General features: G+C 40.5%; 1 protein-coding gene and 1 non-coding gene across 2 annotated transcripts; one reads left to right on the top strand and one right to left on the bottom strand.

Moving 5' to 3' along the window:
* Positions 1-23,455: 23,455 nt before the first annotated feature.
* On the bottom strand, positions 23,456-25,736 carry LOC101107339 (gamma-crystallin F). Its single transcript, XM_027963979.1, has 3 exons — positions 25,728-25,736; positions 25,406-25,648; positions 23,456-23,728 (listed from the first exon to the last, which is right to left on the bottom strand). The coding sequence occupies exons 1-3, from the start codon at positions 25,734-25,736 to the stop codon at positions 23,456-23,458; spliced, it is 525 nt and encodes a 174-aa protein (XP_027819780.1).
* A 22,355-nt stretch (positions 25,737-48,091) lies between these two features.
* Positions 48,092-48,197, top strand: LOC114113281 (U6 spliceosomal RNA). The gene has a single exon (XR_003588344.1). It is a non-coding gene; the product is annotated as a U6 spliceosomal RNA (small nuclear RNA).
* The last annotated feature ends 23,892 nt before the right edge of the window (positions 48,198-72,089 follow it).

Below are 72,089 nucleotides of genomic sequence, written 5' to 3'. Positions count from 1 at the left end.
GACTATTTGAAAAATCCAGCATTAATATCAGTGTTTAACTGTTTTAAAAAAATATGAAGCATGTTATTATACAAATAAAAGTTTTACAGGTATGAACTTTTGCCATTTTTCTACTGTGGAATATGGACTGTGCTTGGCCTGAGACAAGTGAAGACACAGCACAGCTATTATGATCAGATGATCTTTTACTTTCTCTCGATTTCTCGTGGCTGCTTGGAAAACACAGGGCCTCATGGAAACCAATCTGCTACAGTCTCTACTGGAATGGAGTAGAGGAAGGAACTCAGGAGAGGTTCTCTATTGGCTGTAAGTTTTGAAAGGGAAAAGATATGTCGTCCATTTCTTCACATTGGTTTAATTTCCTGATTGAAGATTTATTTATTTATTTTTAAAAAATGGGTTTCTGGCCCTTTCAAATCCTTCAAACTTTTTGAAAAGTGACTGATGGGGGGCGGTCCTAAGATGGCAGAGGAATAGGACGGGAAGACCACTTTCTCCCTCACAAATTCCTCAAAAGAACATTTCAACGCTGAGCAAACTCCACAAAACAACTTCTGTAGGCTGGCAGAGGACATCAGGCAACCAGAAAAGCAGACCATTGTCTTCAAAAACAGGTAGGAAAAAATATAAAAGACGAAAAAGGAGACAAGGAGGTGGGGAGGGAGCTCTGTCCCGGGAAGGGAAGCCCGTCTCGGGAAGGGAATTTTAAGAAGAGAGGTTTCCAAACACCAGGAAACACTCTCCCTGCCGAGTCTGTGGCGAGCCTTGGAAACACAGAGGGCAACATAACAGGAAGGGGAAAATAAATAAATAATTAAAACCAAGAGATTACAAGCCCAACAGTAACTCCCCCAGCGGAAAAGCAGCACAGACGCCTGCATCCGCCATTGGGAAGTGGGGGCAGGGCAGGGACGCGCGGGAGGCGCGGGCTGCAGTGCTTTGTAAGAATCGGGCAGGAAGGCCCCATGCTCAACCAGAACGATCTAACTTGGGCTAGCAAACCAGACTGTGGGATAGCTACCGCACGAAAAGCTCGAACATAAGACACCGCCAGGACCGAGCACAGAACAAAGGATGGAACGGAAAAGCCGGCTGCAGACCATCCCCCACCGGGGACAGGCAGCCAGAGCCATAAGGGCTGGAAAGGGGCAATTGCAGACCCGGAGAGACTTCACTTACCAAACTGCAAGCAGGCTTCTTTGCTAAGACTTCCGGGGGTGCTGGACAGTCACCATCTGCCTCACAAGGGGCGCCAGCGGTCCACCCAGAAAACTGAGCAGCAGAGGCAGAAAAGGCGACAAGTCGCAGCGATCGCGCTCGCCAAACTCCTGAGCTGCTCGGACCCGGGAAGGGCACAAAACGCAGTCCCAACCGAATCTGAGCCTCTGAGGGCTACCTGAGCGCCGAACCTGAGCAGCTTAGACTGGGGAAGTGCACGCAACCTAGGGCCGGCCTCAGACGGTTCCCGGCTGAGCATCGTAGAACCAGAGTGGTTTGTGCACCGCGAGAAGGGACAGGTCCAGCGGGGCTGAGACACTGTGTGCACACGACAGCACTATTTGTTTGCAGCATCCCCCCTCCCCATAGCACGACTGAACCTGTGAGCCTAAAAAACCAGCATAAAGAAGAAGTTAAACAGAGGGAACCGCCTTGGAAGTGACCCCACACTGCCCACAACATCAGAGAAGGGCCAGAAATATTTTTACTATTTTTAAAATCATTCCTTGTATGCAAGACAGGAAAAAAGACACAGATGTGTATAACGGACTTTTGGACTCAGAGGGAGAGGGAGAGGGTGGGATGATTTGGGAGAATGGCATTCTAACATGTATACTATCATGTAAGAATTGAATCGCCAGTCTATGTCTGACGCAGGATACAGCATGCTTGGGGCTGGTGCATGGGGATGACCCAGAGAGATGTTATGAGCAGGGAGGTGGGAGGGGGGTTCATGTTTGGGAACGCATGTAAGAATTAAAGATTTTAAAATTTAAAAAATAAAAAACTAAAAGAAAAAATTAAAAAAAAATCATTCCTTTTTTTTCTAACTTTAAAAAAAATAGTTAAGTCTTCTATTTCTCCTCTAATTTTTATTTCTATAACCTATTATTACTATTCAAAAAAAAAGACTCTTTTATTTATTTTTTTTTTTAAAGGCAAACACCATATATAGTCTTTGGGTGGTTATTGGTGTGTGTGTTTTAATAATTCTTGTGGCTTTTTTATTCTTTTCTTTTTTTTTTCTTTTTTCCTTTTTCCTTCTGCTTCTTTTCTTTAATATTGCATTTTTGAAAATCCAATCTCTACTCTAGATTTTAAATCTTTGCTCTTTGGTTTTTGTTGCCAATTTTGTACATTTAAAAATGCGAACTTCACTACCCAATTTTACCTGAGAGCGAGATTACTGGCTTGACCACTCTCTCCTCCTTTGGACTCTCCTTTTTCTCCACCAGGTGGCCTCTCTCTCTTTTCTCCCCCATCTCTTCTCTATCAAACTCTGTGAATCTCTGCGTGTTCCAGACGGTGGAGAACACCTAAGGAACTGGTTACTGGCAGGATTTGTCTCTCTCCTTCTCATTCCTCTCTCTTATCCTCCTGGCCACCTCTGTCTACTTCCTCCCTCTCCTCTTCCTTGTATAACTCCTTAAATACCTCTGAGCGGTCCAGACTATGGAGCGCACACAAGGAAGTGACTACTGGCTAGCTTGCTCTCTCCTCTTTTAATCTCACCGCATCTCATTCCAGTCACCTCTAACTACCCCCTCCCCCTTCTCTTCTCCTTGTAACTCAGGGAACCTCTCTGAGTGTCTCTCAATGTGGAGAAACTTTTCATCTTTAACCTAGATATTTTATCATCGGTGCTGTATAGATGGAGAAGTCTAGAGGCTACTGTAAAAATAAAACTGAACACCAGAAGCAGGAGGCTTAAGTCCAAAGCCTGAAAACATCAGAGAACTCCTGAATTCAGGGAACATTAATTGATAGGAGCTCATCAAATGCCTACATACCTACAGTGAAACCAAGCTCCACCCACGGACCAACAAGTTCCAGAACAAGACATACCACACAAATTCTCCAGCAACACAGGAACACACCCCTGAGCTTCAATATACAGGCAGCTCAAAGTTACTCCAAAACCATTGACGTCTCATAACCCATTACTGGTCACTCCACTGCACTCCAGAGAGAAGAAACCCAGCTCCACCCACCAGAACTCCAACACAAGCCTCCCTAACCAGGAAACCTAGACAAGCCACTGATACAACCCCACCCACAGTGAGGAAGCTCCATAATAAAGAGAACTCCACAAATTACCAGAATATAAAAAGGCTACCCCAAACGCAGCAATATAATCAAGATGAAGAGACAGAGGAATACTCAGCAGGTAAAGGAACAGGAGAGTTGCCCACCAAACCAAACAAAAGAGGAAGAGGTAGGGAATCTACCTGAGAAACAATTCCAAATATTGATAGTGAAAATGATCCAAAATCTTGAAATCAAAATGGAATCACAGATAAATAGCCTAGAGACAAGGATTGAGAAGATGCAAGAAAGGTTTAACAAGGACCTAGAAGAAATAAAAAAGAGTCAATATATAATGAATAACGCAATAAATGAGATTAGAAACACTCTGGAAGCAACAAATAGCAGAATAACGGAGGCAGAAGATAGGATTAGTGAAATAGAAGATAGAATGGGAGAAATAAATGAATCAGAGAGGAAACAAGAAAAACTAATTAAAAGAAATAAGGACAATCTCAGAGACCTCCAGGACGATATGAAACGCTCCAACACTCGAATTATAGGAGTCCCAGAAGAAGAAGACAGAAAGAAAGATCATGAGAAAATCCTTGAGGAGATAATAGTTGAAAACTTCCCTAAAATGGGGAAGGAAATAATCACCCAAGTCCAAGAAACACAGAGAGTTCCAAATAGGATAAACCCAAGGCAAAACACCCCAAGACACATATTAATCAAATTAACAAAGATCAAACACGAACAAATATTAAAAGCAGCAAGGGAAAAACAACAAATAGCACACAAGGGGATTCCCATAAGGATAACAGCTGATCTTTCAATAGAAACTCTTCAGGCCAGGAGGGAATGGCAAGACATACTTAAAGTGATGAAAGAAAATAACCTACAGCCCAGATTACTGTACCCAGCAAGGATCTCATTCAAATACGAAGGAGAAATCAAAAGCTTTACAGACAAGCAAAAGCTGAGAGAATTCAGCACCACCAAACCAGCTCTCCAACAAATTCTAAAGGATATTCTCTAGATAGGAAACACAAAAAGGGTGTATAAACCCGAACCCAAAACAATAAGGTAAATGGTAACAGGATCATACTTATCAATAATTACCTTAAACGTAAATGGGTTGAATGCCCCAACCAAAAGGCAAAGACTGGCTGAATGGATACAAAAACAAGACCCCTCTATATGCTGCTTACAAGAGACCCACCTCAAAACAAGGGACACATACAGACTGAAAGTGAAGAGCTGGAAAAAGATATACCATGCAAATAGAGACCAAAAGAAAGCTGGAGTGGCAATACTCATATCCGATAAAATAGACTTTAAAACAAAGGCTGTGAAAAGAGACAAAGAAGGCCACTACATAATGATCAAAGGATCAATCCAAGAAGAAGATATAACAATTATAAATATATATGCACCCAATATAGGAGCACCGCAATATGTAAGACAAATGCTAACAAGTATGAAAGGGGAAATCAACAATAACACAATAATAGTGGGAGACTTTAATACCCCACTCACACCTATGGACAGATCAACTAAACAGAAAATCAACAGAGAAACGCAAACTTTAAATGATACATTAGACCAGTTAGACCTAATTGATATCTATAGGACATTTCACCCCAAAACAATGAATTTCACCTTTTTCTCAAGTGCTCATGGAACAATCTCCAGGATAGATCACATCCTGGGCCATAAATCTAAACTTGATAAATTCCAAAATTCGAAATCATTCCAAGCATCTTTTCTGACCATAATGCATTAAGATTAGATCTCAATTACAGGAGAAAAACTATTAAAAATTCCAACATATGGAGGTTGAACAACACACTTCTGAATAACCAACAAATCACAGAAGAAATCAAAAAATGCATAGAAACTAATGAAAATGAAAACACAACAACCCAAAACCTGTGGGACACTATAAAAGCAGTGCTAAGAGGAAAGTTCATAGCAATACAGGCATACCTCAAGAAACAAGAAAAAAGTCAAATAAAAACCTAACTCTACAACTAAAGCAACTAGAAAAGGAAGAATTGGAGAACCCCAGAGTTAGTAGAAGGAAAGAAATCTTAAAAATCAGGGCAGAAATAAATGCAAAGGAAACAAAAGAGACCATAGCAAAAATCCACAAAGCCAAAAGCTGGTTCTTTGAAAGGATAAATAAAATTGACAAACCATTAGCCAGACTCATCAAGAAGCAAAGAGAGAAAAATCAAATCAATAAACTTAGAAATGAAAATGGAGAGATCACAACAGACAACACAGAAATACAAAGGATCATAAGAGACTACTATCAGCAGTTATATGCCAATAAAATGGACAACGTGGAAGAAATGGACAAATTCTTAGAAAAGTACAATTTTCCAAAACTGAACCAGGAAGAAATAGAAAATCTTAACAGACCCATCACAAGCACGGAAATTGAAACTGTAATCAGAAATCTTCCAGCAAACAAAAGCCCAGGTCCAGACGGCTTTCACAGCTGAATTCTACCAGAAATTTAGAGAAGAGCTAACACCTATCCTACTCAAACTCTTCCAGAAAATTGCAGAGGAAGGTAAACTTCCAAACTCATTCTATGAGGCCACCATCATCCTAATACCAAAACCTGACAAAGATACTACACAAAAAGAAAACTACAGGCCAATATCACTGATGAACATAGATGCAAAAATCCTCAACAAAATTCTAGCAATCAGAATCCAACAACACATTAAAAAGATCATCCACCATAACCAAGTGGGCTTTATCCCAGGGATGCAAGGGTTCTTCAATATCTGCAAATCAATCAATGTAATTCACTACATTAACAAGTTGAAAAAATAAAAGCCATATGATTATCTCAATAGATGAAGAGAAGGCCTTTGACAAAAATTCAACATCCATTTATGATAAAAACTCTCCAGAAAGCAGGAATAGAAGGAACATACCTCAACATAATAAAAGCTATATAAGACAAACCCACAGCAAACATTATCCTCAATGGTGAAAAATTGAAAGCATTTCCCCTACAGTCAGGAACAAGACAAGGGTGCCCACTTTCACCGCTACTATTCAACATAGTTCTGGAAGTTTTGGCCACAGCAATCAGAGCAGAAAAAGAAATAAAAGGAATCCAAATTGGAAAAGAAGAAGTAAAACTTTCACTGTTTGCAGATGACATGATCCTCTACATAGAAAACCCTAAAGACTCCACCAGAAAATTACTAGAGCTAATCAATGAATATTGTAAAGTTGCAGGATATAAAATCAACACACAGAAATTCCTTGCATTCTTATACACTAATAATGAGAAAGTAGAAAAAGAAATTAAGGAAACAATTCCATTCACCATTGCAACGAAAAGAATAAAATACTTAGGAATATATCTACCTAAAGAAACTAAAGACCTCTATATAGAAAACTATAAAACACTGATGAAAGAAATCAAAGAGGACACTAATAGATGGAGAAATATACCATGTTCATGGATCGGAAGAATCAATATAGTGAAAATGAGTATACTACCCAAAGCAATTTACAAATTCAATGCAATCCCTATCAAGCTACCAGCCATATTTTTCACAGAACTAGAACAAATAATTTCAAGATTTGTATGGAAATACAAAACACCTTGAATAGCCAAAGCAATCTTGAGAAAGAAGAATGGAACTGGAGGAATCAACTTGCCTGACTTCAGGCTCTACTACAAAGCCACAGTCATCAAGACAGTATGGTACTGGCACAAAGACAGAAATATAGATCAATGGAACAAAATAGAAAGCCCAGAGATAAATCCACACACATATGGACACCTTATCCTTGACAAAGGAGGCAAGAATATACAATGGAGTAAAGACAATCTCTTTAGCAAGTGGTGCTGGGAAAACTGGTCAACCACTTGTAAAAGAATGAAACTAGATCACTTTCTAACACCGCACACAAAAACAAACTCAAAATGGATTAAAGATCTAAATGTAAGACCAGAAACTATAAAACTCCTAGAGGAGAATATAGGCAAAACACTCTCAGACATAAATCACAGCAGGATCCTCTATGATCCACCTCCCAGAATACTGGAAATAAAAGCAAAAATAAACAAATGGGATCTAATAAAAATTAAAAGCTTCTGCACAACAAAGGAAAATATAAGCAAGGTGGAAAGACAGCCTTCTGAATGGGAGAAAATAATAGCAAATGAAGCAACTGACAAACAACTAATCTCAAAAATATACGAGCAACTTATGCAGCTCAATTCCAGAAAAACACACGACCCAATCAAAAAATGGGCCAAAGAACTAAATCGACATTTCTCCAAAGAAGACATACGGATGGCTAACAAACACATGAAAAGATGCTCAACATCACTCATTATTAGAGAAATGCAAATCAAAACCACAACGAGGTACCACTTCACACCAGTCAGAATGGCTGCGATCCAAAAATCTGCAAGCAATAAATGCTGGAGAGGGTGTGGAGAAAAGGGAACCCTCCTACACTGTTGGTGGGAATGCAAACTAGTACAGCCACTTTGGAGAACAGTGTGAGATTCCTTAAAAAATTGCAAATAGAACTACCTTATGACCCAGCAATCCCAGTGCTGGGCATACACACCAAGGAAACCAGAATTGAAAGAGACACATGTACCCCAGTGTTCATCGCAGCACTGTTAATAATAGCCAGGACATGGAAACAAGCTAGATGTCCATCAGCAGATGAATGGATAAGAAAGCTGTGGTACATATACACAATGGAGTATTACTCAGCCATTAAAAAGAATACATTTGAATCAGTTCTGATGAGATGGATGAAACTGGAGCCGATTATGCAGAGTGAAGTAAGCCAGAAAGAAAAACACCAATACGGTATACTAACACATATATATGGAATTTAGAAAGATGGCAATGACGACCCTGTATGCAAGACAGCAAAAAAGTCACAGATGTGTATAACGGACTTTTGGACTCTGAGGGAGAGGGAGAGGGTGGGATGATTTGAGAGAATGGCATTGTAACATGTATACTATCATGTAAGAATCGAATCGCCAGTCTATGTCTGACGCACGATACAGCATGCTTGGGGCTGGTGCACTGTGATGACCCAGAGAGATGTTATGGGGAGGGATGTGGGAGGGGTTCATGTTTGGGAACGCATGTACACCCGTGGTGGATTCATGTCAATGTATGGCAAAACCAATACAGTATTGTAAAGTAAAATAAAGTAAATAAATAAATAAATAAATAATTTTTAAAAAGAACAGTAAAAAAAAAAAAAAAGAGAAAGAAAAATGACTGATGTCATTAGACTGTCAATCACAGACTCAAAAAGTGAAAACTCAGTGAGACATATACCAAAACTCATATGTTCTAGAGGGTTAACTTTCATGTAAATGCTTTCAGTTGCAAGGAACAGAAAATCTCATCTAAAATGGCATTTAAAAAGGTGGGGAATCATTGGTTTCCTATACACACCAGAGCCTGATACATTATCTTGGTTCATTCTTATCCAGTGAGGAATTGAAAGAAAGTTCAGTTTCCCCAAATTTTGAGTTTGTGGATCTGAAGATCTTTGACCATCATGGGTTGAACATGATCTATCTAGTGTCTCGGATTTGTAAAAATATAATTGTAAAATGTAATTTATAAAAGTGTAATTAAACTCAGGAGGGCCTTCTCAGGAGCTTAAGATAGGATCAGTTTTTCCCTTTCAGATACAATGCCTTGGACACCATGTAATAGAAATTCCCTCTCTAATTAGCTTAAACAATATTTAGTATGTAGAATAGTAGGAAGTTCTGAGAAAGGAGTCTCCAAGTATAGTTAAAATAGGACTCCTGCTTCTCTGCAGTTTCCTTGGCTCTGCCTGTCTCCATGAATTGGCTTTCTTAAGATGGGATAATTTCTGGACTTTTCAAGTACTATTATCCTACCCATGAAGTTTGAAGGTCGCAAAAACAGCAACTTGAATGACCCAGAAGGACAAAGAAAAAACTATTCCAAAAATAAAGTTACATTTACTCAACATTTATTTAGTATGTTTGGACTGATTTGGGTCATATGTCAACTTTCATCTCCTATCAGTCTCCAGGAGAGTGCTGTGATCTGTCTGGTTGAAAGCTGAAATCTGTTATTGGACAGGCAGGTAGGATTCTCACAGCTGGTCCAGGACTAGTTATCACTTTTGAGCTGGAGATGGGATCACCTTTCCTGGGAGTCATAGAGCACATAGAGAAGGTTGAAGACTTGAACAGGATTTGTATTTTGATAGAAGAAAAGAGATAATAGACAGAGGATATTTAGCCATCAATGGTCAGGACACAACCATATTCAGAAAGGAAGAGACAGCAATTGATGAGAAATACAGAGACAAATTATTCTTGTGACAAGGATGTTTCTTCTTTTAACACTTGGCTGACAATATGCATAAAACCTGCCTGAATAAAATATGATCTCTCAGGAGTACCACTCTAGAAACCATCAGATTTCAACTTTAAAAACTATTCAAAGCAACCACTACTCATCTGGTTTCCATATTGGATAGAATTTGAGAATTTTGATGATGTTCAGTGATTTTTTGTTGTTCTTTAGAGTTCCAGAAACTTCTGAATAAATTTCCAGTTTCTCTGAATCCAGTCAACTCTGATGCCCAGAGAGACTAACCATCTCCTTTCACTGAATGAGTATTCTTTTATTCAGAACTTATTTCCTGGTTCCTAAAAGAGAAATTTCCATTTCGCACTAGGTTTTGTGCATCACAGTGCATTGACTGGCAATTTGTAAACAGCATTTGCAGCAGAGAAGACAAAACACCCAGAAGTTCATTTCTCAGATCAGAGCAGATTTCAGTTCAGATGTCAACATCCGCTTCCTGGCTCCCTCCCTTTTTCCATTGATCAGCTTCCTTTCTAAGAAAAGAAGACCAGGACCAGGACAAGTGAAGCTTTATAAATGGGTGATAAACCCTGATTGTATTTTGAGAATATTTTATAGGCTGAAATAATTTACTCATGGAGTTAAAATAGGAAGAGATTGGCTGTAATCTTATCAATATGTAATAGAGACAAAGTGGAATTCAGAGAACCAAGATTTTCTAAGTCACTTTAAAAAATTATTTTGTTTGTTAGAGATGACAAAATTGAGTTGTTATTTATTAACAAGTAAATTTTGTTATGGGGCTTCCCTGGTGGCTCAGTGATAAAGAATCCTCCTGCCAATGCAGAAATCTCAGGAGATACAGGTTCAACCCCTGGGTTGGGAAGATCCCCTGAAGTAGGAAATGGCAACCCACTCTAGTACAGAGGAGCCTGGGGTCACAGTCAATGGGGTCACAGAAGAGTCGCACACGACTTAGCAACTAAGCAACAACAAATTGCATTTACTCATTTAGGTAAAACCAATCCAATAAGGGAAATATCAGATTGTTATATTTCTTAAATCTAATGTAGTCAATTATTGTCTCAAAAACAGTCCCTTTAAATTAAGAAAAGAAAGAAAATCAAACTAGCGTTTATGATATTACATGCTAGCAGCTCAGCTAGATGCTTTGTCTCACTTTTCTCAATATCCTCAAATGACTGATGAGTAAGTGGAAGGTTCTGAAATCCATGATTTTCCTAATGCTTTCAAAATAGCACTATCCCATCATGAATCACTAGGTAGACAGAGCAATCAGTTTCTATGAGAAAAGGAAAAGACATGCATAGATACTGAACACCCAGTCTTGGCACTGTGCAAGGAGACTACCAATTAATAAAATATCTCACTCCATTTAACTGACAAAGTAAATAAATAAATAAATCGATTTTGAAAGATTTGATGATATGCCCAAAGCTACAGATCTGTGCATGTAGAAGCAGACTAATATGGAAGTATTCTTACAGGAACTGAGCTGTTAGTAACTGGGAATACCAGTTTTAACAAATACAAAGAATATGTACCCAATTATGGCTCAGACGGTAAAGCATCTGCCTGCAATGCTGGAGACCCGGGTTTGATTCCTGGGTTGGGAAGATCCCCTGGAGAAGGAAATGGCAATCCACTCCAGCTCTCTTGCCTGGAAAATCCCACGGACGGAGGAGCCTGATAGGCCACAGTCCATGGGGTCGCAAAGAGTCGGACACGACTGAGTGACTTCATTCACTTACTCAAAGAAAAAGGACATGAGAAAGGCATAGCTTTTCCTTTCATTTTTTAAAAATTGTTTATTTATTTGGCTGTGCCAGGTCGTTCTTAGTTGGGGCATGTGGGATCTTTGATCTTCACTGCTGCCTGTGAACTCTTAGCCACAGCACATGAGATCTAGTTTCCTGACCAGGGACCAAACCTAGCCCCCTGCATTGGAAGCACAGAGTCTTAGCCACTGTACTACCAAAGATGGTGTTCCACGGCATGGATTTTCAATTAATTGAGAATGTGTGATATCCTCTCCTTCACTAATAGCTGTTCTGAGGACAACATTGCCTGTAGCCTGAGAGTTTCTGAAAATATAGTTTGGAAAATATTTCACTGTTGTCATTTTTCACAAAGTCGATATATAAATTATAAAATATTAAGTAAACTCTGAACCTTGCTGACAAATCCACTCTTTCTGCATGCTTCCCTTCCCCTCTCTAATTTGATATTATAATTGATTTGGCTAACATCTGACATAAACATGTGAGTGCACATAATCCATACATGTGTATCACTACTGAACCTCTTGTGTGAAATGCACACTACTTGTCAGGTTGAGTGATTATTAAATCTTTCAGTGTTTCTTTTTCCTTTTAATTATTAAGTATGACACACAGCTCCTCTGCTGTCTAGGGCAAAGATTTTTCATAAAGCCAATCAATACATATAACTCTTGCAAAAGTAACTCTTTACCTTTCAAGTGCCATAAACAATTTATCACTTCATTATTTAGTCTTTTATCAAAATTTTATTTTGCTTGACTGCGGAGAACTCCTTCAATAAGTCAGCCTGACAGTATCTTTCTCTATGGCTACAAATGTGGCAGGGTAAAAAAAAAAACCTGCGTGTCAGAATAAACATCCTGGAAACTTTCTGTTGGCCTCATCTTGTTAAAAACAACAACAAAAAAAGTACTTGAATTGAGTTTTGAAAGGTAGCATATGATTTAAAACAAACAAAAAAAGTTTCCCTTTTTGGTATGTCTTTTTCTTTGCCTTTGATCTACTAGCATTCTGTTCACAGAGAACAGCATTTTCAGGTTTTCTGTTGCACATGTTAATAAATATTTCATCATTATCCAAATTCTCTAGGTTTTAGTTTTGGAATTCCATAAAATGTTACTCTCATCCAGCTATTTGACAAATATTTTCATGTGTTTCTGCAAAACATCAAGGCTTGCATCTTGAAGGGAAAATCTCTCCCTTTGAATTCGTCCATAACTGAGATGATTATAATTCAAATCCCTTATGATGATATGGAGGAGGTGACAAAATAGATTCAAGGGATTAGATCTGGCAGAGCGCCTAAAGAACTATGGAAAGAGGTTCTTAACATTGTGTATGAGGCGGTGACCAAAACCTTCCCAAATGAAAGAAATGCAAGAAGGCAAAGTGGTTGTCTGAGGAGACATTACAAATAGCTGAGAAAAGAAGAGAAGTGGAAGACAAAGAAAGGAAAATATATGCCCAACTGAATGCAGAGTTCCAGAGAATAGCAAGGAGAGACAAGGAAGTCTTCTTAAGTGAACAATGCAGAGAAATAGAAGAAAATAATAGAATGGGAAGACTGAAAATCTCTTCAAGAAAATTGGAGATATCAAGGGAATATTTTGTCAGGAGAGCTTGTAATTTCCTCGGTTCTGTATTGCCACAGCAAAACTTTGAAGCAATGGATAGATCAGTGTTATAGTTCCATGTTTCAGCTCAGTTTTATTTAGAAAGCAAAGGAAAATACATCCTCAAGGAGTGAGGGCGGGTTGACCCAAAAGACGGAAGAGAAAAGAAGCCCCCGGCTCAATTTTGGTTCCTCCTTTTATATGTTTTCTCTCCTCCCCTTGAGCCTGCCCTGTGTAAACTGGGCTGGCCAAGAGGGCTGTTTGTTTTACCTGAGGTCCTTACTCCCGTCCTTGGATCTTCCTTTGTTCTATTTTCGTGGGCTTTTCCTTTCTTTGTCTTTTAGCCACCACCGTTTTGGACTCCTTTTTCCTATTCAAACTACATAACATTCCCCCCTTGGAGGCCCAATTCTTTGGGAATAGGGGGGTCAAGGTATCTCTGGCTACTTCCAGTTGACTGGAACAGTGAGGGGCATTGGACCTCCGCCTCTTGCTAGTCTCAAGGCTCAGAGTCCTTTTAGTCATGTCCATCTAAAGGTGAGTGATATTTTCCATGGTCAGCTGTAATTTTATATATCCTTGTTAAACTGGCACTGCATGTTGTAGCCTATTGACCTGGGCAGAGACAAAATGGGTTATACAATTGATAATACATGGAGCAATCATAAGCAGCATCAATATGGTGATAACAAAGATTAGTAGGGGCATTAGTCAACTCCAAATTCTCCATTTTCAGGAGAAGGATCCCCCCCAAAGAAAGATTGTAGCCACCCTAAGAACTCTCAAGCCTATTCTTTGAGGTCCTGTAGGATCTAGAGTGTTTTTCTTGAGGACTGTGAGACTTTTTTTTTTTTTTAACATAACTGGGGATATTTATCCGGAAACAACATGTCTCGTTCAAGATGGCTCAAGTCCCTCCTTGCTAAGGGATCAGGAGATCTATTTCCTGTCTATCTTGCAGTACAACCCCTGCCAAGTTGCGTTGGCTCTTTAGAGCTGTCCTGAGAAATCTTATCCCCAGAAACTTAATTTTGGGGGTGTTCATTAGAATGGCACTCATTTGTAGTTCTGATAGGTATCTGAGATCTCCCAGGGGCTCACAGGCGTACTGATTGTCCTCTTCTGTTTTCTTCCAGGGCTTGACTCATGAGTAGTGAATCCAGGAGTCGTTTCCTAGTACCTTGACTGACTTGTGGGGTAGAAAGTATTACAGGGTAGGGGCCCTTCTATGTGGGCTGGAGTTGAGCCTTGGGGACCCATCTTTCCAGACTTTAATTAGGACTTGAGTCCCTGGAGCATATAGTGGTGGCTCTTTAGAATCTTTTGGGTCCTGGTTGACATCCCACAAGATATATCTTGTTGGAATTGCCCAATGGCCATGGTATAAGACCAGAGGGTCTGAGCCTCTGGGTCTAGGAAGGGGCCATTGACATAACAAAAGGCCTCCCATATAGCATCTCATAAGGACTAAGACCAAGCTGTTCCTTAGGGGCAGTATGGGTGCAGAGGAGAGCTATTTATTGGTAAAGCCGCCTTCCATCCCAGGGAGATCTCCTGGGTTATCTTTTTTATCACTGATTTTAAGAATTGGTTGGCTCTTTCTACTTTTCCTGAAGATGAGACCTCCAGGCACATCGGAGATAATAAGTAATGCTCAGTGCTTTAGAGACCCCTTGGGTGACCTTAGAAGTAAATGATGTCCCACTGTCACTTTGTAATGACCTGGGCAGACCAGATATTGGAATAATCTCATGGGGCAGTTCTTTTACCACCTCCTCAGCCTTCTCTGTCTGAGTGGGAAAGCCTTCAATCCATCCTGTGAATATATCTATCATGACTAGTAGGTATTTATACCCTTGAGAAACTAGAATGTGGGTGAAGTCCATCTGCCAGTCCTCTCCTGGGTGGGTCCCATGCCATTGGATGGGCAGGGCCAGCTGGGGACTTCGAGCTCCATGGGGGTTGTTAAACTGGCAAGTGGGACAAGAGGAGACCACTTGCCTTATAGTTGTTTCAAGGCCTGTTCCTCTGAAGGACCTTTCTAGTAATCTTTGGAGGGCCTTCTCCCCTAAAGGAGTGATGGCATATAAGGAGTTAACTAACTTCCATTGGAGATTCCCAGGAAGAAAAAGGAGTCCCTCCTTTTGGAACCACCCCATATGATCTTCTTAAAAGCCCTCACTCTTATCTTTAAGAGTCTCACCTTCAGAATATGAAGGAGTTTCTGGCAAATTAGTCTATGGAACTAGGGTGGCCACCCCTATTAGATCGTGGTTCTGTAATGCTGCTCTCTTAGCTGCCTGACTGGCTGCTTCATTTCCTTGCACCTCTTCTGTGCCCCCTTTTTGGTGTCCTTTACCGTGGAAGACTGAAACTTCAGTGGGCAGATGGACTGCCTCCAAGAGCCTAGGATTTTATCGCCATATTTGACTGGGGACCCTTGGATGGTCGAGTGGCCTCTTTGTTTCCAAATAGCAGCATGTGTATGTAGCGCATAAAGGCATACTTGGAGTCAGTGTAAATGGCCACTCTTTTCCCTTCTCCCTGCTATAACGCTAAATCAGGGCTATGAGCTCAGCTACTTGGACTGAAGTACCTGGTGGCAAAGGTTTTGCCTCCACAGTCTCAACATTGGATACTACTGCATATCCAGCTCTTCTTTTTTCCATCCAAGACAAAGCTGCTTCCATCAGTGTACCAGATTTCCTCAGGATTGGTCAGAAGATCTTTTGACAACCCCTCTTGGGGTTTCGTCCAGTGGTCTAAGGTTTCTAGGCAAGAGTGAAAGGGGAGAGAGCCCTCAGGAGTAGGCAGGAGGGTAGCTGGGTTAAGAACTTCACAAGGGGATATAGTCAGGTCTGGATCTTCCATCAGCACTACTTGATATCTGAGGATCCTTTCATCAGACATCCATAAGTGGTCTCTCCCATTCAGGAGTTGTTTCACTTGGTAGCTGGTGAAAATAGTTTGCCCCAAGAGAGTTTTAAAGTGTCTTCTGTCAGGAGTGGAATAGCTGTAAGATTTTGAAGGTAGGGAAAGATCTCCTCCCAATAAGGGAGAAGGACACTCAGGGATGACCAAAAACTGGTGGGAAAATATTTGTCCATCCCAGTAACAAAGAAGTGCTTGGGTGAATATTTTTGTAATTGTTTTCCTGTAGCACCCACAATAGTACAGGTTTGGGAGGAGAAGGCTCCAAAGTAGGAGGTCAGGACAGAGTAGGTACCCCCTGTGTCAACCGAGAAATTCTTGAACCTACCTGCCACATCCAGTGGCACCCTTGGCTCCCGCCCCGTGATGGTTATCTGTGGCAGGCAGGCTGGCTGGAGCGGGCTGCTTCAGTCCTGTTGAACCACCCTGAGGGAAGGCTTGGTGCTTGACCTTGAGGCTCTTGGTACTGAGGGTAGAGTGCTGCCCAATGTCCCAATTGATGGCATTTGTAGAAGCCATTTTAGGAGACTTGTCACATTTTGGACCCTTTTTGGCCTAATGTCCCGCCTGTCTACAGATTAGGCATTTGCCTTGTGCCTTGTCTTTTAAGGACTCGGGGTTTGCCATAGGGCTTCCCTGGAGGGCACCCAGCATCTGGGCATGCCTTGTCTCTTTCCTTTTCTCCCTTTCCTGGGCCTTGGCTTCCATCTCCTGTTCTCTGTTATAAAAGATATTGGTGGCTGTCTGGACCATCTTATCAAAAGAGGCATCAGGATCCTGCTGCTGTAGCTGTTGTAACTTTATCCTGATGTCTGATGCACACTGGGGCAGAGATTTGTCCTTTAAAATCACCTGTCCCTTGTAAGAGTGTAAGTCCAGATTGGTAAACTTTTGGAGGGCCTCTTTCAGACTTTCCACTGGACTCCTGAGTTATTGCTGAGACCGGGTGCAGTCCCACAACTAATGGGCTTCTTTCTAATTCCGTGGGTGGACTTAGGGGTGAGTCTTTCTGAAGCTTATTCTAGCCAGTACTCTTGCAATCTGAGATCCAGGAGTCCCTGGGTCAGCGTGCAGGTCCCCAGGCAGGCTGCAGCATGACAGCCTCCTGGAGATCAAATCCCTGGGCAGGTTGAGGCAGGTTGGCCTCCTGAGAATTGGGTCCCTGGACAGGTTGAGGCATGTTGACCTCCTGGGACCCCTGGACTGGTGGATCCCTGAACAGATTGAGGTGTGACAACCTTCTGAGGACCAGATCCCTGGGCAGGTCAAGGCAGGTTGACTTTCTGGGATCCCCAGGCTGGAGTTGGGTGTCCCCAATGTACTGGGTAGGAATAAGAGGTTGTAATCTTAACTTACTGCTGGTTTGTCCACTGCAGATGGGAATAGATACCATGATTTAAAGTAAATCAAGTCTATGCCCTGAGACTGGGAACCTGGAAATAGACATAAGCCTTATCTTCTTATCGCTCTGAGGGAAGGTAAGTCACTGATTTCCTCCCCTAGTCTTTCATAACAGCAGCTTAGGATGTCTCCTGTGGTAAACATTTCATTGTCATAGATCCACTCTATTGTCATGCCCTAGGTAATAACTGAAGTAATGACAAAGGAGTGGGTTATCTGGTCCTGTTAGGGGCATTAAGAGTATTTTAATAATAAGTGAGGTGGAACAATGTTGCCTATAAGGGGGCAGGGTCCTGGTTGCAGGAATTAGTAAGTGGCTTAAGAACAAATTGAGAAGAGGCAATAGACCAGATGTTCCATAAAAGTAGAGTGGAGACTTGATCCAGGGGTAGGTATGTTTGTAACTTTAGGAGAAAGGTAGCAAGGGTTTGGGCACAAATAGCCTGCAGGGCTAACTCCCAAAGTGGCAAACATCCCTGGAAGCCCAATTGCCCTTGAAAGGATGCCACCAATAGATGGACTTCTAGCAGGCATTGTGTGCCTGTCATCTGCCCTAGCGGGTTCACTGAGAAATGCTGTTGTTGCACAAGTTGTAGGAATCATGGAAGATGAACGCCTGAATATCTAGGGGGATTGGATATTATACAGTATTTCCCTCCCAAGAACCAGCTATTTTCTGGTTGTCCCCCTGAAGATTGTAGAGGCAACATTGTGGGCTCAGGAAAAGAGCAAGAAACAGGAGGGAAGGGGGAAGGGCACAACTTTTGAAAGAATGACATAGCCCAGGGATATAACATAAACTGATTAAAATCAAATGGGCCTAAGATGACTAGTCAAATTCAACTAAACCTTGATCCTCAATCTGCAAGCTAAATGACACACCCAGAGGTGCCAGGCCAGTTCCAGTTCAGTTCAGTTCAGTTGCTCAATCGTGTCCGACTCTTTGCAACCCATGGACTATAGCCTACCATGCTCCTCCATCCATGCTCCTCCATTTTTCCAGGCAAGAGTACTGGAGTGGGTTGCCATTTCCTTCTCCAGAGGATCTTCCCAACCCAGGGATCAAACCTGGGTCTCCCGTATTGTAGGCAAATGCTTTACCATCTGACCACCAGGGAAGTCACACATTACAAACCTAGATAGCATATTAAAAAGCAGAGACATCACTTTGCCAAAAAAGGTCCATATAGTCAAAGCTATGGTTTTTCCAGTAGTCATGTCCTGATATGAGTGTTGGACCATAAAGAAGGCTATGTGCCAAAGAATTGATGCTTTTGAATTGTGGTCCTAGAGAAGACTCTTGAGAGTCGCTTGGACAATAAGGGTATCCAACCAGTCCATCCTAAAGGAAATTAACTCTGAACATTAATTGAAAGGATTGATGTTGAAGCTGATGCACCAATACTTTGGCTACCTGTTGGGAAGAGCTGACTCACTGGAAAAGACCCTGATGCTGGGAAAGATTAAAGGCAAAGGAAAAAGGCTGTGGCATAGGATGAGATGGTTAGATGGCATCACCAACTCAATGGACATGAGTTTGAGCAAACTCTGGGAGACAATGGACGGAGAAGCCTAGCATGCTACAGTCTGTGGGGTTGCAAAGAGTTATACATGACAGCAAATGAACAGCAGCAACAACATAAATAAAATGCAAAATTGTTATCCCGTATCTAAGCACACACATATTTGGAGGAAAAATTTATTCTTTGTACCTAGAAAAAGCCTGTGGATGTGTCAGTGAAACGTTGTTGCTGAACCATGAAAGATTCATGGCCTCCAGAGGAAAGGGATTCAATCCAGGACCAGTGATGAGGCTTGATCACTCAGAGCATTTGTGTAATAAAGTTTTAGTAAAGTATAAAAGAGTTAGAGAAAGCTTCTGACATAGATATCAAAAGGGGGCAGACAAGAGTGCTCCCCTGCTAGTCTTTAGCAGGAAGTTGTATAAGCTACTAGCAGGCTGCTACTTAAAGAAAGGAAATGTAGCTTAGAATATTTGTATGAGTAAAACATAGGTTCTGAGTCTTAGGCAAAGGACTTTAAGAAAGAGTCTGGGATAAATACATAGTTCAGTAACATAGCTTAAGAAAAACATTTCCATAAGAAAAATGCGTTGGTTAGTTCAAGATTTGAGAAAAGTTAAATTCAGGTGGAACCAGATGTCGTCATGGCAACACAGAATTTTAAGAGAACCCTCCTTTTAAATTTGTATAGAAAAGGGGAAAAAATCTGACACTTGTAGTTTGTTTCCTCCTGCTGCTTATGAGAGAGATAAAAAATGTCTGACACTTGCAGCCTATTTCCTCCATTTGAAGATCTCTAGCCTTCCTGCCTTTTATCCTCTCATCAGGACCATTAATAAGGAAGGAAAAACCTAGGATCCCTCTTGTTTTATTACCCTTCCTCCAGGACCATATATACATTCTTTAAATTTCAGGGATTAATAAATTAAACTCCATCTTATCTGATTTTTTCCAATTATTGAAAAAGTAGAGTAAACAAATAGATGGAAAAAAAAAAAAACCAACTCCTGTGTATGAATGAGAACTGGTGTCCTCTTGCTGAACATTTGCAATCTGAATTCTATGCACAATATATAACCTTTTAAAAAACAGAATTGTACCACCTCTTCAGTTCAGTTCGGTTCAGTTCAGTTCAGTCACTCAGCTGTATCCAACTCTATGAGAGTCTGGGGACTCATGGTCAAGGTTGTTTTTAGTTTTCTTTTGGGAAAGAAAGAAAACCAAAAACGAAGTGTCCAAACTGGCCAAAGTACAGGGGAAGTAGGTGAAGAAGGAGACATCACCTCTGCTGTGGAATCTTATGCCTTCATTTATCCAGCTGCTGCTGCTGCTAAGTCACCTCAGTCATCTCCGACTCTGTGCGACCCCATAGACGGCAGCCCACCAGGCTCCACCGTCCCTGGGATTCTCCAGGCAAGAACACTGGAGTGGGTTGCCATTTCCTTCTCCAATGCATGAAAGTGAAAAGTGAAAGTGAAGTCTCTCAGTCATGTCCAACTCCTAGCGACCCCATGGACTGCAGCCTTCCAGGCTCCTCCGTCCATGGGATTTTCCAGGCAAGAGTACTGGAGTGGGGTGCCATTGCCTTCTCTGCATTTATCCAGCATGGCCCAACAATTCCAAGACAAACTGATACTGTCTTCCAAATTCAAGCACTAATGCCTTTTCAGCTTCTGGAGATGGAATTGTTTCAAGAAACCATAGTTTCCTTAGAACTCCAATTCAAAGAACACCTCATGAAGTAATGAGAAGAGAAAGCAACAGATTATCTGCACTTTCTTACCTTGCCAGGAGGCTAGCATATGTCCCTAGGGAATATGGCTCTTCTCAGTCATTTTTAACAAAAGTTAACTTTATTTCCTAAAGTGGAGACTCTGGTTCCAAATATTATTATTCAGATAATTATTCTGATGGTCAGAGGAGGCGCCCACTTGGAGATCATGCACACAAAGACCATGGGGATTATGAACACAACCATGTATCTTCCAAAGAATGCCACTGAATCAGGGGAGGCATGCTGCAGCCCAGGTCTCAGGTCAAACAACAGGGAGGGAACCCAACCCCACCCATCAACAGAAAATTGGGTTAAAGATTTACTGAGCATGGCCCCGCCCATCAGAACAAGACCCAATTTCCCCCACAGGTGGTCTCTCCGATCAGGAAGCTTCCATAATCTCTTATCCTTCTCCATCAGAGGGCAGACAGAATGAAAACCACAGTCACAGAAAACTAATCAAACCAATCACATGGACCACAGCCTTGTACCACCTCTATTCAGCTCTAATTCCTCTTGATATTCCAGTACTGGATGATGTGGCTTCTAGAATGTTCAACTATTCTTTCTCACTTTCCATGTACTTATCATTTTAAAAATCTCTTTAGCAGTTGGCTGTCTTTTTCTCATCATTATAACTCTTAAAAAACTGGTTGTTCTCCTAAATAGTAGCATGCGATCTTGCTCCACAATGGTTAATGTATTGATTTGGCCAGAGTAGTTAAAGAGTCAAAGATGATTATTTTTAGCCAGTTACTTTTCAAGCTCTTTATAAAATCTATAACACTGTCAACAGTGTTTGAAAAACTTTAGGGAGGCAAACATGGCAGCTTCCAGACTGAAAATGCTATAACTGAAGGGCCATCCTGGACAGGGAGAGGGAAAGGAAGGAAAATTAGCTGTGGAAAGAGGGGACTTTTATCTGTAGAAGGTAGGATCATTCTCATTTGTTGCTGAAACTTCAATTCAATGTAGTTAATGGAACAAACCTATGATAAGACAAAATGAGGGCCCACTCTCCCACTCCCTCAATCAGTGATAGGTGGATATTATAATTTCATTGTGTATCTCCTCATAAGGCAGTGGATATTCAATGACTATGTAAAGCTTAACCATGTTCTCTGCCATCTCCTAACTGTGAGGTTTTCATGTAACTCAAGTTTCAGGTTGAGTTGTATCTGAAAACAAATTACAACTCATCTTTTTAGCCTGAAAGTCTGATCAACAGAATTATAGTAAGAGGCATAAATGTAACTTTTCTGAAACAGTTAAATCAAACAAGTAAAATCAACTTTAATAACAGATTTTATTAAATCTAATATATCCAAAATATTATCATTTCAACATTAAATGAATTGGAAAAATATTCAGATATTTTGCATTCTTATTTCCCTACTAAGCCTTTGAAATCTGGACTTAGCCAGATGAAGTCTAGCCAAATAGAGTCATATGATAGTGACCACTGTATTAGCACAGATCTGAATATCCTTAGAGCTTCTTCAAATATCTTGTAATATGCATGTGTGTTAGGAAAGTAAACTGTTACATAATTTGACTACTGTATTTAGGATTTCGGGAACAACTTATTTCTTAACTGCTAGATATTTTCAAGTAAAAAAATGATTTGCAGTAGTTCTTTGCTAATCATGGCCACTCAACTCACCAAGAACTTATTTCAATAAGAGGTTGCCATTTTCAAAATTAAGTCAAACCCTTAAGCTGGGAAGTAATTTTTTTTTTCTCAATTATGTGTCAACATCTGAAATCAAGAAGTCTAGTATTTTCAACTGAAGAAAATTCAGTAGATAATAGAATACCTACGTAGATTACATTTGATAAACTTTATCTTCCTGCAAAGAAATTTTGAATTCGATTAAATCATCAGTCCCCCTGTTTCATCCTTAGTGCTATGATTATTATCAAATGTTGATTCATGAGCAAGAGGTAATGAAAATTGATCCAAGTATGGGGACAATATCAGCCTAGCCAATGGTAGATTCAAGAGCTTTGCATGGTTGCAAGTAATTTTCCTGATCATGTACCTTGTGCCTTTACTTCTGTCCCTCTGTGCTTATTTTTATCAGTGCACACTATCTGAATGTTTTGTATCCCGCCTAAGTAGAAAAAGGTTTGGAAGAGACTGTTGGGCTGTTCATTAGGTAGTGCTTAGTTCTTATCCTTGTGCTCTGGATACATATATATTAATTAAACTATTCTGGCAGTCACATATATTTATACCAAAGATGTGTTAGACACATCTATCTCTATCTAACTCTGTCTTCCTCTGATGCAATTGCACATAGCCGTCTTACTTGTGGTCTCCAAAAGGGAGTTCTACTAAGGAAAGAGTACTAAGAAGATGACCAGATGTTTCACCAGCAAGCTTGCAGAAGTTTCCTTAAAACTATTATATGCAAAGCTGAAATGTGTCAAGGATTTTAAAATAAGAACTTAGTTAATCCACCCCACAAACTTAAGAAATGAAGAGTATCATTACACCAAGTTTTGCAAATTAGGAAACTGAGGCACAGAAATGTTAAGCAACTTGTTGATCAACTAAAGCTCTTTAGTGGTTGTGGCACCAGGCATTCTGTCCTGAGCCTGTCCTCTTTACTGCAACTCCGCATCACCTTTCCCGCTGATACTTGTAAGAAAATTCGCATCATTCCCAGCTTTCTTTTTGTTGAGCCCTTTCAAGGAGCTTGAAAGGAAGAGAGAAACGCATTATTGCATCAAGCACACAGGAAATATTTTATTAACTTTCATGTGGAGAAAAGGGTAGAGTAAAAATATTTCAATAGAAATCCACAGCCCTCCTCAAGGAGCCCACTCGGGCACTTGTAGCCCCCCAGTCGTGGTAGCGCCTGTAATCCCCCGGCCGCAGCAGGTACTGCCGCCCCCGGTAGTTGGTCATCTCGTAGAGGACCCACCAGCCCTCCAGCACATTGAAGGAGTGGATCTCACTGAAGTGGAAGCGGTCGTGGAGTGAGGAGCAGTCCTCTGTGATTTCCACCATCTGGCCTCGGTAGTCCTCTCGCTCATAGATCCTCAGCCGGTGGGAACCAGTCTGTGGGTTCAGCAATCGGCACATGGGGGAAGTCAGAGAGCCTAGTCCTTAGCCACTAATCTCTCACAGCCCTGGGGGAATGGGCATTTACAAAATCTTGTTTACATCGGAGATGACAAGTTTAAAAGACAGGCAACACCAGAGCCACTGTGTGCCATGGGGTAGACTGCAAACTGCAGAACTGAAGCGAGTGCTATTCACATAGATCAAGATATGCATGGTTCTCCCTAGAGATTTCCAGGGCCACAAACTACACGAACCATATTTAGTGCCTACTTAGTACCACTCTTAAGTAACAGTTTTTAGATATAATTTTTTGTTCTTTCCTTGATAGATTTCTGGTGGGCTGGAGTCCCCTTGGAGGATATAAAATAATTAGATGTTAAAGTAAAAAAGCAAATATATCCCTTGCAAAAGGCATTATTTTGGATCTCAGTAGCATTAGAAGAGGCTGGGGAGAGAGGAAGCAGAATTCCTTTCTCCAGAGTAAGTAAGGCACAGAATGATGACCATTCAGCCCAGACATCTAATTCCTGCCTTTCTGCTTTGAGTCCTGCTATTCTGAAGTCCTGAAAAGCAAGAGCCATTGTTAACGGTTAAGTTTCATTTCTCAGCTCTAATGTGTGATCTGTCAAAATAATTCCTGCCTGGATGGATAGGTTATAGACCTTTAGGAAAATGGAAGGGAGGCTGCTGTTAGTCCTGGGTGAATCCTGTCTGTCTCTTCTAAGCACTTGTGCTTTTATCTGCTTGTTTCTTCCTGGCATGTACATATTCAGTTTTCCTTCTTCCACCATCAAACCCTCCTTAGCAAAGGTCCTCATAAGCAATTCATTCTGAGGCATAAAAACTGCTAATAAGGCATCTCCCATGGTTTGCAAACGGTTCACATGTCCGTTGCCTAATCTGATCTTCACAACCACCTGACACATACCATGTTGTCTTCTTTTATGAGAAACTAATGACTAGAGCTTTCAGGCTGTAATCAGAAGAGTCAGCACTGGAAGGTGGAAGCTGAGATTTCCAGGCTCCTAATGCCAGTCTGGGTCCTATCAAGGCATTAAACCCTCTGAGGGGCTTTCAAACTTACCCAAAGCGGTACATTTTCCACAGGACTGGGTCACAGTCAAATTACAGCATCCCTAACTGTGGAATTCCGGGCTGTTTGGGCTTTATTTGGATAGCAATGGCTTTGCAGGGGCTACTGGAATCACATTGCTGGTTAGTTATTTTGACGAATCAAAAAGCAGGACTTGAGCGACCCTGGATGTTCAAAGTAGTCAATATCTGGAGGGGGAAGGGTGGCTTGCCAGGTGACAGGCAATCTCCTTCCCACCTCATCACAGCTCTATGAATTAACCGCCCTACTAGCCCCATTTTACAGGTGAGGAAAGAGAGAAAAAGCCCAGGGACTAGCCCAAGTACCACCTGAGTGTGAGGAGTTCATCACCTGTGGCACAGACACTCTGAACAGATACCATGCCACTTTTCCCCAGTAGAGGTGAGTTCATATTAGCAAAGGAAAATGCAATCTCAATTAAGAGCATTGCATTCTCAATTAAGAGAGATTAAAAAGGAAAAGAGAATCCGGTTAGGACCAGCAAAGGAAGGCCACCGTCCTACAGCCTGACCACAGCTGACCCGAGGCCACTGCAGGCCCAGGGGGACCGGACTCACGTGGGGGATGAGGCGGCAGGAGCGGACGGAGTCGTTGAGGCCCATCCACTGCTGGTAGTCGGGGTAGTCGCCCCGCCGCAGGAAGTACTGGGGCCCCTGGAAGTTGGGCTGCTCGTAGATCATCCAGCAGCCACTGTCCACGCGGATGGAGTTGCAGCGGCTGAAGTAAGGCTGCAGGTTGGAGTGGTCGCTGCTGCACTCATAGTGGCGGCCCTGGAAGCCCCGGTCCTCGTAGAAGGTGATCTGCAAGGAAGGGAAGGAGAGGCTCAGAGGCCTGGCCTCCAGCCGGGCTGCGGGCCCCTCCCGCCGGCGCGGGGCTCACCTTCCCCATGGCTGCTGGACGCGGGGATGGAGTTCAGTGCGGTGCGGCTGGCGCGCGGTCTATATAGCGGGAGGGCTGCTGCGTTGGCAGGAACAACACAAAAGGGGCCCCCGGGTGAGGAGGATTTCCTTTCTGTCTCTTTTCTATATAATGACGGCGGGGGTGGGGTGGGGGACTCACTGTATGTTTTCTCTTAGACTCTCCAGAGCTTTCGAACTGATGACCCGCGTAAAACTGTCACTTGGTGCCTCTGGGGCCTTTAAATGAAGCCTATTCAGGAGATGGGAAGCGAGCAAAAGCGCTTAACCGGGTTAACACTTGTAATGAAATATTTTATTTATCTTTTAAACATTCTAAGTGATCTCTTTTTGAGGAACAACACGGGGTAGTGACCAGGTCAGAGGTCAGGATGGGCCCCGGCGGGAGGCGTCTAGATGAGAGAGCTTTTCCTTGGTGTGAGGATGTGGGACACAGAGGCACCTGCCTTCTGCACAGGATGGTTGAAGGAGGATGGGATTTTCCCCGGAGAACCCTTTCCCATTCTCACGGCTCAGGAGCGGATGCAGTAGACATTACACCGGAGGAAGAAAGGTGGGGGGCGCTGGACCCCAGGAAGCCCTGTTCATGCACCTGGCTCATCTCTGCTCCCTGGAGACTGAATGGACCAGGGTCACCTCCAGACGCAGCCGGTTCCTCCTGCACCACAGGCAGGAAGCCCTCAACTTTGGAGTTCATGAGGCAACTCATGGTGGTTATTAGTCACATAGTAAATTTCTATTTAATATTTTTGCTAGCTAAGTGCTAAGCCTTTTTGTTTGGATCTAGCTGCTGTCAAATGCAAGTTACCCTGAAAATATAACCAAGTTTTAAATCCCACAATTTTGCAAAGTTTCTGCCTTCTCTACCTTCCCCAATCCTGAGCAAGCCTAAGTTGCTCATTAGTTAAGTCTCTGATTCCAGGAACTGGAGTCTTCCCTCCTCCCCTATAGTCCCTGTTTCCTCCCCCAACTCCCAGCAGCTTCTGGTGCCCTACTCTCTGTAAGCAGGCGTTCTCGATCTCAGTGCTATTGTGACATTTTAGGCTGGAACATTGTAGGATGTTTAACAACGTCCTGTCTGCTGCCCACTAGATGCCAGTAGCACCTACTTCTTTCCTCTCCCAGTTATGACAACTGTGTTCAGATATTTTCCAAAGTCCCCATGGCGAGCAGAATCAGTCCTATTAAAAACCACTGATTTCAAAGTGCTAGACATGTACCTGACATTCTTACAAGCAGTTATCCCCCTGCATTAATAGGATCATTTGCAGGCTGTGTTTGTGGAACTGCAGAAATTCCACTCAGAGAGCAGGGAAGAGGAGAAAATGGAGTATCCCTGTCCTATCCCCTACTTGAATGGGAGTGTTTTCACTCTTACCTATTTTATAGAAAATTTTATTTGAAAACACGGTTTGATCACTAGATGATGATAATTTTAAAAAGATAAATATTTGAAGACTACTAGTTTAAGGTATTGTGAATCTCATAATACCCTTTAAACTACAAATATTTGATCTACTAGCCACAGGACATAATGAAATTGCTTTCCCTTTACAGTGTAGATGAATTTCCCAGTATGACTTGCTAATTTATCATGAAAAGATCCTGAGAGAACAAAACACGGGCCTGATAAATCCTGATGTGATAAATTCTGGAAACATTAGCTCATGGCACTGGGCCAAAAAGAAAAAGAATGAGGTGGATATCACATGGAAAGTTCTGGACAACTGGGGATTAGTCTGTGAACAGTGGGCTGGGGAAAGGGGGCTGTGAAGCACTGGCAATGAGAAAGCACTAAAACTGGGCTTTGACAAATTCGCAACCTGGTCTAGAAGCTGACTGCAGTTTGGGGCTCTGTTTTGAAGGTTTCTAAACGGTTGTCTGAAGATGAAATTGTTTCATTTGAATCTTAACAGCGATTTACTGGTTTGCTTTTTAGATCCTGGAGGATTAGTTGGTTATTCATGTTGCTTTTTAAATTTCGCCGTTACCCTCAACCTTCTAACCTGCAAACTTTAAAGCTGACTTGATTTCCTTGTAAGTATAACTTTTCAGGAAACTGAAACTGGAGGGCATCAACTTATATTAGTTAGGAAGTCATGGGGAAAGATTTTATTACTGTATGAACAGAAAAAAACAAGTAGTATAGAGACACTGGGCACAGAGGTTAGCAATGATATAATCTGTTCTTATCCTGCATATTCCAAATGTGCTACTAGGGCATTTAAGCTTTTCCTCTAAGCTCTTGGGCAAAAGCAACAAGAGTAACAACAGTATTTTGGGAAACAATTCAGGATATAAAATGGGGAATTGAAGCACTGTCAAATAAAGCATATAATACTAAGTATGTTGGCAAGAAAATGTGAAAAGCTTGAATCACGAGGGTCTATCCTCTAAAGGCTTATAAGCAGGCTTTCCCAAAAGGATGTGGCAAACTTTCTCCCAACCGATTATTTATTATTTGAAACTTTGGATCAATGTTTATTTTCCCAAAGATATGTATCAAATAATGAAGTTCCTAGTAACTATAATCTTTCCTGAAGTATTTTTAAGGCCTCCTGAGAATAAAATATTTAAAGCTAACAAATTATATTTTTACTCTAAAAATCATAGGCTGTATACCATGAAACTTTGTATTTGAGTTTGTTTCGATAAGAAGCAGCTGCAGTTCCCTAACACTGGTCACAGAAAGGTACCAAGGTTCTCAAGGGAGCTTGGTATAAACATACAAAGCAGTATTAGCCTGAATATTAATCAGTTGAGGCAAAGGCAACTCTTTTCATCACTAGTCTAGTGAAGTCACTCAGTTGTGTTTGACTCTTCATGACCACATGGACAATAAGTCCATGGAATTCTCCCAGCCAGAATACTGGAGTGGGTAGCCTTTCCCTTCTCCACGGGATCTTTCCAACCCAGAGATCAAACCAGGGTCTCCTGCATTGCAGGTGGATTCTTTACCAACTGAGCTATCAGGGAACCCCAAATTGTCTTCTATCAAGGTCTTACAAGCCGTCTGCATATTTAATATGAGAATTCATTGTTTTAATGTATTTAGTGTAATCATGCTAAGAACAGGAAATAACTTAAAGGCAATTCATGTTTGATCGATTTATGAGAGCAGTTGTGAAATGCAGACTAGAAAATATATAAAGTATCTCTCCTTTTATGAAGTAAAATTTTCAGTTTCATGGTAATAAGAAAAAGAGGAAGAAGTAAATTGCATCATATGCACTTTAAGTTATCCAAATTCTAAATACATTCTGTGATAAAATATGTATTTACTGGAAAAGAATTCTACCTCAGAATAGCAGAGGAGAAAATAAACTTACATTTAAAGTATAAGATTATTCTTTCTGTTTTAAAATTGCTAAACTTTTCTCTGTGCTGTGCTTAGTTATTCAGTTGTGTCTGACTTCTGGTGACCCCATGGACTATAGCCCACCAGGTGCTCTGTTCATGGGGATTCTCCAGGCAAGAACACTGGAGTAGGTTGCCATGCCCTCCTCCAGGGATCTTCCCAAACCAGGAATCAAACCCAGGTCTCCCACATTATAGACAGATTCTTTACCATCTGAGCCACCAGGGGAGTCCTTCTTAAAGCATAATATATTTTAAATGTCTGATGTCAAATAATTTAATCAAACCAAGAAAAAGATATTAAAAATTACTCAGGAAGCAAGACTGGTGAATTTTTTTACTTGAAAAATTTTAGTCATTGTCTTTATTTACTAAACAGTCATTAATGGTAAAACTGGGAATTATAGCAGACTTTTTTTTTTAATCTTCTTAAAATATTAAGTCCTAAACAAAATAAACACATAAGCCAGTAAACATCAAAAACAGATCTTGATTCATATTTCACTCTTCATTTCTTTGTGCTGTTGTCATACATATCCTATATATAAAATATGAATAAGAAAAATCTAATCAACCCACTCCAGTACCCTTGCCTGGCAAACCCCATGGACGGAGGAGCCTGGTAGGATGCAGTCCATGTGGTTGCTAGGAGTCAGACACGACTGAGCGACTTCACTTTCACTTTTCACTTTCATGCTTTGGAGAAGGAAATGGCAACCCACTCCAGTGTTTTTGCCTGGAGAATCCCAGGGACAGGGGAGCCTAGTGGGCTGCCATCTATGGGGTCGCACAGAGTTGGACACAACTGAAGTGACTTAGCAGTAGCAGCAATCATAGCCTAGAGAACACTTTTCTCAATTGTTTATTCCTTTTTGTTCTAAGAACTTCTTGTATGTCAATATTAAATAAATAGTTATGTAATTCAACCTCAACAACAGGAAGTCTACATTTTGTTCTAAGGAAAATGAAAAAATATAATTGGCCTCCTTCTCAAAAAGTAGCAAAGATGTTTTTCATTTTTAACAGGAAAATTTTTTAAAAATTGCCTGCTACAACAGAAAAGAATAATATTGAATTCTAAAATTAAGCTGCATACTAAAACACTACAATAGAATATATGATAGTATATATTTGAACATTTGAATTATATATAATGATATAATTTATGATTAAAAGAAATTTAGTATTTTAATTAGCTCTATGACAGTAAATAACTCAATAAATCTCTCTGGTTTACTTTTTCTACAAAATGAAGATGTTCAGTTTGGAGATACCAGAGGCTTTAGAAGATACTTATCTTTATCACATAAAATTCTATTCATCACTAAAAAGAGAGAAACAAGTGTCAGAAAATACAAAAATAGCCACACAGGTTTTATGATCCTTCCTTAAAAAACTGAAAATTAAGATATGAGGAAATAGTATGTTGTACTTTCTGTTGTTCTTTCAAGTTATTTAGTTTTACAGATATATTAACTGTTCTATGTGCAGATTACAAAAAGAATTATTACTCCATAGAGAAATCTGTTTCAGACCTCTATCATCAAATTACCTTTTCTTAGAGGACAAGAACATAAAGCAGCAGCTAAAATAATTGAATAATACTTCCCATAGTCCCACCCTAGTTAATATCTAATTTCTAAAATTCTTAAACTTTATCCTTTTACTACTATGATTCAGAAAGAAAAGTTTATTCTTATTGAATGTTCTTACTATTCTTTGCCAAATAACTGCCCTAGGTGTTTAGAATAATTATTGCACAAAATAGGTGGAGAGCCTACCCTTTTGAATTTTATTCTAGCCAATGTAGATGGATGCTAAAAGTACACTAATTAAATTATAATTTTAGATGTGATAAGTCATGTGAAAGCTATAAAAGTTTTCTCCCACACTGGATGGTAGGATCATGAACTAATATCAGCATATAGGAGTTCCTAGAATCATTTAACCTGCTTCTTTCTAGTAGTTTTGTTTCAGCATTATGAAATACTTTTACTTTTTCTTTTTCATATAACTGTTTAACTGTTTTCACATAATTAGTGTAACAACCAATCTTACTAATCTTATCCAATGAAAGAGAATGTTATGACTATGTTTGTTCAATTTGTGTTCAGTCACAAAACAGAGCTTTTGAAGCTTCCTTTACCCGATCCTAAATTAATATTATTTACTGACAGGGCTTACTATAAAAATGTGGAGAAGGAAATGGCAACCCACTCCAGTATTCTTGCCTGGGAAATCACATGGACGGAGGAAACTAGCGGGCTATACAGTCCTTGGGGTCATAAGAGTCAGACACGACTTAGTGTCTAAACCACCACTACTATAAAAATGGAAAAGGCAGTAATAGTAAATATACAATAACTATTCTATACTTTCTTATAGTGTCCAGTTCTTCATGAAAAGCATATTTTGTTTAATTTAGCCAAACTTGTGTCACTCTGTAAAGCATATTAATGTGTTAAGTAGAAGGCTAAACATATACACTGATAATTTTGGAATAATTCATGACTTTGGGATGCTAAGGAATCAAAGAGGTTTTTATTTCTAGCTCCTCTTTTGACTCTTTAAAAAGTAAACAAATTCATAAAATTTAAACATTACTATAAAAGTGATTCAACCAGTCCATCCTAAAGGAGATCAGTCCTGGGTATTCATTGGAAGGACTGATGTTGAAGCTGAAACTCCAATACTTTGGCCACCTGATGTGAAGAGCTGACTCATTTGAAAAGACTCTGATGCTGGGAAAGATTGAGGGCAGGAGGAGAAGGGGACAGCAGAGGTTGAGATGGTTGGATGGCATCACTGACTCAATGGTCATGAGTTTGGGTGGACTCTGGGAGTTGGTGATGGACAGAGAGGCCTGGCGTGCTGCAGTTCATAGGGTCACAAAGAGTTGGACATGACTGAGCAACTGAACCAAACTGAAGTGATAAAAGCTACAGGAAATTCTTTAGTAGATCAACAGCTAAATATGCTGGTTAATTTAAATGCTTTGTAAAACTGGAAGACATATCTACAGAGAGCTTATTATTTCCTTTGCAAGTGTACAAAATATCACACAAAAAAATCAGTTTAAAAAGTTTATGATGATGATGGTGAAAATCCAGAACAGTCAACTAATAGCCCCAGAAAAACTCAATTAGACCCTTGCCAAAATCCTCCATGAAATATCTCTGTTGGCTGGCCTATCAAACACTAAAAATTTTCTAGGAAAATGGAAAATATGGCCATCCATTCTTCTTGTGTAACTTATATAATTTTGGAAGAATTTTTACTGTGGTTTGTGAAAAGAATGATGTTCATCTCCAAATAGATTTTATAGGATTGTCTCCTGCTGGGAGAAGGCAATGGCAACCCACTCCAGTACTCTTGCTTGGCAAATCCCATGGACGGAGGAGCCTGGTGGGCTGCAGTCCATGGGGTCACTAGGAGTTGGGACACTACTGAGCGACTTCACTTTCACTTTTCACTTTCCTGCATTGGAGAAGGAAATGGCAACCCACTCCAGTGTTCTTGCCTGGAGAATCCCAGGGACAGGGGAGCCTGGTGGGCTGTCATCTCTGGGTTCGCACAGAGTCAGATACGACTGAAGCGACTTAGCAGCGGCAGCAGCAGTGGGTTATCAAATCAATGTATACTTGTAATTCTTGTTTATTTTCTGAATTTCTGTTCTTAGGTTGCTCAGTTGTGTCTGACTCTTTGTGACCCCATGCACTGTAGCCCACCAGGCTCCTCTGTCTATAGGATTTCCCAGGCAAGAATGCTGGAGTGGGTTGCCATTTCCTTCTCCAGGGGATCTTCCAACCCAGGAATCGAACCCAGGTCTCCTGCACTGGCAGGCAGATTCTTTATCACTGAGGTTCCAAATAGGAAAAGGAGCATGTCAAGGCTGTATACTGTCACCCTGCTTATTTAACTTATATGCAGAGTACATCATGAGAAACACTGGGCTGGAAGAAGCACAAGCTGGAATCAAGATTTCCGGGAGAAATATCAATCACCTCAGATATGCAGATGACACCACCCTTATGGCAGAAAGTGAAGGGGAACTAAAAAGCCTCTTGATGAAAGTGAGAGAGGAGAGTGAAAAAGTTGCCTTAAAGCTCAACATTCAGAAAACGAAGATCATGGCATTTGGTCCCATCACTTCATGGGAAATAGGTGGGGAAACAGTGGAAACAGTGTCAGACTTTATTTTGGGGGGCTCCAAAATCACTGCAGATGGTGACTGCACCCATGAAATTAAAAGATGCTTGCCCCTTGGAAGGAAAGTTATGACCAACCTAGATAGCATATCGAAAAGCAGAGACATTACTTTGCCAACAAAGGTTCATCTAGTCAAGGCTATGGTTTTTCCAGTGGTCATGTATGGATGCGAGAGTTGGACTGTGAGGAAAGCTGAGCGGCGAAGAATTGATGCTTTTGAGCTGTGGTGTTGGAGAAGACTCTTGAGAGTCCCTTGGACTGCAAGGAGATCCAACCAGTCCATTCTGTAGGAGTACATCCCTGGGATTTCTTTGGAAGGAATGATGCTAAAGCTGAAGCTCCAGTACTTTGGATACCTCATGCGAAGAGTTGACTCATTGGAAAAGACCCTGATGCTGGGAGGGATTGGGGGCAGGAGGAGAAGGGGACAACAGCAGATGAGATGGCTGGATGGCATGACCGACTTGATGGACGTGAGTCTGAGTGAACTCCGGGAGATGGTCATGGACAGGGAGGCCTGGCGTGCTGCGATTCATGGGGTCGCAAAGAGTCGGACAGGACTGAGCAGCTGAACTGAACTGAACTGAGCCAGCAGAAGAGCCCTAATTCATTGTTGATCTGTTGAGACAGAGCAAGATTGAATAGTTGCTGGCTTATGTCTGTTATAAGTGTGGTTGTACCTATTACAAGGAAAGAGAGTTAATAACATTCATGGATATTTTAGAAAACATTGATAAACTTAATTTGACTCTTCTTTGAGCTGTTCCTTGGACGTAGTTCAATTAACACAGTAAAGAAATAATATCCTTTCAAAAATATAATTTTAAATTTAAATCATTTAAATGTCAACTTGCCACACAATCACAGTTACTTATTGTTCCACTGTCTTTCCTCTCAGGATTAATTAATTATTTTAAAAATGTATTTGTTCTGGGTGAAAACATTGTACAGATGTTATTTCTAAATTGAAAATAAAAAAGTAGAATTCATGATTTTTATTTTTCTCCCAAATTATTCTTCCTTGTTAAGCTTAATTGAAAATAGAATAAGAATAAGGGAAAATAAAGTTATCTAAAAGACAGGGGCAAAATACTATGAAGGTATTACCTGCAGTTTACCTTCAGACTACCTGCAGTTATGCACATAATTTCCGATTAGGGTAAAATACTACTGAAATCAACTAGAAAACATTATGTTCATTCTTGATTTAGTTGTTTTCCTCAAAAAACTCAAAAAATATTATTCACGGTAAGTTTGGAAAATATGTTTGCCATCTATGAAGAGCACATATTGAACAACTGAAGAAACAAATTCTGTTTTGCTTCTCTTGACTTGTGCAAAACAGATCAGACCTTTCAGATATCCTGTTGTTGAGTCTCTAAGTCGTGTCCGACTCTTTGTGACCCCATGCACTGCAGCACAACAGGCCACCCTGTCCCTCACTACCTCCCAGAGTTTGCCCAAGTTCATGTTCCTTGAGTCAGTGATGCTATTCAACCATCTCAACCTCTGATACCCTCTTCTCCTTTGGCCTTCAGTCTTTCCCAGCATCAGGGGCTTTTCTGATGAGTTGGCTCTTCTCATCAGATGTATCACATCAGATATCCTGACCCACCTAAAAAGGTGATCTCCCACGCTTTTGCATGGCCGCATAGCATAGTGACAGGGAGGAAAGGGGTCTTCGTGGGCAACCCAGTTCTTCAGGACTGTATGGATCCCCCAGGAGAGGTTCAAATTCACACCTGCTTTTGTAAATAAAGCTTTCAAAAAGTGTTTTTGTGACTAGAGTTTTTCAGGTGCTTTCATTTGTTTCCCTCTTGTTTATTGCTGCTTTCATCCCACCATGGCTGCGTTTCAGAGGTGTCACAGAGATCACGTACTCTGCAAAGCCTAAAATATTTATCTAGCCCTTTAGAGAAAAAGTTTGCAGCCTCCTGATCTGGGGCGAGAGATTTCACTGTGCCTTGTTTTTTGTTTTTGTTTTCCCTTGAAACATGTGATACTCCTTCCTTTTTGTTGTCGTTGTTGTATACAGGACATATTCTTAGAAAAAATAGAATGCATGGTAATTTAGTGCAATTAGAAGAGAAAAAAAAAAAAAAAGCATAGCTTTCCAGGGAGGTGGAACATGACCCCATGATAGCACCATTATTAATAACCTTAGTAGCTGTAATGGGATATTCTGGATATTTTTTTTTCACCTTTCTGAACCTCAACTACATAATCTGTAAAATGAGACTAACAGTAACTGCTTTGCAGGTCTTTTGTGCAGATGAAATGAGATCATCTATGAACAGGCTAGAACAGAAACTCATGAGGAATGGACGCATATTAACCTCCCCTCGTCTGTTTCAGATGCACCCACAGCCCCCAGAATCCAAATCTGTTGACAAATTCTCATGTGTATGTGGGGGAATTTCTAAATTTTTGCAATTTCTAAGGCAACTGTGCTGACACAGAGATGAAGATACTTTCCTGCCACACAACTTTCAACCCCTGATAAGCTGGTGGCAGAAGGGTAGTACTAGGATTTCTGGAAATGTTTGCTGGGGTGGGGTGGGGAAGGTGGGGGTTGGAGGCAGGGTGGTGGAGGGGAAGAAGTCATTTATTCAGGGCCCAACCTGATTAATATGATGATGAGTCTGAGATCATATGAGGGTAGATTCTTTGCTTTTTCTCTGCTTTCTGAAGATACTGGGTTTCCTGAATTATTTTTTTAAATTAAGGAATATATTTTGTATATACTATTGGCATGTGATCACCACACTGTTTAATTAACATCTGTTACCATGCATTGTTAGGCTTCCTGGGTGGTGCAATGGTAAAGAATCCGCTTACCAATGCAGGGGATATAGAAGATGTGGGTTTGATCCCTGGGTCAGGAAGATCCCCTGGAGAAGGAACTGGCAACCCACTCCAGTATTCTTGCCTGGGAAACCCCATGGACAGAAGAGCCTTCTGGGCCACTGTCCACGGGATTGCAAAGAGTCAGACATGACTGAGGACGTACACAGCATACATAGTTAGAATTCTTTTTCTCTTGTGAGTTTTGTGAACCTGCAGAGCATGAACTGTCCCATGTCTTTGGTACAGCCCATCCTGCACTCCACCAGCTTCCACATGTTCAGTTTGACTGCAACCTGGCCGTGGCTGTGAGCCATAAGGGTATACTAAGAATAAGAAACCAAGTTAGCCTGAAAAACCTAGTCAGCTGTCTCCACATACAACTTCTCTGGGCTAGTCTGGGAGGATGGGGATAAAATGAGTAGAAAATGGAAGTGACATTCCTACGAAATGCTAGAATAGAATATCTAATAATAATCAAAGCATTTCAGCAGGCAGAAATATCTGCAACACACAAATAAAACCGAGTGCATTACTCAAATCTAAATTAAATATTAATGAAGAAATTGCAGATATTAAAAAAATGGAATAAAATCTTTAGCCTGAAACATAAATGAACCAGATTTTCATTTTCATTTTGTTAATAGTTTTGTTCAGTTTTTAAGAGTTGGGAAAGAGATATGAATCTCAGGTAAATTTCTCCAGGAAGGAAACTTTTAACAGCTGTGTCTGGCTTCGTTAATCCCCCCAGTGTTTCACAGAACTGTTGAGGATGAGCCCTTGCCCAGAAATGTGATTTAGATATTAGTACATTCAGGATGAAGCTGGAATTTCTGTCCAGGAGCTAAAGCCGTAGAAAGTGTCCTGTTCTGAACTGGGTATTGTGCATGCATGCTAGGTCATGTCAGTGTCTGACTCTTTGCGACCATGTGGACTGTAGCCCCACAGGCTCCTCTGTCTATGAGATTCTCCAGGCAATAATATTGGAGTGGGCTACCGTGCCCTCCTCCAGAGGAGCTTCCTGACCCAGGGATCAAACCCAAGTCTCTTATGTCTCCTGCATTGGCAGGAGGGTTCTTTACCACGAGGGCTGCCTGGGAAGCCTGAGTTGGGCATTATCCTTTGGTAAAAATTGATTGGACCAAATTTACCAAAGAACCATCAAACTAGTGAAGCAATGACTTGAAGGGATTAGAAATTTCTAGGGTGCAGAAACAGGCAGTAATGCAGGGACATCAAAATGTATTAAGAAATGTCACTTTAGGCACATTCCCAAGTATAGAACTGACAATACGAGTAGAAACGGGGAGTGATGTGAGCTCACAGTAAGACTTAACAAGGCTGCCTTGATCTGGTATGGCATGCTTTACCAGAGAGAGTTCTTTTTCAGTCAGTCAGTCTGTTCAGTCACACAGTCATGTCCGACTCTTTGCATCCCCATGACTATCACACGCCAGGCTTCCCTGTCCATCACCAACTTCCAGAGCTTGCTCAGACTCATGTCCATTGAGTCGGTAATGCTATCCAACTGTCTCATCTTCTGTCATCCCCTTCTCCTCCTGCCTTCAATCCTTCCCCTCACCAGGGTCTTTTCTAATTAGTCAGTTCCTCGCATCAGATGGCCAAAGTATTGGAGTTTCAGCTTCAGCATCGGTCCTTTTTCAGTAAAGATAAATAAACATGCCATATTTTAACTACCAACATGAAATAGCAGATGGGGTTTAACTGTCTAATGAATGGTTAGACTACATGACCTTTAAGAACTCTTTCTACTCTGAGATGCCAGGCTCCCAAAGTAGTTAATTAGCCCAGGAGAACTTTTGGACTTCTCTGTGCTGATTCCACAAAAAGGAGGGAAATTAATCCCTAAAGATATCTAAGTCCTGAAATCTACACAGACACAAGCTTATAGTGAACAATTGTAACCAAGTAAAAGAACTAAAGATCCCCTGGAGAAGGAAATGGAAACCCACTCCAGTACTCTTGCCTGGGAAATCCCATGGACAGAGGAGCCTGGTGGGCTACAGTCCATGGGGTCACAAAGAGTTGGACACTACTGAGCAACTTCACTTTCACATTCAAAGGAACTGAGGCAACTATATTGTGTACAGAATTTGGCGTAACTCATTTCATAGAATAAGGTTCTCTGTGTGCAGAATACTCAAAATTAAGAAGTGGGAGTGAAGGGTAAAAATTTAGAGAAACAAGAGAGTCATGACTAAACTTCCGAAGAGAAAAATATTAATATCATGATTCTAGGGCTTCCCTGATAGCTCAGTTGGTAAAGAATCTTCCTGCAATGCAGGAGACCCTGGTTCAATTTCTGGGTCGGGAATATCCATTGGTGAAGGGATAGGCTACCCACTCCAGTATTCTTGGCCTTCCCTTGTGGCTCAGGTGGTAAAGAATCCACCTACAATGCAGGAGACCTGGGTTCAATCCCTGGGTTGGGAAGATCTCCTGGAAAAAGGAACAGCTACCCACTCCAGTATTCTGGCCTGGAGAATTCCATGGACTGTATAGTCCACGGGGTAGCAAAGAGTCAAACACAATTGAACGACTTTCACTCGGGGCCAGAAGGTGACCTTGGTGATTCTGAAGCTTCAGAAAGATTTTGTTCTCCTCCAGTTAACAGTCTCTATCCCATTTTCTCCATCTTTGTAAAGTTCAAAGAAGATTTTATTCACCAAAACAACCAAAACATATGTATTGGCTAAAAATTGAGATTATTTTTGAGATTTTTCTAACTGCAAAACTCTATATAACATCATCAAAGTAGAATTATTTTTGTGTGTTTGAGTCTCTGTGTGTGCATCTGTCCCTTCTTAGTGTTGTGTCGCTAAGCACTTACGATTCCCTGAAGTTTTGTGGGAGAAAAGAAAAATACTAATTATTTGAAAATAATTTTTAAAGAAATATTCTGTACATCAGTGTACTTTTCCTGATTTATGTAGAAGCAAAGCTTATCTCAGTGTAAGGGATGAAAATTCAGGTCTACAGAGGTCAAGCGTGAATCATCAGTACAAGAAGGGGGCAGCTGCCTGAACTACAAAGCACTTGCCCAGTGACCTTGACTTTCAAGCTGAGTACAGTTCTTTAGGACCAAACAAAACACCTCAGAAGGCTGGTTAACCCAAGGGTCACTGGTTTGCAACCAAAAGGTTTCTGATGTATAGTTCTTCTTAGAAATAAAATGGGGAACTGCCTAGCAAGAAAAACTGGCTAAAGCTCATAAAGGTGGATAATTAGCAAAAGCTCCTCAACAAAAACGACTAAGAGGGACTACTCAGTACCTCCTCCTCCTGCGGTAGTCCAGTGGTTATGTCTTGGCCTTCCAGTGCAGGGGGTGCAGGTTTGATCAGTGCAGGGGGTGCAGGTTCAATCCCTGGTCGGGATGCTAAGATCCCACATGCTTCGTGGCCACAAAAAAAAGCATAAATCAGAAGCAATAGTGTAACAAATTCAATAAAGACTTTAACAATGGTCCACACCAAGAAAAAGTCTTTTTAAAAATGGCTGAGACTTAAGAGGCTAGATGAGTTAGTGTTGGTTTTTCCTATTAGCTGTTCCACTATTCCTGCTTATGTGCTCTGGACTGTATGGTGATGGTCTTGAAGTGTTAGAGCCAAAGAGATAGGGTGATTGGTAGAAGGAAGAGCTCCCACATGTGAGGTAGGTTCTCACTTTTACAGATGCTGCTGGAACCCAAAAGGCCTAAGTGACATGCGCCAGTGAGTTCACAGCAGGGTCAGGTCTAGAACCCAGTTACCATGTATCTCAGAGTAGCTTAGTATTTGATAGTACAGACTGGAATATAAATTTGCTTTCTTTTAGTTTCTATAAAGACTCACTTTAGGTGAGTGAGTGTCTATGATAATCATTCAGTGGCTTGGGTCTTCTCCTTGTTGATCACCTTCATAATTCCTGGCCGGTTACTTCAAATTAGAACTTTACTAAGTCTGTTGATAACAAGACCAAGACAGATAAGAACAAGGTGGCTCTTTTAGTGAACACCGAAAAACAGGTGGCTGCCCTTTCGTTTTCTTAATTGCTTTGGATGTATTAGAGAAATATTACAGGTATTTCAACCAGGTATAGGAGACAGCTGGCAATGTCTTTAAACATGTCTGTTGTCTTTTCAGTTCAGTTCAGTTCAGTTCAGTCGCTCAGTCATGTCTGATTCTTTGTGACCCCATGAACTGCAGCATTCCAGGTTCCCCTGTCCATCACAAACTCCAGGAACTTGCTCAAATTTATGTCTGTTGTGTTGGTGCTGCCATCCAATCATCTCATCCTCTGTCATCCCCTTCTCCTCCTGCCTTCAATCTTTCCCAGCATCAGGATCTTTTAAAATCAGTCAGTTATTTGCATCAGGTGGCCAAAGGATTGTAGTTTCAGCTTCGGCATATTGGACTGATTTCATTTAGGATGGACTGGTTGGATCTCCTTGCAGTCCAAGGTACTCAAAAGAGTCTTTTCCAACACCACAGTTCAAAAACATCGATTCTTTGGTGCTCAGTTTTCTTTATAGTCCAACTCTCACATCCATACATGACTACTGAAAAACCACACCTTTGATTTGATGGACCATTTTTGGCAAGGTAATGTCTCTGCTTTTTAACATGGTTTCTAGGTTGGTCATAGCTTTTCTTCCCAGGAGCAAGTGTCTTTTAATGTCATAGCTACAGTAACCATCTGCAGTGATTTTGGAGCCCTCCAAAATAAAGTCTGTCACTGTTACTGTTGTTTCCCCACCTGTTTGCCATGAAGTGAGGGGAGGCAGATGCTATATTCTTAGTTTCTTGAATGTTGAGTTTTAAGCCAACTTATTCACTCTTCTCTTTCACTGTCATCAAGAAGCTCTACAGTTCTCCACTTTCTGCCATAAGGGTAGTGTCTTCTGTATATCTGAGGTTATTGATATTTCTCCCGGCAATCTTCATTCCAGTTTGTGCTTCATCCAGCCCAGCATTTTGCATGATGCACTCTGCATATAAGTTAAATAAGCAGGGTGACAATATACAGCCTTGACGTACTGCTTCTCAATGTGGAACCAGTCTGTTGTTCCATGTCCAGTTCTAACTGTTGCTTCTTGACCTGCATAAAGATTTCTCAGGAGGCAGGTAAGGTGGACTGATAGTCCCATGTCTTGAAGAATTTTCCACAGTTTGCTGTGATCCACACAGTCAAAGACTTTGGCATAGTCAATAAAACAAGTAGATGTTTTTTCTGGAACTTTCTTCCTTTTTGATGATCCAATGGATCAATTGGATCCAATGGATCCAATTTTACCTCTGTTCCTCTGCTTTTCCTAAATCTGGCTTGAACACCTGGAAGTTCATCATTCATGTACGGTTGAAACTTGGCTTGGAGAATTTTGAGCATTACTTTGCTAGCATGTGAGATGAGTGCAATTGTGTGGTAGTTTGAACATTCTTTGTCATTTACTTTCTTTTGGATTGGAATGAAAAATGACCTTTCCCTGTCCTGTGGCTACTGCTGAGTTTTCCAAATTTGCTGGCATATTGAGAGCAACACTTTCACAGCATCATCTTTTAGGACTTGAAATAACTCAACTGGAATTCAATCATTTCCACTAGCTTTGTTCATAGTGATGCTTCCTAAGGCCCACCTGAACTTGTTGTGTTCCAGAATGTCTGACTCTAGGTGAGTGATCACACCATTGTGATTATCTGGGTCATGAAGATCTTTTTTGTACAGTTTTTCTGTGTATTCTTGCCACCTCATCTTAATATCTTCTTATTCTGTTAGGTCCATACCATTTTTGTCTTTTATTGTGCTCATCTTTTCATGAAATTTTCCTTTGGTATCTCTAATTTTCTTGAAGAGATCTCTAGGCATTCCCATTCTATTGTTTTCCTCTATTTCTTTGCACTGATCACTGAAGAAGGCTTTCTTATCTCTTCTTGCTATTCTTTGGAACTCTGCATTCAAGTGGGTATATCTTTCCTTTTCTCTTTTGCCTTTAGCTTCTCTTCTTTTCTCAGCTATTTGTAAGGCCTCCTCAGGTAGCCATTTTGCCTCTTTGCATTTTTTTTTCCCTGGGAGTGATCTTGATCTCTGCCTCCTGTACAATGTCACAAACTTCCATCCATAGTTCTTTAGGCACTCTGTCTATCAGATCTACTCCTTTGAATCTATTTGTCACTTCCATGCTGTAATCATAAGGGATTTGATTTAGGTCATATCTGAATGGTATAGTGGTTTTCCTTACTTTCTTCAATTTCAGTCTGAATTTGTCAATAAGGAGTTCATGATCTGAGCCACAGTCAGCTTCCAGTCTTGTTTTTGCTGACTATATAGAGCTTCCCCATCTTTGGCTGCATGGAATATAATCGATCTGATTTCGTTATCTTCCATTTGGTGATGTCCATGTATCGAGTCTTCTCTTGTGTTGTTGGAAGAGGGTGTTTGCTATAACCAGTGCATTCTCTTAGCAAAACTCTGTTAGCCTTTGTCCTGCTTCATTTTGTACTACAAACCTAACTTGCCTGTTACTCCAGGTGTTTCTTGACTTCCTACTTTTGTACTCCAGTCCCCTGTGATGAAAAGGACATCTTTTGTGGGTGTTAGTTCTAGGAGGTCTTGTAGGTCTTCATAGAACTGTTCAGCTTCAGCTTCTTCAGCATTACTGGTTGGGCATAGACTTGGATTGCGGTGATATTGAATGGCTTGCCTTTGAAATGAACAGAGATCATTCTTTTGTTTTTGAGATTTCACCCAAGTATTGTATTTCAGACTCTTTTGTTGACTATGAGGGCTAGTCTATTTCTTCTAAGAGATTCTTGCCCACAGTAGTGGATATAATGATCATCTGCATTAATTCCCCCATTCCAGTCCATTTTAGTTCACTTATTCCTAAAATGTCGATGTTCCCTCTTTCCATCTCCTGTTTGACTACTTCCAGTTTACCTTGATTCATGGACCTAACATTCCAGGTTCCTATCCAATACTGTTCTTTATAGCATCAGACTCTACTTCCATCACCAGTCACATCCACAACTGGGCTTTGTTTTCACTTTGGCTCCATCTCTTCATTCTTTCTGGAGTTATTTCTCCACTGATCTCCAGTAGCATATTTGACACCTACTGACCTGACAAATTTATCTTTTAGTGTCATATCTTTTTGCTTTTTCATACTGTTCATGAGGTTCTCAAGGCAAGAACAGTGATGTGATTTGCCATTCCCTTCTCCAGTGGACCACGTTTTTGTCAGAACTCTCCTCCATAACCTGTCTGCCTCGAGTGGCCCTACATGGCACAGCTCATAGTTTCACTGAGTTAGGAAAGGCAGTGGTCCACGTGATAGGCTTGATTAGTTTTCTGTGATTGTGATTTTCATTCTGTCTTCCCTCTGACAGATAAGAATAAGAGGCTTATGGAAACTTCCAGAGGGCAGACACACTGAAACCATACTCACAGAAAACTAGTCAATCTAATCACACTAAGAGGACAGCCTTGTCTAACTCAATGAAACCAAGCCATGCCTGCAGGGCAACCCAAGACGGGTGGGTCATGGTGGAGAGGTCTGACAGAATGTGGTCCACTGGAGAAGGGGATGGCAAGCCACTTCAGTATTCTTGCCTTGAGAACCCCATGAACAGTATGAAAAGGCAAAATGATAGGATGCCAAAAGAGGAACTCCCCAGGTCATTAGGTGCCCAATATGCTACTGGAGATCAGTGGAGAAATAACTCCAGAAAGAATGAAGGGATGGAGCCAAAGCAAAAACAATACCCAGTTGTGGATGTGACTGGTAATAGAAGCAAGATCCGATGCTGTAAAGAGCAATATTGCTTAGGAACCTGGAATGTCAGGTCCATGAATCAAGGCAAATTGGAAGTGGTCAGACAAGAGATGGCAAGGGTGAATGTCGACATTCTAGGAATCAGCGAACTAAAATGGACTAGAATGGGTGAATTTAACTTAGATGACCATTATATCTACTACTGCAGGCAGGAATCCCTCAGAAGAAATGGAGTAGCCATCATGGTCCACAAAAGAGTCCGAAATGCAGTACTTGGATGCAATCTCAAAATGACAGAATAATCTCTGTTCGTCTCCAAGGTAAACCACTCAAAATCACAGTTATCCAAGTCTATGCTCCAACCAGTAATGCGGAAGAAACTGAAGTTGAATGGTTTTATGAAGACCTACAAGACCTTTTAGAACTAACACCCAAAAAAGATGTCCTTTTCATTATAGGGGACTGGAATGCAAAAGTAGGAAGTCAAGAAACACCTGGAGGAACAGGCAAATTTGGCCTTGGAATGCGGACTGAAGCAGGGCAAAGACTAATAGAGTTTTGTCAAGAGAACGCACAGGTCATAGCAAACACTCTCTTTCAAAAACACAAGAGAAGACTCTACACATGGACATCACCAGATGGTCAACACCAAAATCAGACTGACTATATTCTTTGCAGCCAGAGATGGAGAAGCTCTATACAGCCAACAAAAACAAGATCAGGAGCTGACTGTGGCTCAGATCATGAACTCCTTATTGCCAAATTCAGACTGAAATTGAAGAAAGTAGGAAAACTGCTAGACCATTCAGGTATGACCTAAATCAAATCCCTTATGATTATACAGTGGAAGTGAGAAATAGATTTAAGGGCCTAGATCTGATAGATGGAGTGCCTGATGAACTATGGAATGAGGTTCATGATACTGTACAGGAGACAGGGGTCAAGACCATCCCCATGGAAAAGAAATGCAAAAAAGCAAAATGGCTGTCTGGGGAGGCCTTACAAATAGCTGTGAAAAGAAGAGAGGTGAAAAGCAAAGGAGAAAAGGAAAGATATAAGCATCTGAATGCAGAGTTCCAAAGAATAGCAAGAAGAGATAAGAAAGCCTTCCTCGGTGATCAATGCAAAGAAATAGAGGAAAACAACAGAATGGGAAAGACTAGAGATCTCTTCAAGAAAATTGGAGATACCAAGGGCACACTTCATGCAAAGATGGGCTCGATAAAGGACAGAAATGGTCTGGACCTAACAGAAGCAGAAGATATTAAGAAGAGGTGGCAAGAATACATGGAAGAACTGTACAAAAAAGATCTTCACGACCCAGATAATCATGATGATGTGATCACTAATCTAGAGCCAGACATCCTGGAATGTGAAATCAAGTGGGCCTTAGAAAACATCACTACGAACAAAGCTAGTGGAGGTGATGGAATTCCAGTTGAGCTGTTTCAAATCCTGAAAGATGATGCTGTGAAAGTGCTGCACTCAATATGCCAGCAAATTTGGAAAACTCAGCAGTGGCCACAGGACTGGAAAAGGTCAGTTTTCATTCCAATTCCAAGAAAGGCAATGCCAAAGAATGCTCAAACTACTGCCCAATTGCACTCGTCTCACATGTTAGTAAAGTAATGCTCAAAATTCTCCAAGCCAGACTTAATCAATAAGTGAACCGTGAACTCCCTGATGTTCAAGCTGGTTTTAGAAAAGGCAGAGGAACCAGAGATCAAATTGCCAACATCTGCTGGATCATGGAAAAAGCAAGAGAGTTCCAGAAAACATCTATTTCTGCTTTATTGACTATGCCAAAGCCTTTGACTGTGTGGACCACAATAAACTGTGGAAAATTCTGAAAGAGATGGGAGTACCAGACCACCTAACCTGCCTCTTGAGAAACCTCTATGCTGGTCAGGAAGCAACAGTTAGAACTGGACATGGAACAACAGACTTGTTTAAATAGGAAAAGGAGTACTTCAAGGCTGTATATTGTCACTCTGCTTATTTAACCTATGAGAAATGCTGGACTGGGAGAAATACAACGTGGAATTAAGATTGCTGGGAGAAATATCAATAACCTCAGATATGCAGATGACACCACCCTGATGGCAGAAAGTGAAGAGGAGCTAAAAAGCCTCTTGATGAAAGTTAAAGAGGAGAGTGAAAAAGTTGGCTTAAAGCTCAACATTCAGAAGACGAAGATCATGGCATCCGGTCCCATCACTTCATGGGAAATAGGTGGGGAAACAGTGGAAACAGTGTCAGACTTTATTTTTGGGGGCTCCAAAATCACTGCAGATGGTGACTGCAGCCATGAAATTAAAAGACGCTTACTCCTTGGAACAAAAGTTATGACCAACCTAGATAGTATATTCAAAAGCAGAGACATTACTTTGCCGTCTAAGGTCCGTCTAGTCAAGGCTATGGTTTTTCCTGTGATCATGTATGGATATGAGAGTTGGACTGTGAAGAAGGCTGAGCACCGAAGAATTGATGCTTTTGAAGTGTGGTGTTGGAGAAGACTCTTGAGAGTCCCTTGGACTGCAAGGAGATCCAACCAGTCCATTCTGAAGGAGATCAGCCCTGGGATTTCTTTGGAAGGAATGATGCTAAAGCTGAAGCTCCAGTACTTTGGATACTTCATGTGAAGAGTTGACTCATTGGAAAAGACCCTGATTCTGGGAGGGATTGAGGGCAGGAGGAGAAGGGAAGACAGAGAATGAGATGGCTGGATGGCATCACTGACTCGCTGGACGTGAGTCTGAGTGAACTCCAGGAGTTGGTGATGGACAGGGAGGCCTGGTGTGCTGCGATTCATGGGGTCACCAAGTTCAAACACGACTGAGCAACTGAACTGAACTGAACTGAACTGAACTGAACTGAATTGATGAAAGAAAAGAAGAGCAAGAGAAGTGACTCTGTAGATATCATATTTCATGTTTAGTCATATGTCTTGCACAATATTTTATTAGTTCCTTCACTTGAATATTGGCAGGGACTCATTCCTCTTTTCCTTCCCTTCTGAAAAACATCAGAAATGTTGGGAATATATGGTTTCCATAAAATATATGAGGTATAATTCTCAAAAATGCATAACTTAAATATCTAATGTGTGAATTTCATAGGAATCCTATGATTGTCATCACAATATGCCTTGCAGACCCCCATCTGCTCAAGGAGTCATTGGCCAAGGGCCCAGCTGCTACCCCGATATTAATCACTACCTTCTGATGACTGGCAGCAGCAGGGATAGTCAAGCAGGCCCATTGATGGAGGCATAGGACTCATCTGATGACTGAATTTGTCTCACGGACTCCTTGATGGTCTTGTCAAAACTTCCTTAGATTTCACTGTGGTGTAAGAGCTACATGCTCCCATCCTTCCCTCTTCATCTCCTTCACTCAGGTTCAGACTTGTTCCACAATCTGATAGCTCTCCAATCTTTTTTCACTCCCTTCTCTATCTTCTTTTGATAGCTTACAGTGAACAGTGAACGGTGCTGCCAGATTCGTGGTCTCTGAAGGAGAAGATTTAATCCCAGGACCAAAGAGAGGTCTCAGTCACTCAGAGCTTTGTGTGAAAAATTTTATTTAAAGTGACAGGACAGAGAAAGCCTCTGACATAGACATCAGAAGGGGGCAGGAGAGTACCCACTTCATTCATTCAAACGGGCCTTATACAGTTTTCAACTAGCTGTGGAAAATAGATAAAAAGAATACTTCAAGGTTCTAAGAGTTCCACCAGACCCTTTCCCAAGGCACACTTCCTGAGATAACTTTGGCACAAGATTAGCCTGGGAGAACAGGTTCCCAGCAACATCTCTGGGGTAGATATGCTGTTGCTGTGTAATCAGGGGTACAAGTCTTGAGAAAGAGGTTCCCAGGCAAGATTTGTTACAATTATAATCATTAACACATAGCCTAAGAAAAGCATTTCCATGAGTAAGACACTGTGCTGTGTGATCATTAGTTCTGGACCTAAAGAAAGGCCAGTTCTTGGGTAAGATACATTGTTGCACAAGACTTAAAGAAAGTATGAGAGAGAATGATCACCTCCTCCTTAAAGGGCCTTGGACTGCCTGTGGAAGCTTAAACTCTTTCACTTTCCCACAGGAATTTCCTCCAGTAAAATCTTCACACATAGAACTCTCTGGGGTGCTTGCTTCACAGCACATATACTAAAATTGGAACAACACAGAGAAGATTAGCAAGGCCCCTGCGTAAGGATGACACACAAATTCATGAAGTGTTCCATATTTGTAATCAATGAATATAGCACATTCACAGGATAAAAAAATTAACATACAGAAATCCCTTGCACTCCTATATGCTAAAAATGAAACTCAGAAAGAGAAATTAAAGAAACAATCCCATTCACCATTGCAACAAAAATGATAAAATACTGAAGAATAAATTTACCTGAAGAGACAAAAGATTTGTATGTAGAAAACTACAAAACACTGATGAAAGAAATTGAAGATGACATAAACATATGGAAAGATATATCATGTTCCTGGATTAGAAGAATCAATATTGTGAAAATGACCATGCTACCCAAAGCCATCTATAGATTTAGTGCTGCTGCTACTGCTAAGTCGCTTCAGTCATGTCCGACTCTGTGTGACCCCATAGACGGCAGCCCTATCAAACTATCAACGGTATTTGTCACAGAACTAGAACAAATAATTTCACAATTGATATAGAAACACAAACACTGAATAGCCAAAGCAATCTTGAGAAAGAATAATGGAACTGAAGGGATAAACCTTCCTTCCTTCAGACTATACCACAAAGCTATCTATAGTCATCACGACAGCATGGTACTGGCACAAAAAAGAAATACAGACCAATGGAACAAGATAGAAAGCCTGAGATACATCCAAGCACCTATGGGCACCTTATCTTTGACAAAGGAGGCAAAAATATGCAATGGAGAAAAAACAGTCTCTTCTAATAAGTGGTACTGGGAAAATTGTGGAGCTATGTGTAAAAGAATCAAATCAGAACACTTCCTAACACCATACACAAAAATAAAATGGATTAAAGACCTAAATGTAAAACCAGAAATTATAAAACTCTTATCTGACATAAATCACTAGCAAGATCTTCTATGACCCACCTTCTAGGGTAATGGAAATAAAAACAAAAATATACAAATGAGACCTAATTGAACTTAAAAGCTTTTGCACAATGAAGGAAACTATAAGCAAGGTGAAAGACAACCCTCAGAATGGGAGAAAATAATAACAAATGGAACAATTGACAAAGGATTAATCTCCAAAATATACAACAGTTCATGTAGCTCAATACCAGAAAAATAAGCAACCCAATCAAAAGGGGGCAGAAGAACTAAACATATTTCTCCAAAGAAGACATACAGATGGCTAATAAGCACATGAAAAGATGCTCAACATCACTTATTATTAGCTTCCCTGGTAGCTCAGGTAAAGAATCAGCCCATAATATGGGAGACCCAGGTTCGATCTTGGGTCGGGAAGATACCCTGGAGTAGGAAATGGCAACCCATTCTAGTATGCTTGCCTGGAGAATTCCATGGACAGGGGATCCTGGCAGGCTACAGTCCATGGGGTCACAAATCAAAACTACAATGAGGTATCATCTCACATCAGTCAGAATGGCCATCATCAAAAACAATTTACAAACAATAAATGCTGGAGAGGGTGTAGAGAAACAGGAACCCTCTGACACGGCTGGTAGGAATGCAAACTGATACAGCCACTATGGAGAAAAGTATGGAAATTCCCTTAAAAAGTAAGAATAAAACTATCTTATGACCCAGCAATCCCACTACTAGGCATATACCCTCAGGAAACCATTGATGAAAAAGATACATGTACCCAGTATTCATTGCAGCACTATTTACAGTAGCTAGGACATGGAAGCAACCAGATGTCCATCAATAGATGAATGGATAAAGAAATTGCAGTGCATATACACTTCACTCAGTATCATAGGCTCTAGGATGAACCTAGAGCCTATGATACTGAGTGACATAAGTCAGAAAGACAAATATCATTTCAGTCCAGTTCAGTCGCTCAGTAGTGTCTGACTCTTTGTGACCCAGTGGAAATATTGTTTATTAATGCATATATGTGGAATCTGGAAAGATGGTACTGATTATCCTATTTTCAAGGCAGCAAAGGAGACTTAGACATAAAAAACAGGCCAAGGGTCATAGCTGGGGAGGGAGAGGGTGGGATGACTTGAGAGAGTCATATTGAAACATACACATACCAGTGTAAAATAGATAGCCAGTGGGAATTTGCTGTATGATGCAGGGAACCCAAAGCTGGTGATCTGTGACTATCTAGAGAGGTGGGATGGGGAGGAAGGTGGGAGGGAGGGGACATATGTATACCTGTAGTTGATTCATGTTGATGTACAGCAGAAACCATCAAAATATTATAAAGTAATTATCCTCCAATTAAAAAAAAAAAAAGAACTCTCTGGGCTACAGAATTTAAGAATCTTCTCCAGAGTTTTGCCCTAAACAAGCCATTCAACCCCATTGCTGTTGTTGAGCCTCTTGGTTCTTCCTCTTTCTACTTTTTTACCTCTGTTGACCAGATAGCAATTTCTGTCCCATTGGCTTACGACCTGATGGCTGTCCTGTCCACGTTGCACATACCAGTGCAATACATACATCATTAGATTTCAGTTTTGCTCCACAAATCTATTTACCTACTGGGGCTTTGTAGGCTATCCACCTGCCTCCAGGATAGGGTTAGAAGGCTTTTAATAGCAACAGAAGTGAAGTGAAGTGAGCTCACTCAGTCGTGTCTGACTCTTTACTGCCCCATGGACTATAGCTCACCAGGCTGTTCCATCCATGGGATTCTCCAGGCAAGGATACTGGAGTGGGTTGCCATTTCTTTCTCCAGGGGAGCTTCTAGACTCAGGGATCGAAACCTGGTCTCCCGCATTGCATGCAGGCGCTTTACCCTCTGAGCCACTGGGGAAGCCCCAATAGCAACAGAAAGAAATACTTTTAGTCCATTCTGAAGCAGCAGTTATGTTGAGCTGTAATTTAGGAAAAGCAACAGCATTTGATAAATTGGAGCTTTAAATGGATCCATCTTCATAGACCTTTTGGATTTGAAATTATAATAAAAATCTTGAAAATCAAACTATACGAGCAGAGTGTAGTGTAAGCGGCTCTGAAGCACTAAAAGTGTTATATAAATATAAGTCTCTATTATTTACTGCATAACAGGAATAGGAATGAGTCTCTAAGAGTAGGAAATGTGTTACAATCGGGACCTGCTTTGTGGCTACCCCGAGATGGCAAGTGGAGGAGTCACCTAGGAAATATGAGTGAGGTCCAGCACAAAATAGAAGTGAGAGGTATTGAGCAGACTGTACAGTATCAGAACAACCACAGTGGGAAAATAATAGCATCATATCTAATGCCCTATGTTACTGCTTAGGAAAGGAGAAAATGAAAGGCCCGTCTGTGAGATTAAGGGAGATGTGTAACATTAATGGCCTGCTATCAAAGCAAGAGGAAATCGCTTCTGTAATTCCAGCTTTCTGCCTGATCTGAAAATATTAATGGCATCAGGTCCCTTTGCATTGCCATTTGTGTGAGATGCTCTGTATTTTAAAGATCATTATAGCCATAGAGGGTTTCCCAGAAACCCACTACGGTGGTAGGGTTAAAGAACCCACCTGGCAATGAAAATTTAAGAGATGTGGTTTCAATCCCTGGGTTGCGGAGATCCCCTGGAGGAGGGCATGGCAACCCACTCCAGTATTCTTGCCTGGGGAATTCCATGGACAGAGGAGCTTGGTGGGATACAGGTCGCAAAGAGTCTGAGTGGACTCAGCAACTAAATAGCAGCAGCAGGATAGCCATAGGATAATTACTGAATCTGCATTAAAGGAAGCAAAGTAGTTCTCAAAGGAAGGAAATGATTTCATGCAGTCCTCAATTCCAAAACCTATTCAGTTTTGCAGTTAAAGGAAGAACATTCTTACGTTTTCACAGGACTTGGATTTTTCACCAGGCTGGTTTTGACTCTCATTTACTAAATAATCATATTCAATTTAGGGTAGCTCCAGCTAATTCAGTTTTCTTTTCAGAAAAATCTTCTTAGAGATAGTGTGGATGTTTTTATGGACATAAAAGCAAAGTATTTATTTGTATTTATTTTTGTATTCTTCACAATAACCCTTTACCATATTATTTTATGCCCATCTTACAGAAGCAACACTGATACATAGGAAGGGAAGGAATTTAATCAGAATCACAAGTGTTGATCACAGACAATCACATCCTCTGTGGCATTCATAGTATGGAGTCAAACTGAGCAATCCAACTCTGAATCTCGCATTCTTTTCCCTGAGATCCTAAAATCTATGCTTTCTCAGCATTGTCACTTCAAGATAGCCCTTTGCTCTATATTATTTTTCAAGCTCTATTTCCAAGTGCTGCTTCCAACCTGCTCTCAAATACTCTCAAGTTCTCTTCACTTCTATAAAAATGTTCATTTGAAACCACCACCTACATGTAGGCTGCCCTATATTGGCTCTTTCCTTCATATGTACAACTCATTGAAGATGTCCTCCTCAGCTGCTATGTCCACCCTCCCCCTCTGGAGGATCCTGACTAAACCCCCTGCCCTGAACCTTCCCCATTCATCCATACCTAAGTAGGTTCAGTCTGAGACCACCTGTGACCTTCTGCTAACCAAGAATGGGAGACTTGTCCTTGAGTTAACTCCCAACAGAATCTAACGCCATGCCATCCTTGTTCCTTTGGACCCTACATCTGGACGTTATTTCTGTTTTCTCATTGTGGGTATTTTTCAAATGCTCTCTCCTTTGTTCTGGGAATTTCTCTCTATGTTTCACTTCCTTTGCATGTTCAATGCATGTTCTTCTGACTTGGTCACCCCAAAATCTACATCTCCACAAGTTGTAGCTAAATCAGTTGAAAAGCAAATAAATCAGAAACTTTGGGTAAGGACTGCACATCATGTATTTTTAAAAGCTACCCAAGTGATTGCAATGTACAGGCAGAGTTGAGAAACACCAATAAAGGTCTGCCTCTTGAGATTTAAAATAAAATTGTATTGTTAAGGGAAAAATCATTCTATAATTTATAGTGTAATCACCTAGTGTAACCAGCAACAGGGCATAAGGAGAAAGAATTGGAGTGGGGAACAATGGTTCCTGTTTTTAAAGGTTCTTCCCTTGCACAAGTCACAACATTCGTTATTTTAGTTCAGTAAATGAATCAGATTGCCATCACATGAACAGGGCCCCTCTTGTATGCCATGTTACCAGAGATAGGAAAAATCTCTTAACTTGGTTTCCATAGACACACACTCCAGACTATATGCTCTGCTGAAAATTAGGGGAGATGGGTGTGGTCAGTCAGTTCAGTTCAGTCACTCAGTCGTACCCAACTCTTTGTGACCCCATGAACCACGGCACACCAGGCCTCCCTGTCCATCACCAACTCCTGGAGTTTACCCAAACTCATGTCCATTGAGTCGGTGATGCCATCTAACCATCTCATCCTCTGTTGTCCCATTCTCCTCCCATGTGGTCAGTAATGCCCAATAAAACAACTTATAAAAAGAATGTTAGATAAAATATATCATTAATATCTTTTGGCCTATCTTATAACCATGTTTCATTGCTTTCTAAAGAATTTCACACATCTCTGCTTTTACAAATTTTATTGGCGTATAGTTGCTTTACAAAGTTATGTTAGTTTCTACAGTACAGCAAAGTGAATCAGCTACATGTATTCGTATATCCCCACTTTTTTGGATTTGCTTCCCATTTAGGTCGCTTATCTCTTGGGAAAGCCTCTTCCCCTTGACTTCATCCAAATACCGTCTCTTCCACTTTATTTTACTGGCAATTTAGTAACTCTGAAACCTCTCAGTTACAAACCCAACATTGCATATGAAAAGATTCTACTGTGCTCTGCCACAGTACGACTGACATAGAGCAACAACAGCAAAAAACCAAACTGGACAATGCTTTGAAATTTTCATATTCTCCCAACAATGCCTGTAAAAAATAGACTTACCTTTTAGTACAAATCATGGGATGTCTTTTAAAATATAAGATGAGTCACAATCAAGTTTGGTTTCAAAACCTAATTTTTCTATGACTTACAAAAATTGTTTTTAATTATAGGTATAGAAAATGTTAATACTTTTTATCTCTAGGTAAGGGAGTAGGGATTTTTATGTTTCATTACATTTTCATGTGTTTTCTGAATGTTGTTTTTGTGGTTGCTGTTTAGTCACTGTCCAACTCTGTTTGACCTCATGGGCTGCAGCCCGCCAGGCTCCTCTGTCCATGGGATTTCCCAGGCAAGAACACGAGAGTGGGTGTTCTTTGTGTTTCCTCTCCAGGGATTGACCCTGTGTCTCCTGCATTGGCAGGTGGATTCTTTATCACTAAGCCACCAGGCAAGCCTCATTTTCTGAATATTTTACAATGAATATATATAAATTTTAAAACCAGAGAAACCATGACTATGAAAAACAATCTAGTCTTATTTTTTCAACTGCTCTTCAGTTCTGTTTCCAAATTATTGCAAGATGTCTCTACAAGGTTGATCAGAATTCACGAATATCCCCTGACCTTTCACATCAGCTCCCTTTCCTACTACTTCACTGTAGTCTCCTTTAATTTTTAACTTTTCTCTTTTATCTTTCATTCATGCCTCTATCCATTCACCTGTTTAATAGCAATTTATTGAACTTCATTATGATAAACACGGGGCTCAGTGTTGCCTAGTTAGTCTATAGAAATCTTAATTAGCTCCAATATAAAATGAGTCTCTCTATGTTCAGATCTCAGCTTCTCCGCAAGCTCTATAAAGACTGAATAAGGAACCAGTGTCATAGTTTTAGTTTAGATTGTGTTGATTACTTGTATTCTCTAAAGTGTAAACAAAACCTGAGCTACTAGAGAGGTAAAATCCTAAGGAAGGTTTCTTGGTGGAAAAAATAAGAAGAATCAGTTTCAACTCTCTGGTAGAGGCCAATAGAAGCCTGGCAATCAGTCTTTAGAAAATACTTATTCGCTTGTGTGTGTTAAGTGGCTCAGTCGTGTCTGACTCTGAGACCCCATGAACTGCAGCCCGTCAGGCTCTTCTGTCCTTGGGGATTCTCCAGGCAAGAATACTTTAGTGTATTGTCATGCTCTCCTCCAGGGGATCTTCCCAACCCTGGCATCAAACCCAGGTCTCCCACATTGCAGCCAGATTCTTTAACCTCTGAGCCATCAGAAAAGCCCACCAACTAGCTCAGCCAGAGGTTTTTTTGTTTGTTTGCTGTTTTTCCTCTCAATTTTATGGTTCTCTTCCTAAAGAAAAATAAAAGCAGAGACTTGGGGATTTTTTTTCTAAAAATTCAAATTCATCAAATGAGTCTTTAAAAATAAAGATGGCATTGAAACATGTATAATATCATATATGAAATGAGTTGCCAGCCCAGGTTCAATGCATGATACTGGATGCTTGGGGCTGGTGCACTGGGATGACCCAGAAGGATGGTACGGGGAGGTAGTGGAGAGGGGGGTTCAGGATGGGGAACACGTGTATACCTGTGGTGGATACATGTTGATGTATGGCAAAACCAATACAATATTGTAAAGTAATTAGCCTCCGATTAAAATAAATAAATTTATTTAAAAAAATAAAGGTGGCTAGTAGACCCAATCCTTTCTCTTATACAGGAGTTCTTGAATTCTATTCAACACCTCAGGCCACATGATGGGCCTCTTACTTGGCCAGAGGCCTGAGGTTTCTAGACCTCCCCGTCCTAATAACAGAGAAACACATATGCTCCTCTGTATACTAATCCTGAGGACATTTTCTAACATAAACTCTTCTTATCTCTCAGGTGCTTTCACAGACCATCTGAAAGCTCTAAGATAGTGCTCTTTTAAAAAATATATATATTTATTTACTTGTCTGCATCGGGTTTTAGCTGTGGCCCAAGGGGCTTTCCTTGTGGCCCGCGGACTCCTGGTTGCAGCACGTTCGTTTAGTTGCTCCAGCATGTAGGATCTTAGTTCGCAGACTAGGAATCAAACCTGTATCCCCTGCAAGGCAGATTCTTAACCACTGGACCACCAGGGATGTTGCTAAGATAGTGGCCTTTGGATTCAGCAAATAAACTGCTTAATTCTTAGGGGGACTGCTTCGGTGTGAATAAATAAATGATACATTTTTGTGCAAATTAAATGTCATCTCAACTCCCTTTTCATACTTTCACTTTTGTAAGCCTGTCTCCACATTGGATATTTTTATTTGGCATTAACTACTAATATCAGTGAAAACAAAATGGGTTACATTAAACATTTCTTAACTGAATTTGCTGTCATCCCACAATGGAAGAAAGAACTGATCTTAGACTATTTTGATTTTTTCATCTGCTTTGTTTTCATGAGGCCATTTTCTGCCTTTAAAGGTCACTGATGATTCACTGATTCAGGATTCTACATGTGACAGAACTTATTTATTGCCACATGTAGGTAGGCGAGTCATTCCTGATATGTCTTCATGGATCCAATGACATTCTAAAAATAATTTAGCAAAAGCTTAGCATCAAAATGCTACTTCAAAAACACATTTGTATCATTTGTTCCACTCGTGTTCAGTAAACAGAAAGAAATAAGATAAAAAAGAGAAAGGAGGAAATAGCCCATCATGTGACCCACCAAAATGACTCTTCCACACATATACATACATAATGCGTGCACACACACACACACACACACTCCCTCAAGTACACACTCCCTAGGGGCTCCAGCACTCTTGTTCTCTCCCACTCTTTAAGAATGACAATTAAAGACACAGTCATGGTAAAATAATAAAAAAAGCACATCAGTTTTCTCTGATAAAAATCTAATTAATAAAAAACAAGTTTCCAAACAATTTTGAAGGGCTATAACACTCCATATATACTCCACATGCCCTTAAATCAGGATACCTTATACACAGGTATGCCAACATCAGGATATTGGGAACAAAGGGAAAAATTAAACCTCCTTCCCTTGAACATATTTCCTGTTCATAAGCCCTCTTAGAAATTCTTAAATATTTCAATATATCAATATAAAAGCATTCACCAGAGAATAGTTGTTTTCTTATCAAATTAATTCCCACCTCATCGCTGATGGGTAGGAAGAAGGTGAGGCAAAGGGCATGACAACATCATTGCCAGAGCACGTGTCTGACACATATGAGCAGAGCTGGTTTGAGGTTATCAAAGGCCTCCGTAGTCTCCTGAGCCATCAGTGTGACTGTGAAACCCATCTTCCTACCATGCCTAAGAAAAACTTTAAACTGGGATGACTATGACACTTTTTCTGAAATGTATGGGTTGCCTGAAAAGATATTTTTATTGATTCTACTTTGCTTCCAAATAAAGTATAACAAGGAGAAAATAAAGTGTTGCAGTGAGAAAAGCACTGGTCACTGTTTATTTCCAGGGTTGTTCTCCAAATGGATTTCAAGAACTCTGATCTGGACATCATATTGTCTCAAGGCCCTTTTTTTTTTTTTTAAGCTTCCTGTCCATCCTGTCCTCATTGACCTCACAGGTCAATAGTAGCAGCTCTTGCCTGTGGTTCTGTGACTTTCAGGATGTGAGTTTTTTTTGTCTTTTTGGCCTCTAGCTATTCTCTACCGGCATACCAGTCAACTACCCATTTAGGAGATCATTTATTTTTATTTTGGCAATTATGACATCTGTTTTCTTGATCAGTGAAAAAGAAGCCTTCTTGGTGGTAAGAAGATATTTTGCAGTAATGTTTTTAATAATATTTTGCTTATTTCAAGAAAATATGGGTTGACAACAATATTAAGGACCTGCAGCCCAAATGACTGTACCATCCCCCCAGCTGCAGCAATTGTCATTGTATCTTCTGTTCCACTTAGAAAGAAAAAAGAGGCCAACGTTCACTCGAATGGGAACATAGGCAAGGAGAGCCTTCAAGATCACCAGCAGCGTAGTTCATGGTTTGTCTATGAAAGTGTTAATATTGTTACTGAAAGGGTGTGTGGGGGATCTGGCTGCTTGCCACTCAAAAGCCAATAAACAGGCCAGGTTGGTGGAAAAGAAGTTTGCTTTATTTCAGATGCTGGCAACTGGTGCACGAGAAGGGGGAGGGGTGGGGAGTGGGAGGGTGGGGAGTGGGGGATTGGGTGTGGGGGGCAGGGTGACAGATTTCTGTCTGAAGGCTGACACCCCACACACAATAGAGGGTGAGAGCTTTTACAGGGTGTGTGTGTGCGTGTGTGTGTGTAGTGGGGAGGGGCTACATGCAGATGCAGCACAGTCATCTCTAACAGTCATCTCCAAACTGGCCGTCAGTGGCCTGACCAGCGTCATAGTTGTTTCGCACGTGTGCTAAGTCACTTTGGTCATGTCGGACTCTTTGTAACCCCATGGATTACACCATGCTCCTCTGTCCATGGGATTTTCCAGCAAGAATACTGGGGTGGGTTGCCATTTCCTTCTCCAGGGGATCTTCCCCACCCAGGGACTGAAGTCAAGCCTCTTACATCTTCTGCACTGGCAGCAGGTTCTTTACCATGAGTGTCACCTGGGTAGCTTTAGGTAGAGTTAATCTTTAGTTTCAGGGTCCATTTGTTCCCATTTCTTTGTGGCGATTTCTTGGAATTGTGGCAGCTCATGTCCTGGGTACAGTCTGGTCATCATGTAGTTAACCTCTCCAACTTGAGTTTTAGTATCTATAAGACAGTTCACAGGATATGGCTCAGAATATTATCTACAGCCCTTTAGAAGAGAAAAAGGTCCTTGACTGTGCCTAACAACTACATTATTATTATTTAATCTCCTTTGTTTTCCTTTGTTTCAGCATTTCTCTCTTCTCTGATTAAACTTACTCTTTGGCTAAAGTTTTCTTCAGACAAAAGGCAGGCAGAGAACATCATGGGTGGGTGGGTGGGGTGAGGGCAGGGGGCCGGGAACATAGGGGTCCTGCTCTGTTTCACTATGAAATTAAGAATTTTGCCAAGCCAGCGATCTGTTTTCCAAATACTCTGGCCACTATACAACAAGCATGACTTGATGATTTTTTAAGCAATCCAAATAATAACAAACCTCAAATAAAAAAATAAACAAATCACAAACACTTAACAGTAAGGCAGCTATTTCCTTGATTCATGTATCTGATTATCCATTCTAAAAATGGGTCTGGAGTTGCCAATGATACTGTTTTACGCTCACCAAAGAGATCATGGATTAAGAATTGTAGCTTTTTCCCTTGAGTGGAGTAAAGGTCAACAATTTAATTATAATGCCATTGCCTCAGCAAGGGTATCATGGCGTGGCGAAAAAAGCAGTTCTAAAGAATTTTCTAAATGTATCTCTTGACTGTATTTCAGTTTGTTGTTGTTGTTTAGTTGCTAAGTCAAGTCAAACTCTTTTTTGACATCCCATGGACTGTAGCCTGCCAGGCTTCTCTGTCCATGGGATTTCCCAAGAAAGAATATTGGAGTGGGTTGCCATTGCCTCCTCCAGAGGATCTTCCCAAACCAGAGATCAAACTCGTATCTCTTGCATTGGCAGGAGGATTCTTTACCATTGAACCACTTGGGAAGCTGATATTTAAGTTGTAGAAAGTCAAATATCTCTGCTATGATAATAAGATAAATGTTTACATGTTCTCTTAAGGAAAAGCAATGGTTTTGCTTATTAAATACTGTTGTTGGGGATTTTCACAACAGGAAGCACGCATAGCTACTCACAGCCAAGTTCATACTCCTCTTCTACATCACCTTGCATATTTATTTCTCCTGACATAGAAGAAAACCAACATTGTTTATGTGTCAGCTGAGAAATTCAATCAAACAAGCCAAGGGACAACAGCAGCCACACCCACAAGGGCTCATGCTGCAAGGCTAGGTGATTACAGAGGTCTCCTAACACTTCCACCTGATGAGAACTGACTCACAGGAAAAATCCCTGATGCTGGGGAAAGAGAAGTGGGCAGGTTTCCCTGGGTAGCTCAGAAGGTAAAGAATCTGCGTGCCATGCAGGAGAACCAGCTTCGATTCCTGGGTCAGGAAGATGCCCTGAAGAAAGGAATGGCAGCCCATTCCAGTGTTCTTGCTTGGACAACCCCATGGACAGGGGAGCCTGGCTGGCTATACAGTCCATGGGGTCAAAAAGAGTCGGACACAACCGAGCGACTAACACTTTTCATTTTCACTTTCAGAGAAGGGGGCGACAGAGGATGAGATGGTTGGATGGCATCACCGACTCAGTGAAAATGCATTTGAGCAAACTCTGGGAGATGGTGAAGGACAGGGAAGCCCTCTATGATACAGTCCACAGGGTCACAAAGAGTCTGACTGGACCGAGTGACTGCCTGAACACTTCTTTCATCCTCTTTGGGTTCCCCAGGTGGCGCTAGTGGCAGAGTGCCAATGCAGGAGCCAGAAGAGGGTGGGGTTTGATCCCTGGGTCGGGAAGATCCCCTGGAAAACGAAATGACAACCGACTCCAGTGTTCTTGTCTGGAGAATCCGATGGACAGAGAAGCCTGGTGGCTGCAATCCATGGGGTAGCACAGAGTCATTAGCACGCATTCTCTTTGGCTTCCTCAGAGCTGTTCCCAGTATGGCCACTAGGAGGAGCTAGCTGTCCTCAGCTTTGCGTAAAACTCCGAAGTGAAGGATTCCCTGGTAGCTCACCTGGTAAAGAATCCACCTGCAATGCAGGAGACCTGGGTTCGATCCCTAGGTTGGGAAGATCCCCTGGAGAAGGAAAGGCTACCTACTCCAGTATTCTGGCCTGGAGAATTCCATGGACTGTACAGCCTGTGGGGTCTGAAGGAGTCAGACACGACTGAGTGGCTGAAGTGAAGTAAAGTGAAAGCCGCTCTGTCCTGTCTGGCTCTTTGTAACCCATGGACTATAGCCCACCAGGCTCCTTTGTCCATGGGATTTCCCAGGCAAGAATACTGGAGTGGGCTGCTGTTACCTTCTCCAAGCTTTGCTTAAAACTCTTCAGTAGGTAGCTAGCTTCTCATTTTCTTTAGAATGAAGGCCAGGTTCTTTCAAAGAGCCACTAGGTATCTGCAGGTCAGGCTCCCTCTGTCTTCGTGGCTTACTGCAGCCTTCTCAATTCTCTGCTTTGTAGGTTCTAGTCACTTGCCTTCTTTCAGCATTTTGACCTTGTGGCCCTCCTGCTGCAGGGTTACTGTCCATACATCTGTCCAGTCCTTGGGCACCCCCATATAGGACATTCCCCAATCAACCTCGTTTCTCTGTTTATTCGTTCGATCTCAATGACTTTGTTTCTCAGGGAGCCCTCTGTGACATCCCAGTCCAGATCAGTCTTTAGTGTTACACTGTCAGAGAATGACCAGTCTCCCCTTTCTAACACTCATTTCAGGTATGATAAATGTATGCTTGTTGTTATTTGATAAATTCTCTGCCCCTCAATAAGTATGTAAATGCAGTGAATCCCCATTATATAAGAGATTGACCGACACATAAATGCCACTACATAAATTTATTGGCTGGAAGAACACAGAAATTCATAATTGGCAAATATCATAACAAGACGGGTTTTCTCTAGATTTATACTACTCTGAGTTAACCAGTATTCCCTCCTGGTACAAAATGTTTCCTGGCAAAGGCAAGACTTTCCTCCGGAAGTTTCCAGCAAGACTTCAGTTAGAAGAGTGATAGAGTTAATAAGTGAATTCCATAAATTCATGAAATTATCAGCCTAGAACACAGCCATATATTTCAGAGAAGCTAGAAGAAAGGTATTTTGTTCTTATACATTACATGTATAATATGAATTCAGAAATTTTACAATTTCTCTTCCCATAGAAGTTAGTATAACATTTTAAATTACCTCACTTAGAGACTAAAAGATTCCATCCTTTCAGAGACCCTCGAGGCAAAGATATTGTTCATCTGTGCTGCAAGAGAAGAAAATAGGAGAGGAGATTCTTGGCCAAATTTTATGACACTTTCACTGCAGCTCTTGTTCCCCTCTCTCAAGTCTACACCCTGAGAGGGGATGTTTGTTTCAGGGTTCCTGCTAATTGGGGACTACTTGCACATTCCCTTTATAGTTACAGTCACCATGGGCTCCATCCTCTCCCATCATCACACACAGGCCTCTAGGTTAACTACTCTGAATTCTTCTTGCCCACATCTAGCTGCACCTGGGTGTTCCCACCAGCCCCAATCTGCCTGAAGGCTTCCATCTGTCCATTGATTTTGGTCTGGTTGGTTGACCTGCAACTTCAGATCTCGGATAGGTTGAAGAAAAAATCACAACCTCTGAAGTTGTTAATTTTTGTTTGTTTGTTTTATAAGGCTAGAAATGATGTTCTTTTCTGTTCTTTGTTTTCCCATGTGGACACTGGGATTCAATAATTAATATCTGAGTTAATATTCAATAATTAATATCTAATAATTCATTATTTAATTGTTAATATTTATTAATAATTAATAAAAACTAATTCTAGGGAAATCACTAATGTTACATTACTAGTCTTTCTATATTAGTCTATTTGATTCACTTATATTTTGTTGAGCATTTCTGGTGTCAATATTCCTGAGGGATGTTGGTTTATGTTTTGCTTCCCTAGAAATGGTCTTTATTGATTTGGTCACAGATTTGTGCTGCTCTTATAAAATGTACAAAGGGGATTTCTCTTCGTCTATATTTTGAATGAGTTGTAATTTGGGTACTTATACTTCAAAAGTTTTATAGATTTCACCAGCAAAGCAATCTAGGCCTAAAGTTTTCTTTGTGAGAAAATTTCTAATTATAATTCAATTTCTTTCTAGATACCAGAATTACTGTGTCAGTTTTGGTAACTGTATCTCACATTCTGGGCTTCCTTGGTGCCCCCAGGATCTTTGCTTCTTAAGTATTGGCTTAATTCCAAACAGGTGGGGGATTTTGGGGGAGTGGATTTTTTCCTAAATTTTTAATTGTTCTCAGTGGGAAAATTGGTCTTAACAAGATAGCTAACTGTTGCTGGAATTTCAAAAGCAGAAAAATTTAATATGTTACACCCCAATACTTTGGCCACCTGATGCAAAGAGCTGACTCATTGAAAAAGACCCTGATGCTGGGAAAGATTGAAGGCAGGAGGAGAAGGGGACGACAGAGGATGAGATGGTTGGATGGCCTCACCGACTCAATGGATATAGGTTTGGATGGACTCCAGGAGTTGGTGATGGACAGGGAGGCCTGGTGTGCTGCGGTTCATGGAGTCACAAAGAGTCGGACACGACTGAGCAATTGAACTGAACTGATATTCCAAGCACCATTGTGGCATGTATGTGTGTGTATTAAAAGATTCATTCAGGGGAATCCCTAGAGGTTCAGTGGTTAGGATTCTGCAATTTCACTGCCTAGATCAAGGATTCTATTCCTGGTTGGGGAACTAAGATTCCACAAGGTATGTGGCGTTTTAAAAAACATAAATAGAAATAAAAAGATATTCCATATTAAAGTTCTAGATATGCACACAAAAGATTAAGATGATTCTATTATACTTCTGTCCTATATATGGTGAAATTTCAGGGTTTGTAAGTGTTGTGCTGAAAGCTACATGAATACCAAGGAGGTCTGTTGTCAGCCTTGTTTACATCTTCTGTTCCTGGAAACCTGCAAGATTTCTAAATTTGGCCGAAAGTGCCAGTTAACACTTGTAGGATATTTGATATTCTGTAGTTGAGGTTGAAATCTAATTTACATAATTTTCCAGGAAATTCAGAAATAGAATAAACTCACTGAAAACTACCAGAATGTGAATAGTCCACACTACAATTTATCCAGACATAATTAGAACCATTTTAGCTTGCTTGGAAACTGAACATATACTTTGATGGAGCTGTTGTCTGGAAGAAATCTTGTAACAGAGAATAGGGCAATTAGTTAAATGCAGATGGATATATTAACCTTCAACTATAACAGTAAAAATAGCCATCAACATTTATCACTTAGATAAAAAGGACCTTTTGTTTTCATATATTAAGTTATTTCATGAATAATTTATAGATGTAAGAATAAAGGGATAGTGAAACCAACTTTCCTGGAAATTGTAATAATTAATCATAGCATCCAAAGTTTTATTCTATACCATCTTGATTTTAACAAGATGACTTCAATCCAATTAATGCTTATCAATTAGAACATATCCATCTTATAAAATTTATTTCAGATTTCAAATGTATTTCTAATAGCTTTTAGGTTACATTCACTTTAAATTATTGTCCCTAAATACACATCATCCAAATTTAACACTTATGAAATTGTTAACATATCATAATTTTGTTGAAAAGATGTAGTCAGTTTTGCTTTATAATTATTAATACAAAACATTTTCAGATTTAGAAATCCTAGTTAGAATGGTTAATATTTTTGTTGTGTTGTTATCTTTTAAATTTATCTTTTAAATTGATGATTAATTGCTTTATGGAATTAGAAAGGTTAATATATATAAATATATTTATATTTAAGTCTGTACCTTTAATTTCCTTCCAAACACTTTTTTATCATGCCTGCCTGTAGTATTTGTCTACCTACAAACAGTATCGAGTAAAGTTTGGTGCACAAAAACAAATAAACAATAAACAAATAAACAAAAGAATAAAGAGTATTATTGCACATTTCTTTAGCAAATTGGAATGATCCAGTTCTTTGCCACAAAACACTGGAAGATGAACTAGGTTATGTTTTCCTTTTGTGCTCAGAAATGTTTTGCTTATCCATCACTCTGGACTTGAAAAAAGTTTCGGTGTAAGAGTTGGCCTGTGCATCAGGGAGAAATGCCCCAGTTCCGATACCCTTGCCATGCTCAGTTGTTGCTGACAACAGCCTGGGGGAAAGTGTGGCCTTGATGTGACCATTTAAATGGCTCTAAAGGCATGGCTAATGGATGTTGTTAGTCAGCTCTGTGCCCTGTAGAATATCCTAGATAGGAGAAGTAGGTGGCCCAACTCTGTGATCACCACGGAGAGGGGACCAGGATTATGACCACTTTTTTTTTGCACCCCCGATAACTTTTTATTGAATGCCGCAAAATGTTTATGAAAAATTGTGGAGATAAACTGGAGCTATGGGTATTATCTTCCTTCAAATATAATTTCCTTTTGTTTCTGAAGACCAAGTAGGATAAAGGTAGGGAGGGACAAATCAGTTCAGTTCAGTTCAGTAGCTCAGTCATGTCCGACTCTTTGTGACCCCATGAATTGCAGCACGCCAGGCCTCCCTGTCCATCACCAACTCCCGGAGTTCACTCAGACTCACGACCATTGAGTCAGTGATGCCATCCAGCCACCTCATCCTCGTCCAGGGACAAATCAACTTCACCCAAATGATGACTGAAGGGAGTTGAGCATGAACTTCAGTCTTCAGCTGCTCTATTTCTGCTTTTCAGTTATTCTTAGCCCGCAACCCCTTGGTAGTCCCTACTAAAGCCTGGCATTTACCATGGCCCCTCCTACTTAGCAGTTTTGGACCCCCTAGTTTTTCCACCAGTCTTAAAAGGCTGCTAAAGTTCTCTTCACCTCCTCATCTCTCAATTGCTAATTTCACAGCAACAAATTCCTCAAGAAAAGAAATGCCAAGTACTGCACTTACTCTCTGGGGTTCCTTTCACTGTAGGATTTTTGGCCCCACAAGGTTTCCCTTGACTTTAAACATTTCTTTTAAGGTTTTGTCCTAATTTTGTAATTGTTCGTGACTGGAAAAATTGATCTTAAACAGGCTAGTTAACTATTTCTGAGACATTATGCTACAATGTTATGGTATTAAATCTGCTAATATTTATGTCAGAATGTATAAATGTATTTACACATAACTATATATGTTATAGGGGCTTCCCTGGTGGCTCAGAGGTTAAAGCGTCTGCCTGCAATGCGGAAGACCCAGGTTCGATCCCTTGGTCGGGAAGATCCCCTGGAGAAGGAAATGGCGGTCCACTCCAGCGCTCTTGCCTGGAAAATCCCATGGATGGAGGAGCCTGACAAGCTACAGTCCATAGTGTTGCAAGTGGCTCAGACTGTAAAGCATCTCCCTACAATGTGGGAGACCCGGGTTAGATCCCTGGGTCAGGAAGTTCCCCTGGAGAAGGAAACAGCAACCCACTCCAGTATTCTTGCCTGGAAAATCCCAAGGACAGAGGAGCCTGGTAGGCTACAGCCCATGGTGTGGCAAAGAGTTGGACTGAGCGACTTCACTTCACTTCACACTCTCCATATATAGGATACTTATTCCAAGTGTGTGAATGTGTCTTGCTCATTGCTCAGTCACTGAGTTGCGTCCACTTTTTGCGAACCCATGGATTGCAGCATGCCATGCTTCCCTGTTCTTTACTAACTCTCAGAGTTTGCTCAAACTGGTGTCCATTGAGTGGTGATGCTTCATCATCTCATCCTCTGTTGTCCCTTTCTCCTCATGCTCTCAGTCTTTCCCAGCATCAAGATCATTTCCAGTGAGTTGGCTCTTCACATCAGGTGGCCAAAATTTTGGAATTTCAGTTTCAGCATCAGTCCTTCCAATGAATATTCAGGGTTTATTTCCTTTAGAATTGACTGATTTAATCTCCTTGCTGTCCAAGGGACTCTCAAGTATATGTGTATACTTGACAATAGCACATATGTTGCATATACACTCTACATAGAAAGAATAATATACTAAGAATATATATATATATACACACACACTTGGTTTATAATCTACATGCTTGCTTTATAATCTTTCATTTTGTAATTTCTTTGTCAGCTTCTGGTATTCATTTATCATTATCTACTATACTATTTAAATTTCTATACTACATCATCTGCACATTTTTTCTCTTTTGTAAACAAGGTAAATACAGTGACCCTGAATTATGGATTGGCCAAAAAGTTCATTTGGGCTTTTCCACAGGATCTTATGGAAAAATCCAAATGAACTTTTGGCCAACCTGGAACTTAAAATCTTAACTTTTTTCATCCATATCCCGTTTCATTTGCTTTTGCTTCCCTTGTTCTATCCCATCACCTCTTAATTTCATCTGGTTTTCATCCATACCATGTTATCCTCACCTTAGTATTATTGTATTCTTTAACTTTTTCCATATCTGAAAAGTTGTGTACTCTTTTGAAGATGCTAAAGGATTGTGTAAACTGTCTTCTGGTTTTAACATTTTAAGTCTCCTTTTCCTATCCTAACTTTTCTCTCCTTTTCCATATGTATTTCCTTTTTTACTCTGTTTTTCTTCCTTTACTCATTCTCTAGCATGATAATACTTGATTCTGGTGTTGACCCAAAGATAAGTTACACAAATATCATTCTGATGTATTTATTTTGCATCCAACTTGAATAGCATTTTTAGATGTAAGAGAGTGTATGTTAGTTTTCATAGCTGTCAGTAAAATTATCAATTTTTAGCTGTTAGCTCTACTTAGTGTATTTCTCCCTGATTCCTATTTTAATTCTTTGGAACTCTGTTTCTAAAATCTAATTCTTAGCTAAATTTATATCAGTCAACATTATTTCTTCATTTTTTAGCCATAAGAAAAATCACAATATTCTTCATCACTACTCTTCTTAACTGAAGCTTAGGGCTAATTTGAATTCTGAGTACAGAATAAATCAGTCTTTATTGGTTCTAAATTGGTTCACCCACCTATATTGCTAAAATGTGTTTTCCTTTTTCTCCCCCTGAAGATTTCCCTGTATATAATTCTCATTCTTAGAATAATTCTAGAAAGTAATTGTCAGGACACTGGCTTTGACTATGAAAAATAACATACTCAGCAGAATTCAAGGGAAAAGTAATTTCTTTTACTGAAAGACTCATGTGGTGAGTAATCATTCTAACATTGATCATTTTGAGCCCTATTTTTAAAATACATTTTAATTTTAGAATAGTTTTAGATTTCCCAGAAAGGTTGTGATATAATACAGACAATTCTATCCACTGCGCAGCATGCCAAGTTTCTCTTGTTATTAACAGCTTACATTAGTATTGTACACATGTCACAGTTACTGAAGTAAGTTTTTAACTCCCATTACCCATTAGGTAATATCAATATACCGTGTGTGTGCTCAGTTGCGTCCAGCTATTTGCAACCCTGTGGACTGTAGCTGCCCGACTTCTCTATCCACAGGATTTTTCAGGCAAGAATATTGAAGTGGGTTGCTATTTCCTTCTCCAACTAATATGTAATAACAAAAGCCCAGACCTTATCCAGATTTTCTTAATTTATATCCATCCATTTTCTATTTGAAGATCCTGTTCAGGTTACTATATTACAATTGGTCTTCATATCCTTGGCTTCCTCTTGGCTTCTACAGTTTCTCAGACTTTCCTTTTGGTTGTAGACCTCAATAGTTCTAAGGAATATTGGCTAGGTGTTGTGTAGATTCATATAGCTAAATTGGATTTGTAGGTTTTCTGAAGGAAGACCACAGAGATGTCATCAACCCAAGTGTACACACAAGTAATATGGCTTACCACTTTTCATGATAACCTTGAGCCTCTGCTGAGGCAGTGTTCGCCAGTGTTCTCTACTATAATGTTACTCTTTCTTTGTTTCTTCCTTTCCATGCTAGAAATTTTGGAAGGAAATCACTACGTGTAACCAACCCTTAGGCAGTAGGGAATTGTGCTCATCTCCTTGAGGCTGAAATATCTATATGTATTATCTAAAATACTTTTGTATAGGAGATTTGTCTACTTTTCTCAATTTGTTATTTATTCAATCATTTATGCAGAGAAGGCAATGGCAACCCACTCCAGTACTCTTGCCTGGAAAATCCCATGGACAGAGGAGCCTAGTAGGTTGCAGTCCATGGGGTCATGAAGAGTTGGACATCACTAAGCGACTTCACTTTCACTTTTCACTTTCATGCATTGGAGAAGGAAATGGCAACCCACTCTAGTGTTCTTGCATGGAGAATCCCAGGGATGGAGGAGCCTGGTGAGCTGCCGTCTATGGGGGCGCACAGAGTTGGACATGACTGAAGCGACTTAGCAGCAGCAGCAGCAGCAGCAATCATTTATGTCAGAGGGAACTCATGGATATTTACTTTATATGCTGGATTATAATTCAATACTATTTTATATATTTTGTTGCTTGAACTGTTCTAACTTTGGCCATTGGATGTCTTTCAGGTAGCTCCTGAGTCCATTTGACATACTATCTGTATTGTGCTTTGTCTATTTTAAAACACCTTATTTCTTTTCAGGATAGAAGATATTCTTGGATTGTCTTGCATATTCCTTATCTTGAGTTGTTCTTGTTGTTGTTCAGTTGCAAAGTAACGTCTGACTTTACGACCCCATGGACTGCAGCATGCCAGCCTTCCCTGTCCTTCACTATCTCCCAGAATTTGCTCAAACTCAGATCCATTTGATATTATTTAATCATCTCATCCTCTGCCGCCTCCTTCTTTTCCTGCCCTCAATCTTTCCCAGCATCAGGGTCTTTTCTAGTGTGTCAGCTCTTCATATCAGGTGGCCAAAGTATTGGAGCTTTAGCATCAGTCCTTCCAATGAATATTCAGGGCTGATTTCCTTTAGGATTGACTGGTTTGATCTCCTTGCTGTCCAAGGGACTTAGAGTCTTCACCACTACAATTCAAAAGCATCAATTCTTCAGCACCCAGCCTTCTTTATGGTCCAACTCTCACATCCATACATGACTACTGGAAAAACTATAGTTTTGACCATACGGACCTTTGTCAGCAAAGTGACATCTCTGTTTTTTTATTACACTGTTTAGGTTTGTAATAGCTTTTCTTTCAAGGAGCCAGCATCTTTTATTTTCATGGCTGCAATCACTATCCATAGTGATTTTGGGGCCCAAGAAAACAAAATCTGCCACTGTTTCCACTCTTTCCCCATCTATTTGCCATGAAGTGATGGGACCAGATGCCATGATCTTAGTGTTTTGAATGTTGAGTTTTAAGCCAGCTTTTACAGTCTCCTCGTTTACCTGCATCAAGAGGTTCTTTAGTTTCTCTTCACTTCCTGCCATCAAAGTGGTATTATCTGCATATATGAGGTTGTTGATATTCCTCCTGGCAATCTTGATTCTGGTTTGTTATTCATCCAGCCCAGCATTTCACATGATGTACTCTGCATTCAGGTTAAATAAGCAGCATGACAATATACAGCCTGGATATACTCCTTTCCCAATATGGAACCAGTCTGTTGTTTCATGTTGGGTTCTAACTGTTGCTTCTTCACCTGCGTATAGGTTTCTCAGACAAGTAAGACTGTTTGGTAATTCCATTTCTTTGAGAATTTTCCACAGTTTTTTTTTTGTGTGTGTGATCCACAAAGTCAAAGGCTTTAGCGTAGTCAATGAAACAGAAGTAGATTTTTTTTTAAAAATTCTCTTGCTTTTTCTATGATCCAGCGGTTATTGGCAATTTGGTCTCTGGTTCCTCTGCCTTTTCTAAAATCAATCTTGTACATCTGGAAGTTCTCAGTTCACAAATGTTAAAGCCTAGCTTGAAGGATTTTGAGCATTACCTTGCTAGCACATGAAATGAGCACAATTGTTTGAACATTCTTTGGCATTGCCCTTCTTTGGGATTGAAATGAAAACTGACCTTTTCCAGTCCTGTGACCACTGCTGAGTTTTCCAAATTTGCTGGCATATTGAGGGCAGCACTTTCACAGCATCATCTTTTAGGATTTAAAATAGCTTGGCTGGGATTCCATCATCTCCACTAGCTTTGTTTATAGTTATGTTTCCTAAGGCCCACTTGACTTCACACTCCAGGATGTCTGGTTCTAGGTGAATGACCATACCATCATCTATTTTTAAAATAAATGTTGGTTCATTTGATTGGAAAATGCTGTTAGAAACTAAGATCTGGATGCTAGATGCACTCATTGTACTATGTATTTTTATTTTTTAGCCAATCAGCTGACATTAAGACACAACATATATTTCCATACTATCCCCTATATAAATACATATTAATAGCTCTAAATATTTCTAGATATATATTCACCTGTATCTGTATTATGCTGAATATGTGTTCATACTGGCATTTCCAAAAATTAAATACAATGAAGTTATATAGTCTTGCTAGTAATTTCTAAAACCTTAATAGTTTATAGCTTTCATATCCTCATCTTTCTTTCCATGATTTCATTTACTTTTAATGTTTCTTCCCCACCTGATCATATATGGTATCCTCAAAATATTTCACTTTCTGCTCCTCTTTGGAGGCTGGATCTTTCTTTTTTTAATTTAAGTTGCATGCTTAGTTGCTCAGTCGTTTCCGACTCTTTGTGGCCCATGGACTGTAGCCTGCCAGACTCCTATGTCCATGGAATTGTCCAGGCAAGAATACTGGAGTGGGTTACCATTTCCTACTCCAGGGGATCGTCCTGTGCCAGAATCTGCATCTCCTGTGTCTTCTGCATTGCAGGGAAATTCTTTACCCACTGAGCTATCAGGTAAGCTATTTAAGTGATTGTTTGTTTCTTTTAAAAGACTACATAAAATGTTACATGACAAGGCATTACAATGAACTGTAAGTGCCAGAAGGAACCAGATTTCCCACAACACCTTGTTTTACCACAGACACCAAATCAAATCCATAGTAAATAACTTCAAAAACAACTACCAAGGTAAAGAGAGACAAAACATAATACTGTAGCTTGTCTCCAGACCCCAGTAATTGAAGACAAGATGCCATGGATATTAGTCTAATAGAAGTAAACCTTAGGTAGAAAGAGCCTACAGAAAAGCAGGGCTTGGTGAGACAAGTTGGGAAGCCAGCCACATTTTTAGGCTAATTAACGTGTCTGGTATTTTATTGCTGATAAGTATGAAAGAAGATTTATAATTTTCTGATTAGAAAATTTTTGAGAAAAAGTTAATATTTATGAACTTTCTCATCAGAAAACACTGTTCATCCCATTGTTTTTAATAAATTGCTGAGATTGTGACTAGAAGTGATAGACTTGTTAAAAACCAAGTCACTTCTAATACGGTGGGAACAGATGTCTCTGGGGTGAGAACAATTTCTGCATTTGCAGGTGGCATTTATATTTGCAGCAGCACTGACAACAGGGAGCATGTGAAGGATGATATAGGAGACAGAAGGTTCACATGACAAATAGTGGAAAGTGAT

The sequence above is a fragment of the Ovis aries genome, chromosome 2, assembly GCF_016772045.2.
Source record: "Ovis aries strain OAR_USU_Benz2616 breed Rambouillet chromosome 2, ARS-UI_Ramb_v3.0, whole genome shotgun sequence".
NCBI lineage: Eukaryota > Metazoa > Chordata > Mammalia > Artiodactyla > Bovidae > Ovis > Ovis aries.
This window is presented reverse-complemented; position numbering and strand designations above follow the sequence as displayed.

Bases quoted from the DNA above. Each gene is read 5' to 3' on its own strand.
- LOC101107339 (XM_027963979.1), bottom strand. The intron at 23,729-25,405 runs GTGAGTCCGGTC...CTGAACCCACAG, and splicing joins CCTGCCGCCTCATCCCCCAC to ACTGGTTCCCACCGGCTGAG.